Source organism: Panthera leo, chromosome B3 (assembly GCF_018350215.1).
Source record: "Panthera leo isolate Ple1 chromosome B3, P.leo_Ple1_pat1.1, whole genome shotgun sequence".
NCBI lineage: Eukaryota > Metazoa > Chordata > Mammalia > Carnivora > Felidae > Panthera > Panthera leo.
The window spans coordinates 92,129,325-92,201,413 of NC_056684.1; the positions used below are offsets into that span (position 1 = coordinate 92,129,325).

General features: G+C 34.8%; 1 non-coding gene across 1 annotated transcript; it reads right to left on the reverse strand.

Annotated features, from left to right (window-relative positions):
- Positions 1 to 46,805: 46,805 nt before the first annotated feature.
- Positions 46,806 to 46,911, reverse strand: LOC122223307. Its single transcript, XR_006204192.1, has one exon. It is a non-coding gene; the product is annotated as a U6 spliceosomal RNA (small nuclear RNA).
- Between the last annotated feature and the right edge of the window lie 25,178 nt (positions 46,912 to 72,089).

Genomic DNA, 72,089 nt, shown 5'->3' on the forward strand with positions numbered 1-72,089 from the left:
AAAACTTAAGAAATATGGTACTATTTCAAATAACAGTGTAATGACAAAAAAAAACCTGTTTGTGATTTATAGTCATAGAACCTGAATCTGGTCCTCTATTACATAGGCTACTTGTCCACTTTCAAAATTACTCTCTTGTATAAAAATTGAGCTCATAATAGTTTTTAAAGTTTTGTTGTGAATATTTTATAAGATCATATTTACAGCTGGAGATCTATAAACTTGCAAATTCTTTTCTAATGTTGGGTTTAATTAAACACAGCTTTTATCAGAAATCTGTTAGATGTTTGTTGACATTACATTAAAAGAATAATTATAATCAGTGTCTTTAGTCTGTTTAAAATATTAAGTAGAATCTAACAAAGAGATGAATAAAGGATGAGACTTTGATATTTCTTAATTTTTCTTGCAAATTACTGGTCATAACTTCAGAAAAAGGAAAATTTAATCAGGATTAGACATCCAAGGCTATGCAAGACCAAATAAAATAAGATAAAATTGTGTACAGTGCTGCATAGATTTGGATAGTTATCTTACTGGAGGAATGTAGGACCATGGGTTAGATTATCTTAATTATTAAGTATTTTATTTTCTAAATCAGTAAGAATTATTTTACCCAAGTCAGTTGTTAAAACTCCCTAATGAGGTATTCACCCAGCTTCTAATTAATGCAAATGGAAATACCTCAAATTGGAAATGGTTTTTGTTAGACCAATTGTTTCTGTGAGCCAGCCTGTGTTGCTAGCCATTCTGCCACAACAAAGTAGCCTACAGAAGGTAAACTTTAAAGTGAATTCATAGATTGTCTATATACTTATAAAGATTATAAAAATAAATGTTCCTTTTAAGTACAACCAAATTATGAAAGTACATCAAATTTTTCTGCTATTGCAATTATGTACCAATTGTCATAATTCAATTGCTTACTTTGAAAATTACTAAAAGCATATTTCCTTAACAGTTGTCTTTCCAATAAACCCAATTAATCAACTCAAACAATTACCTCACCTTTGTTTTTATTAAAAAATAAAAATGTATAGATATAATACTGTTTTTATTCGAACATTGGTCATTTCTAGGAGGTTTAAGTACTTTTCTTTCATCTTAATAAGATATAGAATTTTCAAAAGGATTTAAAGTTGTTTAATAAGCTTCATAAATCTCATGCTTTTTTCTTTTTGTTTTTCCCTGTTCTCTACTCAGCAAGTGGTTTTAAAACTTCAGAAATTTTTTTTCTAGATCTTACACCAGACTTGTAAGCAACCCAGGGCTTGTTTATGATCATTAACTCCTGTGCTCAATGCCTTTCACCATCTCATCTCATGTTGCCTTGAAAACTTGAAATCACCTATCATAATAAACTACACCAAAAAATAAACTGAAATCATGAAGGATTGCACACAGGAGTTCAGCAATGCCAATGTCCCACACTCTCTTTTTTGTTTGTTTTTGTCAGCCCATCAAACTGAAAATAGTCAAAACCTTGTTTATCATTTAGTCCCTGTCCTACAATATATTCTCTTCCTGACTTCCCTATTTCTACCAATGGCATCACCATCTTTCTAGTCATTAATGCTGGAAGAGCTGTGCATATAGTTTAACTCCCTCTCCTCAGCACATATCATTAACCACCATCTTTTGTGCAGTGAACCTCAGCAAGGCTACTTGAGTTTTATTTTATTACCTCCACAAACTTACTCAAGTCCCTCCTTACCTCTCAGTTTGTCTTTTACAAAAAAATCTAAAACACAAATGCAGCTTCTGCTGTCTGGCCCACCATCCATCTTTCCTGTCAGATAATATCCCCTGGGGTCACCCTAACTGTAAGTATAGTCACCCTGCCCACATGCTCTAACAGCTTCTCTTTATCCTCTAAAAAGTCCACATCATCAACACATGGTCCTAGTAAGAAGACAGGGTAGGGTTCTTGTGAATACCGCTATAATTCTAAGATCTAAGGGGGACCCAAGGTGAAAAAGGGTTATTTGACAGCTATCCAACAGGAATGCAAGGCAAACTAGGGAAAACACACTATCAACTTTTCTGTAGACATTTGTTTTTCTTGGACTTCCTATTATGAAAACTTCTTCCTATTTTATTTTAATTTTTAATTAAGTTTATTTTTTGAGAGAGACAGTGACAGGGTGAGTTGGGGAGGGGCAGAGAAAAAGAGAGAGAGAATCCCAAGTAGGCTGTGCGCTTTCAGCACTGAGCCCAAGGCGGGGATTTAACTGAGAAAACCGTGGTATCATGATCTGAGCCAAAACCGAGACTTGACACTTAATTGCCTGAGCTACCCATGAGCCCCAACTTCTTTCTATTTAGAGGCAATTTTTCACACTGTGAGTCTCTGGAGGAGATGGAACATCTTCTTACCATGATAGCCTAAAATGGCCTAGTGTCTTTTTTTTTTTAATTTTTTATTTATTTTTGAGAGAGAGAGAGAGAGACAGAGCATGAGTGGGGGAGAGGCAGAGAGACAGGGAGACACAGAATCCAAAGCAGGCTCCAGGATCTGAGCTGTCAGCACAGAGTTTGACGTGGGACTTGAACTAGTTTACCACAAGATCATGACCTGAGCTGAAGTCAGAAGCCCAACCAACTGAGCCATGCATGCACCCCCCAAAAATAGCCTATTTTCTTCTCTCTACATCCTGCAAGCCAAGTTGAAGGCAAATAACTCAAGTCAGCCAATTAGGCATAATCCTCTAGAAACAGGATTCATGAAAAAATTTCATAAGGAAGAATAGGAGTTTAAATCTGTGGCAGCAACAGCAATATTTAGTTGTGTAGAGTGACAAGATCTGTAAACTGTACATATGGTCACTACAGAGATGGCCTTTGTCCATGATGCTATTGTGGTCAGATTGGCTTTTGTCCAACTTCCACTAGTTCTTAAACATTTTCAAAATACAGTTCTCAAGGTATTTTAACAACTTAAGGAAGTAGGCAAAATTGCTTCCAATAAAGTATTTTCTGCATGAGTTAAGTAAGTCAGTATCTATGAATAGAACCAAGTACCATATCTAGAATGAAGGTTGAATTTCCTAAGAGAAAGGTGCAATTTGGTAAACTAACCTGTGTGTATCAGAAGGTATAAAATTCTATTGGTAGTCAAGGGATGGAATCTAGCTGAAGAAGGGAAATAGCTTATTAAATAATTGTCTCTAGTTACCTGAAAATTAATTTAGTAAAATGTTTTTGGAGTCTGTGAGGCCCTTGCCATAGCAAAGTATGAATGGTAGGAAGGGCATGTGAATTTCATGGACATGGAATGGAATGATTCCTTTCAACCATGAGTCATAATGGCTTTCTGTTACTATAAAAAAGAATTTATTCCTTTTCTAGCCACAGTAGGCAAAACCAAAGAAACCTCACTTCAGAAAGAAGTGAGACCACAAACACTGCAATGGAGAAATACATGAAAATTCAGAGAGTCCAATAGTAACCCAAATTCCCAAAGCCCACTGAATCCCCTGATCATACTTGCAATTTTCTCCTACATATGAGGCATAATAATACCAATACTTTTTTATTTGATAAACTTAAGTTTCCTCATGACCAATTGTAGTCTACAGACTTATATATCTAAAATCACAATTGTGCAAAATTGCAAAGTCAAACTTGGAAGAGAAGGACACATGACTGAACTGCAGGATGATAACTTCCATCAACAAAAATCTATGGGTTACATAGAGGAATGGGTTACAAAGGTGTATAGAACATAACTTAGAATGGGATGAACTTTTTAGGGGTGCATCAGCCAGTAATTCTGCATTGGTGGTCCTCATTTTATAGATGTAGGGATATTTAACATTGTTTTCTTGCTGCTTTATGGAAACCTGGACTTAGGAGTGTTGAATACTAAACATAGTTGATAGTATATGGCACAATATGAAACAAAAAACTCAAAGATTTCTGAAGCATTTTAATTTTATAAATATAAGTGTAAAAAAATGTATGTATAATCTGGTAGTCAAAAGGTAGACCTAATGGACATTTGTCATTTTAATTTTTGTCCTGCATCTGAACCTTTATATTATGAAGGAATCCTCCATTTTCTAAAATTTGGTGACAGGTAGGACCTAATTACTCATTGCAAATTTGAGGATGAGGACCATAACTTTATGGTTTACCCTATGATGTTATGCTGAATGCAAGAAAAAAAAATGGACAGGCTGATTAGACTCACGCCTGGGTTGAACAACAGCTAAACCCAGTGACAGTAGCAATGTCTACTCTACATGGAGGCCTGTGTGTGATTCCTAGGACAAGGAATAGTGGCAGCATTTTTTAATGTCCTAACTGCATCAGTTCCTTCCCTCTCACAAATAAGATTTTGTTTTTTATTCTTCACAAGATTTTGTTGGTCTTAATATGTGATAGTTCTAGAATCTTTCCAATAAATTGTTTTCTGTTTAAGTTAACCACAATCACTTCTATAACAGGTCACCAAAAACTGTGGGTAGTCCAAAGATCAAGTATAGATTTTGTATTTTCACTGTAGTCTGTTTCAAGTGTTGGAAGTTCCATTGAACTCATTCTTGGGAATGGAGCTTGGACACCATTTTCTAAGTGGAGAACAGTGATGGCAGATGTGTTGGAGTCAGGGTCATTCCAAGCATTTATCTCAAAAAAGGCAGAGGAGGCCAGAAGAAGTCCAATGTCCTCAATATGGGCTGTCATTAACAAGGAAGTAGTCTTAGATAGATTTTTCTTTTTCCTTTGTATTCACAGTTTGATTAGGTTCCTACACAGGGATAAAATAACCCTACCTTTGAGAGTTCCAAACAAGACAAGTCATATAGGTGACTTGCCTGTTCCAGAAGAATAATCAGAATTTGGAGGACAGCAAGGCATGTGTGATGTGGAAGTTAATTTCAGAGTGAGACTCAGAAATGGTGTTCATAAAACTTACTGGTCTTAGGAAGGAAGCTTTGTTATGCTAAACTGTGTTACTCCTTGGTTCTAGCAGAGATTACAAAAATAGAAAATATTTGGTATTCATTCTGAAAGGCTAAAATGAGGCCTGATATGGGATGGTCTGTAATCTGACATACATTCTTCTCTATTAGTAGTTTGGTTTTATACACATGTCCTACTCTCCAAACAAGACATTTTATGACTCCTTAAATATCTTGTGCACTTTCTAGATGCTGGCTTGTATTCATTTTTAAAATCTGTTCTTTGGGGAACCTGGATTGTGGGTGATAAGCTTAGGAATCCCCCAGTTTTGCACCAATGGGTTAACAAGGCATAAAGAAATACAAGGCCATGAAATGCTCATACCCGAGTTTGAGTAAACCAGATTGGCACCCCAAGAATAGGGGGTACAAAGGCACCCTGAGAATAGGGAGGCGCAAAGGTGCCAGGACTAGGAAGGTGCAAATGCACCCCCAAATAGAGAGGGAGTGCCGAGCCCCCAGAATAGACAGGCAGAGGCAAAGGCGTAAAATAGGAATGGATGCAAAGGTGCCCAATACATAGGTATATGAAATAAACAAGATTAGATATTCAGGGCAGAAGCTCCCCCAATTTAGTACTATCACAGAAAAGCTGCTTTCACAGGAGAATAGGGCCAGGTTAGATAAATTGGTGAGTTGACCTAAGGACAGCTGCACTGCAGTCAAAACAGCCCAGAGTGGAGCTGGTTAACAAAAGAAAAGTGCCTTGTCAACCCTGAGGTTATTCTCCCATCTGTCTCATCCCCTAGGCTCACTAAGATAAACAAAGATGCTGCCTCATGTCTGCTGTAAACAACCTTCCTCCCGACTTCCCGGTGCCCGGATTTTGTTTTGTATTAACCCAAAACCCTAACTCCAAATATCCTCAAGACCCTCTTCCCCTCACGTCCACAAGTTAATGTTCACAGATTCATTGCCCCTATGTGCACATCCACCACCATGTTTGTAAGCCTTCTGATCCTAATAAAAAAAATGAGTCAAGAACCCTTATTCGGGGCTCTTGTCTTTTCCTGGATGTTAGCCATCTCTCGCTTTCAATCCTGTGTCCACTCTTTTGCTAGACAAGAGAGATATTTAGACCCAGAGTCTAGGACACTGGGTGGCTCACTCGATTAAGTGTTTGAGTCTTGATTGCAGCTCAGGGCATGATCTCATGCTTTATGAGATCTGGCTGTGCATCAGGCTCCAATTTGACAGTGCAGAGCCTGCTTGGGATTTTCGTTCCTCTCTTTCTGCCTCTTCCCCCACTCTCACTCTCTCCATTGCTCCCCAAATAAACATTTTTAAAAAATGCTGTTCTTTGTTTAGAAAGTACTCTCTCTGAGTCTTTGTCTACTAAAATCCTATCTATTCATCAAAGTTAAGTTCAATGGTAAGTTTATTCCATGAAGTATTGCTGATCTGCCCAGCTGGAATTTCTTCCATTACTAATTCTCTCAGCACTTTGTACTAGGATGAATACTGTGGCCCTAAGTGGCTGGCTGGAGTCTACTGATGAGTAGCAAAAATCAATCAAGGCAAAGAAAATTTTGAGGTGTTGATTAACACGAGGAATTGCCTCATCCTGTTAGTAAACATTCAGAATGAGGAACCTCAGCATTGGGCCTGTTAGCTGGATCATTGCAAACACACCAGAGAAAGAAGGCTAAAACCAGGTGTTCAGAAAGCATACCATGAACAGCATTCTAAATTGCAAGCACAACTTATTTCTTTCTTAATTTTACTGGGAAATGAAAACTCTTGCCATTTTTCTCAGCCTGGTTCTCTAGTTGAATAGGACAGGGCTGCATACACATATTATTGCCTGCATCTGGGTAGAGCAGGATAAATAGATTGCAAATACAGCTCTCTTGTGCTATATTTATTATCACATAAATTATAAAAGCAAATAAAACTATATCTTTCCTTTTGAGTTTCCCACAAAGCACAATGCTATGTATGTAGGAGAAGCTCAGGACAACATTTTATAATAGATAAATGAACAATTATCACTATAAAATATGTAGATATAGTTATAAAGGTATAGAGGTATGTGTATCAATGTCTATTCCATTCCTCCATATTTCCTCTTTTTTTTAATTTTTTTTTAGGGGCACCTGGGTGGCTCAATTGGTTAAGTGTCCAACTTCGGCTCAGGTCATGATCTCGCAGTTGGTGGGTTTGAGCCCCACACCAGGCTTTGTGCTGACAGCTCAGAGCCTGGAGTCTGCTTCTCTCAAAAATGAATAAATGTTACAAAAATTTTTCTTAACGTTTATTCATTTTTTGCGAGCAAGAGAGACTTGCACAAGCAAGGGAGGGGCAAAGAGAGAAGGAGACACAATCATATCCAAAGCAGGCTCCAGGTTCTGAGCTGTCAGCACAGAGCCCAAAGTGGGGCTTGAACCCACCAACTGTGAGATCATGACTAGAGCCAAAGTTGGTGCTTAACCCACTGAGCCACCCAGGTGCCCTCCCTCCCTATTTCCTCTCATGAATGTAATACTGTAATCTACAGAAATTATTTATCATGCTCTACTTAGACTTCAGAATTAGAAAAATATCACTCCAATTCATCTTACCCATGTTATTTCTATCTTTTAGATATCAGTATTTTGATACACTTTGTGATTAAATTTTGGTAGTGGAGTTAAAATTTTCTGAAGTATATACTCTTCATCACATCAACCCTGAGATCAGTGGCATTTGAGTGGCTTCCAAGGTATTCCTGCAAATTACTAGGGACTGATAATTATCACACATTTCACACCTTGAGGTAATAAAATCCCAAGCAATACAATCAGATACTGTGGAATGTGTAGTTAACTTTTCATGAAAAAAAAATTTCTTAGTGTCTTAAATCAAAACTGCATCTTCATCTTCTTTATGCTTGTGTTTGGGAAAAATAAATAGGCCAATGAATTGCTGTATTCCCAAACTGCATGCTTTTGAAAGAGTATCACATAATCATCTAATCAATTTTGTTCTAGGCAATTATGTTGAAATGGTCATCATGAGACATAAAGAGCGATTGTTTTTTTAGTCAAGTCTACATCAGAGATAGAAAAAAATTCAGAAAAAATGAAACAACTATATTATGTATGAAAATTAAAGAAACATTAAAAAGTGAGAATTTTCATTTGACATTATGACTACAACCCAAATAAGAATTTAACTTTAACTTAATAGAAAATATTCTGAAATCCTGTTTTCAAAAGATGTTTAATAATACATCTCACTGACATAGACCAGAATTATTCCATTTCTATTTTGGAAGTTATATAAATAAATTTTTAGAGTTTTACCGCTGATTATATTTCAAGGAATGTATCTCAAAATACTGATGATTATAAAAATCATATCCAACCAAATACAATTTTCTAATTTACATACTCAATTGTCCTTGAGTATATTTAATTAAAGTTCAAAAGACTTAAAATGGCATTCCCTATGTGCTAAGTAGTGTGCTAGATAATTTAAAAGATCAGTGTTACTTCATTTAATCCTTTCAGTAAAACTATAAATGGAAAAAACAATTTCAAACCAGTTTATTAAATTGTCCAAAGTCAAACATCTTGTGACCTATTTTGAAATTACATACTCTAAGATCACACGATTACTAAAGATACTTTATTATATTTTACATGTGCATTACATATATATAACATATATTATTATACATTATATGTTATATATATGTAATGTAATATATATAATACACATATTATATATATTAGAGAAATTCATTTATCCAACATCAAGGGAATTTCCTATAAAATGATTTTCTAGAAATTTACACCCTTAAGCATGATGTTAGTTTTACAGCTTTTGAGAAAATGTTCAAGAAATACATTGATTGTAGGGGCACCCGGGTGGCTCAGCGGGTTAAGCATCCGACTTCGGCTCAGGTCATGATCTCTTGGTTTGTGGGTTTGAGCCCCGCATCAGGCTCTGTCAGAGCCTGGAGCCTGCTTTGGATTCTGTCACCCCCTCTCTCTGCCCTTCCCCTGTGCTCTCGCTCTCTCTCTGTCTCTCAAAAATAAAATAAACATTTAAAAAATTAAAAAAGAAATACATTGATTGCACTTTAACATCCCTATTAGACAGTGCATAATACAATATGTGTATATTTTTGGATGCTTCAAGTCACCAACATGACCATAATTTCTAGAGGAAGCAATCATATATTAAGTAATACTGAAGGTCTACTTATCCTCTAGTGGAACCTGGATTATGTTTTTGTTTTTGTTTTTATTTTACTTTAATTATAGGATGGTTCACTTAGTTCCTTTTTTTAAAAAATGTTTTTATTTATTTTTGAGATAAAGAGATACAGAGTGCAAACAAGGGAGGGGCAGAGAGAGAGGGAGACACAGAATCTGAAGCAGGCTCCAGGCTCTGAGCTGTCAGCACACAGCCCGACATGGGGCTTGAACCCACGAACCGTGATATCAAGACCTGAGCCAAAGTCAGATGCTTAACTGACTGAGCCACCCAGGCAACCTGTCACCTGGTTCCTTTTGATTTTGAGTGTGCCTAGTTTTGGGGTGCTTCAGTTTTGTACGTCCAACCAGTTCCTTGGAATTGCAGTATGTGGAAACAAGATTTCACCTAACATTTTAAAATTGCATCTGCAGTATAAATTAGCTAGCTCAGTGGGAGGGCCTAAACATCCCTTAAACAAACTTTATTTCAAGATAACTTCTTCAGTGCAAGACCATTTTCATAATCACTTTACCTACGCATTCAATTGTTCAGTCACAAATATTTCATGAGCAATTACTATGTGCCATGAACAGTCTTACGTGCTAGAGAGTCTGTAGGAAATAAAACAGGAAATGGTCTAGACTTTTAAAAGCTCACATTCTACTGGGAGAAACAGGCAAAGAAAAATGTACTTTCAATTTTATTAAAGTAAAACATTTAATATTTAACGATGATGAATACTATGGAGGCAAATTACATAAGAAAAAAGGAAAGAGATTTCTTGCCAGGTGGGGATGTTGGTGCAATTTTAGATGGAGTGTTCAGAAAAGGCCAGACTAAAGTGGGGGTTATCTGGAAAAAAACAAACAAAGAGCTGAATAAAGGGATACATGAAGAAGTATGTTTGTATGTTTGTCTCAGATCCATTGCTCAGCCTTCCCCTGATCTATTCAGGGATTCTGACCTAGGCCAGTGGTGTCTAGCTGGGTGTGGATAATGGGAGAACAAAAAAATGGGGGAGAAGAAAGAGAACAGGCTGTTTCCTGTCCCTGGAACCCATTTTGGGCAGTACATCCAGCACTGCCTTGCTTCTGTGGCCCTAATTCCTACTGGCTGGACTAACCATAGCTTAGGATTTTTCTGGTTGACTCCAGGATATAAGTTCTGATAACATTGCCTCCTTCCTGGGTCTCTTTTGCTCAAGGCTGGATGGTTCCTCCTGCAGCTAATCTATGTGTTCTTAGCATTTCCAACACTTGTTAAACCAATTCCATCTGTGAAATTTCCTACTTCAAAATATTTAAGTGCTTGTTTTCAATACTTTAAAAAGTTGATGAATTAATATTTGGACCCTGATAATAGAGAAGTTTCGAGAATAAGACTCATAGTCATCTATTTATTTTTGAGAGAGAGAGAGAGAGAGAGAGAGAGAGAGAGAGAGAGAGAATAGGGGATGAGCAGAGAGAGAGAGAGGGAGACATAGAATCCAAAGTAGTCTCCAGGCTCTGATCCATCAGCACAGAGCCCTAAGCAGGGCTTGAATTCACAAACCACGGGATCATGACCGGAGCCAAAGTTGGATGCCTAACTGACTGAGCCACCCAGGCACCCTCCAAAGACTTTTTAATGAAGGAGTGAGATGATCTCATTTACGTTTTAACATAACCTTTCCTGAAGGGGACAATAGCAGAAGTAGAGAGACAGATTCAAAAGGTAGTAAAATATTTTGGTGAAAACTAATTGTGACAGGAAAATAACTGGGGTGGTGGCAAGGAGTTATCAGATTATAAACAGATTTTGATGGTCAAGCCAACAAGATTTGAAGATGAATTGGATATGGTAAACAAAAAAAGGATATGTTGAGTTTCAAAAGTATATTTGACATTTCAGTGGAAATGCTGGGTATATGGGAATAAATTATATGAATAGGAATTGAAGTGAAAAATTCTGACCTATAGACACAATTAGGAAATCATGACATATAAATAGTATTATTAAATGTGATGATAGAAATAATATTTTATATTTTAGCCATGAGACTGAAGGACATCACCAATGATATTCCTTCCTTATTTGTAGTGTTTTAGGGTAGCTGAGTTTATCAATGAAGATTACATGTACTATAGATTAACAATATAGAAACAGTACAGTTTTCTTTTAAGTTGTAGAATCTTATATTTTAAATATTCTGAGGCACCTGGGTGGCTCAGTCAGTTAAGCGTCCAACTTCGGCTCAAGTCATGATCTTGCGGTTCATGAGTGCTGACAGCTCAGAGCCTGGAGCCTGCTTCAGATTCTGTGTCTCCCTCTATCTCTCTGCCCCTCCCCTGCTCACACTCTGTCTCTCTCTGTCTCAAAAATAAATAAACATTAAAAAAAATGTTTTAAATATGTTCTCGCTAAAGTATTCACAATGAGGAGTCATACATCTATTCCAAGTATTCCAGAGCTTGTGTTTTGTTTATATTATTTAAGTCTCTGTTACAAGCCCAGCTCATACTAAACTGGAACTTTGTAAGACACTTGTGGTATCTCACACAATCCTAGAGCAGTACCATTGGGGCTTTAATTTGTCAGGACTCATCTGTGTCTCCTGCCCCAGTCTCCATGTATATCTACTGGATTTTCCTTTTCCCTGAAGACCAACTTTCTCCACATGGCACAAAGTATATTTACCAACAACTCTGCATCTTTATACCTTATGGCTTGTATGATTCAGTGAAAAAAACAATTCTCAGAAAAACAAGAGGGAAAGTACCAAAAAAAAATGTATGTTCAGTACAGTTCTCAAAGCCAATTTAACAGTTTATTAAGAAAATATGTTTTCCATTCTTTTCATTCATTGCCTACATATATATTGAACATGAAGTGAATAGTATTTCTTCTTCAAAAATATGTAAGGATAAAAATGATAGCAGCACTAGAAACCGTTTTCATTTTATACAATTTTTAAAAATAATTTCTCACACTTTATTCCAGATCTCATAAATAGAGTTAAGACTGCTGTAACCATTTATCTGTAGTGCATTTCATCAGTACACAACAAAAGTTAACATTGGTGACATTCAAAAAGTGTAATATCCACTAGAAAAATACATGGGCAGAGATTATTTGGTTTAAATCAAATGCTCTATGCACATTTTAGGATTACTTCGATAACTATATTAAAAAAATGACCTTGAAACTATGAAGCATGCTGAACTTACCAGAGTACGATGTAATGATAAATTATTCAATACTGCATGTGAAGATAGATCTAAAAAACAGAAAAGAGATATATTTCTGTCATTTATTCAACAGGTATGTATTGAGCTGTCTTTTCTTTTCAAGGGATGGCAGCATTGTAGTTCTGGAGAAAGAAAAAAATAAACTGAAATGATATATTTGTGTAACTCCAAATATTACACAGAAAAGAAACAATTTGAGTTTATTAATTAGGAGTCCAACCACCCTATCCAACCAATATTTCCAGAATTACTTCCATCATTGCTACAACATAGTGTAACCCCCATCCTCTCTCCCAATGAACGATGCAGAAAACAGATATGTCTAGCCCTGACTCTACTCTTGCTACACTTGCTATTCTCCACACAAAATTCAGAGTCATCCTTATAAAATAGCAACGAGATAAAGCCACTTTCTCTGTCAACCCTTTGATGGCATTTTATTCTGAGGTTGTAGGAAAACAAAGTTCTTCCCTTGGTGTATGCCATCGGGTCCCTAGCTCACTTTCAGAATTATCCTTCATTTAAAAAAAAGAAAGAAAGAAAGGATTATCCTTCATTTTCACGACTCTTTCTATTTCTTTCTGTGATCCATCCCTGGGCCACTCTGCCATTCCTTGATTGTGTCAGGTAACGCCTACCTAAAGCATGTAGACTGGCATTTCTGTCTGGAATTTTCTTCATCCTATGTCTGCTCTCATCATTCCACACAGCATCCAGGGCTCTTTAGATGCCATCTCTTCACAGTGCTCATTCTAGACTGTCAACTCTCTATCCTACGAATTACATTAATTTTCTTTATAATATTTATCTCTGTCAATACTGTGTATATTTATTTGTTCAATATCATCTTCCCCAAATAATAGGTAATACCCTGCAGAGTACAGCTTTTGCCTGATTGCTCTATACCATGGTATACAAGCGATATGCAATAAATTCTTGTTTAATTTATTAACTTACTCATTTCACCCATACATATTATTATCCCAACTAACCACTTTCTAGTTCTGAAAGCTTATGGAAATAAGCAAACTCTCTTCAGCAAAATGGCTATCCTGATACTTATTTCATATGCAAAATGTTTATAATATTGTCTAGCACATTTAAATGCTTACTGAAGGTTCTTTATTATATTCTCATTTTGTTACATCATTATCCACATTTCAAAAATGTGTTATTGCACTCATGTAAGGGAAAACGTGTATATATCAAATACATATAGTATTTTCATTACCCTATCTGTATTAGAGTCCTGGCTATCAAGAGTTTTTTTGAGGAGGCAAAAGTCCTTACTACACAAAACTATTTATGAAATGACCACAATCAATTTCCCCCCCAAATAGTTGATTTATTAAGTTATAGTCCATATTCTCATCTAAATTGTATTACACTTTCATATTTTCCTAATATTTAATTTCAATTTTTATTTTTTACTTCAAGTTGATCTCTTCCAATAACCAACTGGAAGAACTATTCTCAAACTATACAATCTTTGATCTTTTGTTCATCTTCAAAGACCAGGGAAATAAATGCACGTGGATAATGTTTAAGATGAAATAAACTGTCAGTAATCTTTCTTTTCTTATTATCAATGGTAGAATAAACTTAAATAAATAGAATTTACTTTTTATGTACTTTGCTTTTGAGGAATAAAAGGTAGGAGACATGAGAGTATGCAATCAGTGTATGTCTAAAGATCAGTGCATATTCAATCAAATCTCTCACACTTATTCACACACAGTCCTCCGCAATAACATCTAGTGATGGCTCTCTGCACTGTGTTTGAAGTTCCTTTGCTATGTTATTGCAATATTCGATATGGATCCAATCACAAGAGAACTTTCTTTTGAAACTAAGAAAACAATGGGTTTTTTTGCAACAAAAATAATTAAGGGTTTGAACATTTTTCATATGGTTTTGCACTGACATGACAATAATGTTCAGAGAATTGATTGATTTTTCTAAGGACTAATTTTCCTACCAGTCAGCCGAATGTTAAAATGGAACCATATAATAGCACTAATGTACTGTGAAAAGACAGTAAAAACAGCATCAATATCATAAGTCTAATTAATCAAATTTTTGCTGCTATTGCCAATGAAATAATATCTTCAAATACTTAAAGTTTTCCAAGTTTGATCACAAACATAGCCCAAGACCTAATATCTACAGTTTGCAGGTTACTAGCCAGTTTTATCGGCGTTGGATACGGCTTTATTTCAGATGAATTTAATCAAGATGTGGACAAGAATCTTACAAAAGCTGACACCATCAAGGGAATGATTCATCCTATAGGGTGGGAGGAGATATTTATTATTCCCTGAAATACTTGTTGTATAACTTCTGAGAAGATTGAAAATGTCTTGTTATTCAATATGTCACTACCTATTTAAACAGAAACTAATACTACTAAATATAAAAACTATTACCTTTTGGTTATTTTACTACATACCAAGTAAACAGGAATATTTAGTTTTCTTTATAAAGTATGTATTATGTATTATTATTATTATTATTATTATTATTATTATTATTATTATTTACAGAGAGAGAGAGACAGCATGCACATAAGTGGAGGAGGGGCCGAGGTAGAGAGAGAATCTTAAGCAGGCTCCATGCTCAGCACAGAACCTGATGCGGGCTCAGTCTCACAACCATGAGGCCATGAACTGAGCCTAAATCAAGAGTAGGATGCCTAATGGGACGCCTGGGTGGCTCAGTCGGTTAATCGTCTGACTTCAGCTCGGGTCATGATCTCACAGTTCAGGAGTTTGACCCCATGTCGGGCTCTGTGCTGACAGCTTAGAGCCTGGAGCCTGCTTCGAATTCTGTGTCTCCTTCTCTCTCTGCTCCTCCCCTGCTCATGCTCTGTCTCTCTCTGTCTTTCAAAAATAAAAACATTAAAAAAAAATTAAGAGTAGAACACTTAACTGATTCAACCACTCAGATGCCCCTCTGAAATATCTTAATTATTGTAGCAACACTGTTGATTTTTATTTATATATGTATTTAAATATATTTTTAAGTTTATTTATTTTGAGATTGAAAGAGAGAGAGAGAGTGGGGAGGGACAGAGACAGAGGGAGAGAGAAAATCCCAAGCAGGCTCTGCACTGTCAGCCCAGAGCCAAGCATGAGGCTTGAACTCATGAATGGTAAGATCATGATCTGAGCTGAAATCAACAGGATGCTTAACTGACTGAGCCACTCAGGTACCCTTGGAAACAGTGTTTAATACCCACCTTTACAATTGTGGAAACTGAGGCTCATGGAGTTTATTTTGCTCATGTTGTAATAGGATTTGTGGTCACATAGATCTGGTTCCAAAGCTCATAATTTTTATGGCTTAAATAAACTATCTATTGAAATAGACTAGAAATTAAATGAATTTTCTTAATGAGAAATATTTTAAATGAAAAATAATTTTTTATGCATTGCAGTCTCTACTACAACTAGGGCATAATTTATATCATAAGGAGTTGAAATCTGGAAAACCAATATAACCAAACTAAGGAATATTTCTTCCTTGTAATTAAAAATTGGAAGCTTTTCATAAGAAGTTCAAGTAAAGTTGGACAGTATGACATGAACAGGTTGACTACTGTGAAGGTATTATAAATTCAAGTGGATTTGATGGAACCAGAACAGTTAAATTGAATATTCAACAGAAGCGTGTGCTAAACCATCATCCCTCTCATTATGGCAGGAGTCACTTCACAGACATTGAAGGGGGTAGCTTGATCTATTCAAGGTTCTGAAAGGAAAAAAACCTGCAACCACACATACTCTTCTGACAGGCTGAGGTTCCAGTACTGTCTCTTATCTGTTATGTGGTCTCTGCACAGTATTTATCTCTAAATTCTGTGTGCTACGTTTCTGTGAAATGCAGGGCTAATAGCATATACCTTTGAGACTAAGTTCAGGTAAAATAATGTCCTAAACTACACAGCTTATTGTAGTGTTAAAATAAGAATCATCTTGCTCATCCAGATCACTAAGACAAAACATCTGCAAATTAGTACGCCTGTAATGGAGATGCAGATTTAACAAACTATCATTTCATATTATCTTTAATTACTCCAATCTCCCTCAAAGTTGCACAAGCAAGAGAATTTAAATATTTTAATTAAATGATATCTCTTTCAAAAAAATCAATTATCTTCTTGAAAGAGCAATATCTGTACCAAAATTTCATAAAATTATATCAAAGGATGCTAAAAATCTGATACATATCCTGTATCTAATATTTTCCATATAAATAAGTTTTCAGGACAATATAAAAAGGAAACTCTTTATGTATAATAAAGATAATTTATCAAAACCAACCACACATTTTTCCAAGTAAAAAACAATTTCAAATGAAATCAGAAGCTATAGTGGGGTATCTGCTATCACCATTACTATTAAATATTTCTTAGAATGTCCACAAAATTCAGTAAGACCAGATCACAAAAATCTGGCAGAAAAAAAAAAATAAAAATGAGAACTAAAATTAACTCCTATTGTTAATTATTACATAAACTCAAAGATATTTTAGTAAAAAAAAAATTTTAATTATTAAAAGAACTGTTAAAGTGGAAAGTTGTAAGTTTTACCCATTTGAGAAAAATAAATGTAAAATAGGAATTGGAAAAAAAATATTGAATTCAAAATAATGATAAAAACAAAACTCTTATACATATACCTTAAGGTGTAATTTATTTGTAACTTATCCATATATAATTCTGGTAGTTTTGGCAAATGCATGTAAATCAACATGTATAATAGTTCTATCACCCTCCACTATTTCCCTCGTGTCCCTTCTAGCCAACAATTTCACCACCCTAACCCCCTAGAAATACTGATCTCAGTCCTGTCCCTGTGGTTTTGCCTTTCCATAATTCCATATAGATACATGCAACATGTAGCCTTTTGAGTCTGACTTATACTGAACATAATGCATTTGAGATTCATCAACATTACTGGATATATTAGTAGCTCATCTTTTTTATGGCTGAGTAGTATTCCTTTACACATATTTAACATAGTATATACATGCCCCAGTTAAGGGACCTGTAAAATGAGAGACAAATTTTCTAAAGAAATTAGTTATTATTATAATGAATAAAAAAAAACTATAGGTACTATGAACCATACAGTCCAATCTGGCATTTAATCTGAAATATGAAGAATAAGTATGAATTAGCTGAATACTAGAGTAAAAGAAAATTAAAAAGATGTAACGGTTTCCACCAACTTAGGCAGGCCAAATAGAATAAAATTTAATATCAAAAATAAAAATTACATCCAGAAATATACCCCCCAAAATTTATTCAATCTTTGACAAGGAAACAAAGGCTATACAACTGGAAAAAATACAATCTTTTCAGTAAATGCTGCTGGAACAACTGGACATCCACATGCAAAAATAAAAAATGAATCTAGACATAGATCTTATACTCTTTATAAAAAATAACTGAAAATGGACTATAGGCCTAAGTATCAAGTACAAAACAATAAAACTCCTAGAAGATAACACAGGAGAAAACATAGATGAACCTGAGTATGATGCAGACTTTCAGAAAGAACACCAAATGCATAATCCATGAATGAAATAATTGATAAGCTGTAGTTAAGATTTTTCTAAAAACTTCTGATCTAAGAAAGACCTTGTCAAAATAATAAGAAACCACAGATGAGAAGAAAATATTTGCAAAGCACGTCATAAAGGACTGTTACCCAAAATGTACAAAGAACTCTTAAACTCTGAGAAAATAAATAACCTGATTAAAAAATGGACCAAGGACCTGGAAACCTCACTATGGAAGATATACAATAACAAATAAATACTTAAAAGATGTTCTACATTATATTACACACACACACACACACACACACACACGCACACACACACACACACAGGAATATTACTCAGCCATAAAAAAATAAAATCTTGCTGTTTAGAATGACATGGATAGAGCTAGAGAGTATAACTCTAAGTGAAGTAAGTCAGAGAAAGACAAATACCATATGATTTCACTCATATATGGAATTTAAGACACAAAACAAATGAGCAAAGATAAAAGAGAGAGAGAGAGCGAGCAAGAGGAACCAAGAAACAGAATATTAACTATAGAGAATAAACTGATGGTTACCAGAGGGGAGGTGGGTGGGAGGATGAGTGAAATAGTTGATGGAGATTAAGGAGTACACTCATTGTGATGAGCACCAAGTGATATATGGAATTGTTGAATCATTATATTGTATACCTGAAACTAATATAATACTGTATGTTAACCATACTAGAAATAAAACAGAAAAAAAAAAGCTGTTCCACATCATCATATGTCATCAGGGAAATACAATAACAATTAAATTACAACAACTATTAAATACCAAAACACACCTATTAAAATGACTAAAATCCAGAACACTAACACCACCACATGCTGGTGAGGATGTGAGCTAACAGGAGTTCTCAATACATTGCTGGTAAGAATGAACAGTATAGCTACTTGGAAAGATATTTGGGCAGTTTCTTACAAAACTAAGTATATTCTTGCCATATGATCCAGCAAGCATGCTCCTACAAATTATTTGAAAACTATGTCCCTTCAACTCCTGTATATTTGGAACCAAACAGGATGCCATTCATTGAAAGGATAAACTGTGGCATAAGCAGACAATGGAATATTATTCAGCACTAGAAATAAATGAACTATCAAACCATGGAAAGACATGGAGAAATCTTAAGTGCACACTACTAAGTGAAAGAAAAGCCATTCTAAAAAGGCTAAATAGAATATAATTACAAATAATGACATTCTGGCAAAGATAAAATTATGGAGACTGTAAATAGCTCAGTGGTTGCCAATGGGAAGGGGGGGGGAGAGGGATTAAATAGGTGAAAGAGGATTTTTAGAGTACTGAAACTATTCTGTATGATACTGCAATGGTGGGTCCATGTCATTATACATTAATCAAAACCTATAGTATACAAAACACCAAGAGTAAATCATAATATAAACTATGGCTGTTGCATGTTAATGATGTGTTAATAAAGGTTCATCAATAAATATACCATACTGATGAGGGAGGCCAATAATGGAAGAGTCTCTGTGTGTGTAGGGGTGGAGAGGTAGAAGATACATGGGAACTCTGCTTTGTGCTTAATTTACTATGGAACTAAAACATTTTTAAAAATTTAATTTAATTTATATTAAAAATGTCTAACACAAGGTAATAAAATGAAAACAGACAAGAAAGTCCCTGAAAATCAATAAAAACTTTGAACTTAAAAATTATTCTATAGATGATCTTAATAAGAATGGTCATTAATGCAAGTTAGATATTTGTTTTGGAAGATCAAATAAAAGGGATAGGTTATGATGCAGAATAAAAATACAAAGAAATAAAATCATATATAAAAATAATTCTTGAAATAGAAGAAACATTTTTAAGGTAAGAACAGTACATTCTTGAGGTAGCAAAGACTCAGAAAATACATTTCTATCTGTGACAGGAAAGAATTTCTTAAGCAAGATAGCATATGCAGAGGTCATATGGAAAATATATGTTATTACAATCACATAAAGCACATTGATTTATGTGTGATAAAAGATCAGCATAAAAGATAAATGTGAAACTGAGAAAATATTTACAACATATAAAAATAAATTCTAGGGGTGCCTGGGTGGCTCAGTCGGTTAAGTGTCTGACTTCAGCTCAGGTCATGATCTCTCAGTTTGTGAGTTCGGGTCCTGCATCTGGCCCTGTGCTGACAGCTCAGAGCCTGGAGCCTGCTTCAAATTCTGTATCTCCCTCTCTCTCTCTGCCCCTCCCCAGCTCGCACTCTGTCTCTGTTTCTCTCAAAAATAAATAAATGTTAAAAAAATTAAATAAATAAATAAATTCTAACACATACAAAGATACAAAAAATTACAAAGGAATAAAAAATTGCCTATTATAAGGATGAACAAATTATATTAATAGGCAATTAATTTCACTATTACTCAGGAAAATGTAAATTAAGAATGAGATGCTTGGGGCGCCTGGGTGGCTCAGTCGGTTGGGCGTCCGACTTCGGCTCAGGTCACGATCTCGTGGTATGTGAGTTTGAGCCCCGCGTGGGGCTCTGTGCTGACTGCTCAGAGCCTGGATCCTGTTTCAGATTCTGTCTCCCTCTCTCTCTGACCCTCCCCCGTTCGTGCTCTGTCTCCCTCTGTCTCAAAAATAAATAAACGTTAAAAAAAAAATTAAAAAAAAAAAAAAAGAATGAGATGCTATCCACTTGTACCCATTAGATTGGAAATATGAAATGAGTTATTAGTATCTAATAGACGCAAGGTTTGAGTGAATGAGTATTAGGTTTGAGTAAATGAGTCATAGGTTTGAGTAAATGAGTCATAGGTTGCTGAGGGGAATATAAATAACTTTATTTATGGGGAAAATAAAGTGGTAAAAGCTACCAAAATTGTAAATGCATATAACCTTTAACCTAGCAACCATCTATTTTCTGTATTCTTTCCTGTAGATTTGTCTGACATCTGGAATTCCCCATTGCATTTATTTTTTCTGGGTCTGTTCTTTCAATTTTCCAGACATTAGTGGATCAAGTTGACTAAGGAAATGTATTCAGTATTGTATTGTATTTAGAACCCAGAGGATGTAGGTAGTTTGGATTTCATGAACTCTGCCGTACCATGCCCAGCTGGGTAGCTTTCTACAGCAGGCTTTAGTTGCCTAGATATAGGTAAAGAGAGGACATAGAGTTTACTTGAATATTTGTGTTTAGTTTGGTTTGATTTTCCCAAGCAGAATGACAGAGGGAGAATTAGGCAAATATTAAGAGGAATGACACAATTGTAATTACAAGACAAGTCATAGCGTGCTGACTAGACACGGAGGGCACTAAGGGGGGAAAAATACAATGCATGGACAGGAAGAGAATAATTGGTCTGTGGGCTAAAAGTCTTGAGGTCAAAGGATAGTACGGTGACAATTTTTGACCAAATAAAAAAATGTAAAAAGAAGAGATCATCATCATCAGAAGGAATTCTGTATTAATTATTCCATATTTACAAATTTTCTCTGATGAAAATGTCTGGGATTGTCAAGGAAAAGCTTTAACTTGTAATGTGCCATTGAGGGCCTTTATGTCTCACCAGAAAGGGGTTAGGAGCACAAAATCTTGCTTCTTTCCCATGTACAATATTACAGTGCAACTCATATGATCTGGAGGGAAAATGAAGAGAAAACAATCCTGGAGTGTGATGTGGGAGTGGATAGTTAAATTAGGGTAAGCAAGATGGTCATAAGAGGAGAGGAAGTCAAGGAACCGAAACACCAGATTATTGTAAGGATTTGCACAAAGATATCAAAGTCCCTTAGAATGAGTACAGAAACTAGAGTGGGCTAGAAGTTTGTAAAACAAAGGCCAAAATCATCAAGGAAAACAGGTGATTGTCTAAAAGGTCACAGGTATCAGCAATTAGTAGTAGATGTAAAGTCAAATTTTTTAAGCCCTAAATAAGTGTTGTGTTTTTTTTTATGAGATGGAAGAATCTATCATACATGTGATGTACCTTAGTATATCAGAGAAATGAGGTCATGAGGTTTTAGTCCTAGAAAAGAAAATGAATGAGTATTGAGATTCAAATGTAATTAGCACATAGTAGAATTAAATGGTGACCTGGTCAATGTTTGTTGAGTCTCTCAAGTGACTTTTACTCTGGCCAGGTTGTCTTCCTTAAAAAAAAATGCTGTCAAAAAGTTAGAAACCAAAGGGAATCTGAAGGTCTTTTTGTTCTCTTTAAAGAGGATACAATATTTTCTCAGAGGATTAGTTCAATCAAGATTTTAATTTTGGTATGACCAATGGAAAGTTTCCAGAAAAGTTTCTGCATAGTGTTACCTTGGGGTTGCAAGGCTCCTTTTAACAAATGGTTATGCTCTTTGTTCTAAATACCACAGTGGTAACAGACAAAATCTTCAGCTATCTAATAATGTTGTCTCATTGTACAATAATTAACCTTATTATGTTTAACAAACTAAATTTTAAAAGCAACTTTAGAGCCCAGGTAGTTTAGCTATCACACAATACAGATATTTTCTCTGAACCAGCAACAGTTTTTTCTTGTTCAACCACTATATTCTGGCACCTATCAACATGTATGGAGCATTGCAGGTACTGACTACATATTTATTGAATGAATAAATTTCTAGTCATGTTGCCTGCTTTACTCGACTTGGATGCACAAGTGGATACTCTATTCTCTACTACTTTGAAAGTGTATTTAGACATACTTATCTCACTTTAACCCCTGACACTTTCTCTAGGCACAATTCAGAGTACATGCAATTATCCTTGCAGAGAATCCTCAGGTAGGCAGATCTTTCTTTTCAACCTAGCCAGCTCACTCTCATTGATAGAGAAGAGTAGGCAATTATGCAAAAGATCTCATTCCTCCTTGAGCCAGACTACAGACTATCTCTACTACTCTTCTCCAACTTCAAAATATGGCGAATATTTTCTGTTTTAATATATAAAATTCCATGAACACTTAAATCACCTAGTGAATGATTACTATAATGTCAATTCCTTAACTTTTTATCTGGCATTCTTGAGACGTTAATATGCTGTATCCTTTCTTATTTCTTCTGTTTGACTTAAAATAGACAAATGTATATTCTATGAGAATTTATTTCAGACTTGTTTCCATTTGTGTTTTAGCATTTCATACTGAAAACTAAAGGTAGGATGTTCCCATATCCATAATCCCCTAAGGATCTTTTGTTCTCGACTATACTTTGATAAAGCAACACTATGCAATTCAATCGAATTTATCTTCTCAAAAAGTTTTTCCAAATGGCTATAATATTATTTTAACTTTTCTTCAATAGATTTTGTACTAAGTAAATCACCGAAAACTACACAGGTTTTTACTACCAGTTGACCTCCTCCTGAGAAAAAGAAAAGTACCAGGACTCCATTCTCCATTTTTATTGCAACAATAGGAGAAAGATTCATGTTTAAAATTCAAAGACTGTGATTAAATTAAAAATACATGTGTTTTTAAAAATTCCAGGGGTTGATGTATTGGTTTGATTTCTTTTGAAGCTTTTGTGTTTGTTTTTCACCATATCCTCCTTCTTGGGGAAAAGTCATTAAAAATTAATCTTCAAAAATGTTTTTCATCAAGGGTTTATTTCGTTTACTGAAATATCAAACTCCAACAAATATTAATAAATGGCTATACAAAATTGGAGCAAGAATTAAAGTTTTTTCCATATGTTTACAATTTTAATAACGTATTGGGGGAAAATAGCATGGGGAGTTAAGAGAGTTAGTATTCAGTGATTTAAATCCAAGATTACTGGCCATAAATGACAATAAATAAAGGAATGCATAATGAATTAAATGAATGAATGAATGAATGAATGAACATAAGACCTTTAATACTATTACCCTTCTTGGACAGTCATTTCTTTATATTCCTCAGAATAGCATGATTCTTCATTCAATGAAATACAATAGGAAGAAAATATGAATATCTATTTGTGTTAGAGTTTGTTTCATTATGTCTATGATATTTATGCCAATGAAAGCAAAATCTATGCTCCCTGTTGAATATCAATAACTCCTTTAACCTATCAATCTGAACATTGTTTTTCTACTTACTCCTAGGATGCTTCATAATCAAAGATGGGAGAAACATAACCCCAAATGCCAACAACCAGTATGGAAATGCAGGATGGCCCATTTTAAAAAGGCAAAAATAAAAACACAGCAAATGAAAAGTTTAATGTCCTGCTTTTATCTCCTCCATGACTAATACGGAGTTAACAGAATGCAGGAATAAAAGAACTCTCTTGGTGTCTTCATTAATTGAGCACTGACTAGCAGTTCTTTTCATAAGGGTTGTGAAAAATGTTCCCTCTGGTAACTTTAAATCCATTTTTATAATTAGCATTTAGTTGTATTCTTAAAATGAAGCCAGGTCCTTTTTGACTGCCAACACCAATTTTCAGCTCAGCAGCTAAAAAATAAGTCCTGTACATTAAAAACAGCAGGTTTGATGACAAGTTGTAATAATTTATGGAAATTCTGTCATCATTTTACCCATGGAAAATTAATGTAATTTCTTCTAAATCTGATATTTATTATGTATTTGAAATTCTATTTGTATTCACTTTTGACAAAAATATAGATTCTATGCTTATAGACTAAAGATTATTTAGTCTGAATCACTTTTCTAGTATGCTGAGCACTCACGTACAAATTTCCTTCAAAAATAATAGTATATATACATATATATATATATATACATACATATATACGTATATTATTATATACGTATATATGTGTGTGTGTGTATATATATATTAATTAAAATTCATGCTATGTTCCTTGAAGTTAGAGATCTTTTCAAAGGTTCAAATCCATTTATTTCATTTTATTTTATTGCCAGAATACTGTATTAATTGTGATTATCACAATAAGATAAAAAACTTAATTTAGGCATTCATCCTTTAGGTATTTAATCAAATTTTAAAAACTTGTTTAATTAAGAATACTTATCTTTAAGTTTTGAGATGTTTATCAAGTCACCCACATTAAAATTTTATAGTCAGGAGTGAAAAAAGAATTGTCAAATTTTTCAGATAAACTTTCCATTTTTTAGAGAATTCGAGATGCCTGACCAATCAAATCCTAAGTGTTCTGTTTTTGTACTCGTCCTTCTGTTCAGTGATAGTGCTATACAAAACTAACACGTAATGAAACTGCCCTCAGAGTTGAAAAATTTAGTTGAATAAATGACAAAATATACGTATTAAAGACTATATAAATTTGAGCCAAAATTTAGTTTTAAAAGTGTTATTACATGACTATAGAATTGTCACATTTCGTTGATTGTTGGGCAGAATCTTAGTCGGCCTGGGCTGCCATAACAAAATATCATAGACTGGGTGGCTTCCCCAACAGAAGACAAACTACTGACCAATTTTATTTCATTCTGAGTCCTTTTCTCTTGGCTTGTAGGCAGCTCCATAGTACTGTGTGCTCACATGATCTCTTTGTGCGAATGTGAAAAGCATACTCCCTCCTGGGTGTTCCTTCCTCTTCTTACGAGAGCAACAGTGCTGTAAGATTAGGCCCTCACCTTTATGACTTCATTTAACCCTTAATCATTTTTTTAAAGGCCCTCATTATAAATACAGTGAGATTGGGGGTTAAGACTTCAATGAATTTTGGAGAAACACAGTTCAAGTCCATAACAGTATCTAAATCTTGATTAATGGTAAATCTAAATAAGAGAAAGAAAAGAAACATCACTATTAAGGATTAAAAGTCACAAAAAAGGGTCATATAAGTTAATGAACAAACATATGCTTTCTGGAATCAGATAAAGAGCCAGATCTAAAGTAGAGGAGTAGTGATAATAGCAGAAAAAAAAGCTTACTAAAAAGACAAGATCACATATTAAAGAGCTCTAAAAATTCAAAACATATTTCAGAATCTCTGTCTCTCTCTCTCCCTCTTCCTCTCACACACACTATTTTTCTTAAGCTGTATTATGTTACTATTCATAAAAAGTTTAGGTTTTACATAATAATCTTTTGAGTATATTTATGTCCCATATTGAAATAAGTTACATTAAGTTTTTAGCTAAAGAATGTGATGAACTACAGATACAAATATGGTACTAAGTATTTAGTAGTTGTTAAATGTAGTTGAAAATGAGAGAAACATGTCATCTCATAATTTGCTGCTATATTACAACAGTTCACATACAATATAGTTGCACATAAGAACCTTAATTCTTACATAAAAGAGGATCTTGAGGAATGGGGCCATTTAGACACTATCAGATATTAAAATTAGCAACTAACTAATTTAACTGTATTTACCCTAGCTTCCTTTTAAGAACAAACAGCAAAGTTTTGGATATTCTTTCACTCCTAAAAGATTGAAAACACAACAAAGTTATAAAACATTGTATGTTAACTGGAATTAAGACATTTAGACAAGTATTGGAAACTTAACATTTCTTGATAATTTTTCAATGATACTCTTTTTTAAATAATCTATTAGTCTGCTGGGACTGTCATCAAAATATATATATATTATACATATATATATCAATCACAGACGGGGTGACTTAAACAAAAGAATTTTTTCCACCACAGTTCTGGAGATTGGGAAGTATAAATTCAAACACTGCTGTTTTTGGTGAGACCTTTCTCCCTGCCTTGAGGACAGCCACCTTCTCACTGTGTCCTCACACAGCCTTTCTAGGAGGAGGTGCAGGAGGTCTGGGTTTTGTTTCTTTTCTTATAAGGTCACCAGTTCTTTGGATTAGGGCCTTACCCTTATGAGCACATTTAACTTTAGTTACCTAAGGGTCCTATCTCAAACTATAGTCACATTGGGGGTTAGGGCTTCAACATACGAATTCTGGGGGCACAATTCAGTCCATTACAATCTACACTTAATTTCAAAGAGAAAGTACTTGATTTCTTCATACTTAGAATTACTCCCCAAAACAAGGCAGAGAAGCCAACATAGAAATACAGAACCTATCTCTAATGAAACTACAAAGTCCTGTAACTCCTACACAGAAAAATAAGGGAAAACTGCCAAATGTGATGATTAGTGAACCAGTAGGGTCCTATCAAGAGTGGACACATTCAGTGGCCTGTCTCAGACAAAGCCTGGAGAGTATGCAGCTACACCCTAAGTACAATACACGCAGATTGGTGAACAGGATGTCCTGGCTGGTGAACAACATGATGTCAGTCAATGCCTTAAAAAAAAAAAAAAAAAAAAAAAACAAGCAGAGAATTTTCAAAGACAACCAACTTATTCTTCCAAAAATAATAACTTCTTCCACAAAAGTATTTATGGGGAAATTCTAAAAAAAACCAAAAAACAACAACAAAACGCCTTTAAGAAGCTGACACATTTAATGCTATATAAATGGTTTCAAAGCATGGAGGAAGATAAACTTTCATTAATAATGCTAACATATACTGCCCAAGAAATAATCACAAGGAAAAACAGAAAAATATTTAAAAACTCTATAAATATTAGCCTGTAGTATCCAGTACAACCACATAATAAATGCAGATATTTCAGGATGGCTGTTTGAAATATTTTAACACATTTCACACATTTCACTATGTTCCTAAGCAAATAATATATTTTAATGTACATATTTAATAAAAATCTATTATAAAGTTATAATAGTTAAAAAATGATAGAGCAGCAAATGTCTATCAGAATGCAAAATTTCTATAAGAAATGCATTATACTTCCCCAATGGAGCTATTGCATTTAAATTATGGCACATTCATACAATGTAATACTGACTCACTAATACAATAAAAAAATTCATTCCTATTTGTATCAATGCAAGGCATATTATTGAGTGAAAAAGAAAGAACATAATAGTATATGTGTGCATATATATACATATATATATGCACACATATATATATTATAATCATTTATATAAAAATAAAGTTAAATGAGTACATATATACTTGTAATATATAAAATATTTGTGAAATACATAGAAAAGTCACAGTAATCATTGAAAAATAGGAATTGAGAAAAATATATTTTTCATGTTATATTCTTTCCTAACATTTTAGTTTTTATAGCCATTGCATGCACTACTTACTCAAAAATAAATCGATTGATTTTCTAAAAATATACAAGCATTCTTAAAGTGGCAAGAAATTAAAGGGTAAGGGAAGATGATTCATACCACTCAAAATGAGTGGTAAAAAGAAAAAATGAATAAAGGGACCAGGAAGCATGAATAAGTACATTGAGATTGCTCACTCTTTAAGACACATCCCAAACAGGACTGCTTGCAAGGACTGTCTGACTGGGTGCTGTAAATTGAAATAATTTACACTTTTCCTATAGCCCAAAGCACATTCTTTATTTGTCCTATACTTTATACCCTGTAGCATAGTAATTAATTTGCATACTTTAATCTCTCATACCTTAGTACCTTTCCCATGCTATTAACTTTTGTTAACCTTTCTTGAATAGATAATATCCATCCTTCAAAAAGTTTTGGCTCAGGCATTATTTCCTTTTGAAAGCCTGCTTAGTCTAAGTTTTTAGTTTTCCAAGAACTCCCTCTTGATTCTTCTATGAATCCTTTTATCCTACTACATGTTATACCCAAAATTACTTTTTATAGTTTTGTAATTTTTCCTTTCTAGGCCATAAAGTTAGTTTTGAGGAGTATGTTACATGTTTCAGTTCATTCAAACTTGAGTCTTGAGGCTAAAAAAAAGTACACATTACTTGTCCTATTAAGTAGGAAATCCTTGGACTCATCCTTGGAAGGAATACAGATGCTATTTCTTATCTAAGTCTAATCTATCACACTAGCTCACCTTTGAGAAAGATCATAGTATTTCTAATCTCAGTCTAATTTCTGAGCACATAAAAAGTTGCTTTGAACTAGTATAATTAGCCTCAAATTATATTAGAGAGCAGCCAGAAACAAAGTAATAAAAGGAAATAGCATTTCCTAAATTTTCTGATATAATTTCATAAAAGGATAAGACTAAACTATGTTGACTCAGTGCCTTAATTACGTTAATTCAAACAGTCTTATTTCTTAGTCTTACCTGTTTTAATATTAACATTAAGTTTATACTGAAGTTAACTCAAAAAACATCACATAATCCTCACTTTTTGATGTCACTCATTAAGTTCAATAAAGTCAGCTATTTAAAATTATTCCAAAATTCAATGTCAAAATTCAAATTTCAAAATTATTCTTGCTGCTCTTATCCATAATATTAAAAAGCCATTGTTGAGAACAATCATGCTGCTTACCCAAGAGAATGATAAAATGTGATTTGTTTCTGTTTTCCTGAAAAAAATTAAGCAGACTTTTTAAATAATAAATAAGTTAAATTCATTAAAAAATAAATCCTTTTGTGGGGCACCTGGTGGCTCAGGGAGTGAAGCATCCAACTCCAGCTCAGGTCATGATCTCGGGGTCTGTGAATTTGAGCCCCGCACTGGGCTCTGTGCTGGCAGCTCAGAAACTGGAGCCTACCTCAGATTCTTTGTCTCCCTCTCTCTCTGCCCCTTCCTCGCTTGCACTCTGGCTGTCATTCTCTCTCTCCAAAATAAACAGTAAAAAATGTTTTAATAATAAATAAATAAATCACAGCTTGTTACGTTATTTATTTTTGAAATAAAAAACCAGATTTAGGAACTATAATCAAAGAATCTTGCTATTATTTTGTAAAAAGAAAGGTACTGACTACAATTGAGGTAAGTCACTTCTAAAGGAAAGGTTTTTATTCTTCTTATTTATCAGTCAAGATACATTTAGTTTATTAATGCAAGTCCCAAAGGGTTTAATTTCTAGATGTGATCTCAGTAAGTGATGCAATGGAAAGTTTCTGAACAATGACTTAAGCATTTGCCTACCTTGCCTCAATTAAATCAAGAGTAAAAAGTTAAATGGCTTATGAAGATTCATCAATTCGGGACCAATCTTACCACTAAAAAATAAGCCACCAAATTTCAGTAGTGTCACTTTTTATTTAAATCTGTATCTTATATTAAGGATCTATTCTAGTTACAAAATAGTTTTTAATGTGCCAAACACCAATGGGAACTCACCATTTACTGGTGAGCCGACAGGGCAACACTCCAAAAGGGAACTTTCAATCTGTTCTCACAACATTTAACATGTGCAAGTAACTAATCTCAAGGCAAGAATGTTGTATGAATGTATGTTTCTAAAAGAGCAGCTGGTGTGCAGTCTTAAAATGCAGCTCAGAATCAAAGGAATAAGATTATAGTGAGCCCCAATGGGGCTGCTAGCTTCTGTTGATTACCAGCTGTCATGGGACCAAACTCCAGGATTGTATACTGCTTCCTGTCTTTAAAAAGATTCACTAGTTTGGGAGAACATATGTTTTTTGTTTTGTTTTATTTTTATTTGGTACAAAAAGCTTACTCTAACTGGTTCCTCCATTTACTAGTAATATTTTGAGTTCTCAGGAAAATAAAATTTTGAAATACAGTGAAAGGATTTTAAATTATGACTGCTTTTATGTACATTTTCCCAGGGTAGCTTATTTGGGTGACCTGTGTGCTATCCTCCCTGAAAATTAATTCAGACCTGCATAATATTTTAAATTTCTTATAATCTTAGCTAGCAGTCTAAAGCCATGCACTATGAAAATTGAAAATGAAGTGTGCCCTTTAAATAATTTATTTTTTCCAAGCTAGAACATCAATATATTTACTTTAATATTCAACTATTTAGAATATTATATTTTACATGGTTAGTGCAGAATGTGAATAATTTAAGCAAAGTGTTAAAACTACTGCACTCTAGTTTGTTATTTTATGTAGAGGTACATACACTCAGCCTTCTTGATGCTTCCAATAGCTTAATTCTTATTACCCTCACAGATTAGTACACACTAATATGTGAAACAAAATGTAAGCTAAGGTTCTGCACTATATTTTGCTAAATATGAAAAGTGCTCATCAATTATATCTTAGAATATATCATTTCAAAGTGAAATACCTCATACCTCACATGATCGTCTTCCTCCACAACTTTTTAATGCCTGGTTATTATCTACATATTAGAGTAGGAGAAACAACACTGTTGCCTCTTTTATAGAAAGAATTTAATTTTACATTTCTGAGACTGTTGTAATACAACTGTATGCCTAAGATCAGACAGAAAGACCTAATACCATAATATTTGATGAGAATCACTTATCACATTAGCCCCATAATAAGTCTAAAGGTTATTTCCTTCCCCTCCTCTTCTGGGTTGTCTTTCATTTGGTTAACATCCTATGCTCTACAAAAATGCTTTCTTACAGCTACTGAATGACTATCTTTCACAGTTATTAAATTCTACTGGGTTTGTCCTATAATACACAGGGAACAGGCCTCAAATTGGTATCCTTTTAGATTAATATTTTTGTTTTATATTTGCAGTTATTCACACACTTCTATAAAAGCTCCTACAAAGGTACCTGGGATTGCAAGTACTTGCTTTACCCAAGAAGCATGATAGCCTTTACCTCACATGGAGTTCTTCTAGTGCATAAAGAAAAACACACTAGAGATACAGACAGCCACAAGCAATAAGATGAGATTATAAAAAGTTAGGTCTTATTTTGTGTATATATAAAGATATGTATAATAATTTTATGGAGTGATTAATGTAATCGTTTGTGTTATTTCTTTTTAATTGTTATTTTTGAGAGAGAGACAGACAGACAGAGCATAAGTGGGGGCGGGCAGAGAGAGAGGGAGACACAGAAACTGAAACAGGCTCCAGGATCTGAGCTGTCAGCACAGAACCTGACACAGAACTGGAACCCACAAACCACGAGATCATTACCTGAGCTGGAGACAGATGCTTATATGACTGAGCCACCCAGGCGCCCCTCATTTTTTTTATTTCTATTGGAAACATTAGATCCACTTAAAACTTCTCATATTTGTTTATTAAAAAAATTAATGTCTAAAATCAGATTTTCATTGCTATTCATATTTCTAAAAACAGAAGTATGAAAATAAATCAAAATGCTTTAGGAGAATCTGTCTTTGATGCAATAGGCTTAAAAATCGTTCTTTTCGCGGTGCCTGGGTGGCTCAGTCGGTTAAGCGACCGACTTCAGCTCAGGTCACGATCTCACGGTCAGTGAGTTCGAGCCCCCCGTTGGGATCTGGGCTGATGGCTCAGAGCCTGGAGCCTGCTTCAGATTCTGTGTCTCCCTCTCTCTCTGCCCCTCCCCCGTTCATGCTCTGTCTCTGTCTCAAAAATAAACTTTAAAAAAATGGTAATTCTTTTCATAATAACAAAGATATGCCACAAATGAGAAGACTAGAAAATATATCATGATCCTTGATCTTACAACTCTTACTGGTAGGCTATAATATAATTCTTAGATAACAAGTTTACAACCATTACAAACTTCAGTAAACTACATAACACCAATAAACCAACTCTATGAATTTACTATACCTTTTCTTCTATCCCTTATGTAGCCTATCTCTAACACTAATAAAAAGCTTAAAAAATTATGTTCTAATTCTAAACTTAATATTATTATAATTTGAAGGAGATAACATACATGAACGTTAATTAATGTTATACATTTATAAGGCACTTTAGATTTTTCCTGAATACAGGACAGTCATTTTTATCCATTAATCTTGAAGCAGCTTTGATTTTTCCTCCATAAAACCAGTCATGTAAGAATGCCACTACATCTCACACTTATATAGACCATTATAATTAAACTATACCCAGCTCTGCAATTGCCATTTTGCAAATAAATTGCATCTACCAAACCAGAACAAGAAATTTTATATATACCAGAGAATAAAATGTTCTTCCCACATCACTATAGCCAGTTTAAATCTAGGGCCCTATAAAGGATTTTATTTAGACCTTATTTTAATGGATTATCTCTCAACTTTCCCTTGTCATGTACTCCAAACACCATTCATATTGATTATTAACCACATTTTAAAATAGGTCTCTAGGTCATGTTCAGAAGGGTAGGTAAATAATGTGCTTTTTTTTCTTTGTAGGTTAAATGGCACTAATTTAAAAAAAACTACTTTTTTAAAAATATTGTTTGCAATGAACTATTGCCTCAGTTCAAATCATATGTATTTTATTACATTTCTTTTCCAATAAGCCTGCCTAGTTGATTATGGTTATGAAGTCAGCCTAAAAGTCAAACATCCAAATACATATATAAATATATATAATACTTTAATAATTTCCAGTATACAGTGTAACAAATGGAGTCAACTGACTTTTTAGAGTTATAAATCAATAATCCTAGCAACACTTAGAAATCATCAAAGTAGATAACCTCTTTGCAACTAACTTTGTCATAGATGCCAAGTTTTGTATTGAATTTCCACGTTGGATATAATTATCAGTATTGTATGTAGTAATATCAGGAGTATTTAATAACGCCTTGTTCATGGTTAGTATTATACAAAGCACTGAAAATAAGGTCTAAAGTAATCAATTTCAAGTCCATACAGTTTAATATTTTAAACCTTTTTGCTAGTTAACTAAAAATTAAATCATAAACACTTGATCATGAAAAATCTATCTAAAGAGTTGGGTAGTTATAGTGGGAAAAAATTAGATGTTTATTTTTAATTATACCAAACAAGTACTTAGAAAAGTATATAACACAACAAAATATAGACACACATAATACAAATTAATAGAAAATACACTTACAACTCTGACTACTTAATTTATGCATAAATCTAGTCAGAAAGTATGCTTACACTTTCCAAAGATATGATAAACTGACAAGATCTTTAATATATCTTATAAATGTTAATTTTCCCTACAGGGGAACTAATGCTTCTGATTAGCTAAAGTAAACAGCAAGTGATAAGCAATTAAAAGTGGTTCTCACTGACAGCAGTTTTCTTTTTCAAACATAATAAAAACTTAAAACAAACATATTGCTCTATACACTCAGGAGAAACAATGAAATAGGATTCCAGAATTCAGGTTGTGCTTTAACTTTGCCATTAATTAGCCTTGTGTGATATAACTTAACTCTGATTCCTTGTTAGTTAAATGCATTATGATACCTACCTTAGGAATTTTAAAAGGTATTTTAGAATTTCCAAAAAGATGACTTTTGAAATAAAGTATGTGTACCCAACACCTATTAACATAAGGACTGTTTATCTTGGAAATTCAACATATACAATAAAACCTCTTTTTTTTTTCAGTATTACAATGATATGTCTTAGTAATTCTAGTGAAGAGAGGAAGAGACTATAGAGATGGAGTCTAGTGGAGAAAAGGAGTAATAAACCCGTTTACATTTCTCTTATGCTTATATTGCCCAAAGTTATTTTACAAAAGAAGACATTATACGTTAATTTTGCAAGCCTATTATCAAATTTCATGGTTATAACATCCTATAAGCAGCATAGGCATATTCACTATTATCCTCATCTCCTAAATCAAGAAACTAGATTTCATTTCTTGTGCAAATGTCACATACACAATAATGTCAACAAGTTAACCAGAATGGAAATTTCCTGACTCCCAACTTGTTCCTAATTGTTCTCAGCAATGACTAGCGCAGAGTTTCAATGAAAACCCTGCCACAGGGTAGTTCAATTTTTAACTTTTTGAGGAATATCCACATTGTTTTCCAGAGTAGCTACACCAGTTTACATACCCACCAACAGTGAAAGAGGGTTCCTCTTGCGCCACATCCACAATCTAGCAATTGTACTACTAGGTACTTATTCAAAGGATACAAAAATACTGATTTAAAGGGATACATGCACCCTAATGTTTTTAGCTGCATTATCAACAATAGCCAAATTATGGAAAGAGCCCAAATGCCCACTAACTGATGAATGGATAGAGAAGAATGGTATACATATACAACGTAATATCACTCAGCCATAAAAAAGAATGAAATCTTGCCATTTGCAACAATGTGGATGGAGCCAGAGAATATTATACTCGGCAAAATAAATCAGTAGAGAAAGAAAATGCCCTATGATTTCACTCATATGTGGAAGTTAAGAAAAAAAAGTGATGAACATAGGGGGTGAAAAATGAGCGGCAAACCAGGAAACAGACTCTCAACCTTAGAGAACAAGCTGAGGGTTGATGGAGGGTAGTGATGGGTATTAGGGACGGCATTTTTTGTGATGAGCACTGGGTGTTGTATGTAAGTGATGAATCCCTAAATTCTACACTTGAAACTAATATTACACTGTATGTTAGCTAAATAGAATTTAAATAAAAACTTGAAAAAAAAGAAAAAAACCTTGCCACAAACATTTACTGTAGCAGAACAATATCTTCATTGGAGGATCAAAGTGATGAGTTTCAATTCACCTTGCTTTAGAGACAGAGCCTGCTATCTTCAATTACCTTATCAACTTCCATTTTCTTCTTATAAGGCCTATCATCAACTTTCATAAATGGAAAGGACTGCTCCATCTAAATGTCTGTACAATCTATTGAACATGATACTAAGCTTCCACTTACTATCTGGGACTTTGTATGGCTTTTTAACTTTCTTATGTTTCTTATTTCACTAACTAAATTTCAAACATGGGAGGGTTCAATAATTGTAAGATCCATCTTTCTGCAGATCATCTGCTTTTCTTCTTTGCTGAATAGCTTTCATAGCATTTCCCATAAAGATTATTTCTGCACATGTCTGCCTCCTACAGACTGTGAGTTTCTGGAGGATTGGGATATCCATTTGAAAGTCACGACAACACCTACAGAGTCACAAGTGCTAGTTAACACTCAACAAATAACAAATGCTTGCTATATATTTTATAATGGAATTAGGCAAGCACTTTTTTTAAATTAAAAATTTTCAAAAGAGGGGCACCTGGGTGGCTCAGTCGGTTAAGCGGCCGACTTCGGCTCAGGTCATGATCTCGCGAGTTCCAGCCCTGTGTCAGTCTCTGTGCTGACAGCTCAGAGCCTGGAGCCTGTTTCAGAATCTGTGTCTCCCTCTCTCTGACCCTCCCCCATTCATGCTCTGCCTCTCTCTGTCTCAAAAATAAATAAATGTAAAAAATTAAAAAAAATAAATTTTCAAAAGAGAAACCAATTTTCATACTGATATTTTAGGATAAGATTGAAATTAGGGACATAGGTGAAGAGTATTCTTGTTTTCATTAATTTTAGGATATTTTGTTGAAATTTTGCTGGAGAAAGGATGAATCCATGAGCATAATTTATTCAGAAAAAAAAATAATAAAGCTAACTACCCAGATAAATAAAAACGTGGCACTGATGATGTTTGTAGATAACAGATACACTCAACAAAGAATTTGTTCAAAATGCGTTTTGGAGATGAAGGATTTTGTGGTTAGTCATGAACACTCTCTTAGATCATAGAGCAGAGTTTCTCCTATCAGAAAAGGAAGAAAAAAATCAAATTCAAGAAAAATGACTATGGGGTAGCATAGTACCACAGTAAATATTTGATGAAGTTAGGAAGGGAAAAAGGGGGTAGACTGGAAAGCAGGGGTTTGGGGCAGAAGGAAGCCTATCAAAAATTGTATTTGGTCAGACCTAATGAAAGAATTTGTTTTGGTTTCCTTGTCCCTCACCTTCATACACAGAAGATAGAGCAAGACCATTTTCTATGAGGAAAACAAAGCCCCCATTATCCAGATTTGGCAGTATGTCACTGTTAACTAGATTTTAAACATCATTTTAAATATGTTTTAATTAATACAAAATTTAATAAAAGGAAGAATAAGATATAACTATGAATATGTATCTCAAGGTTTCATCTTAAAAGCCATAAAATATTGGTGCACCTGGGTGGCTCAGTGGGTTAAGCATCCGACTTAGGCTCGGGTCAAGATCTCATGGTTTGTGGATTCAGGCCCTTCATCGGGCTCTGTCAATGCAGACCCTGCTTTGGATCCCCTGTCTCCCTCTGTCTCTCTGCCCCTCCCGCACTTGCTCTCTCTCTCTCTCTCTCTCTCTCTCTCTGTTTCTCTCTCTCTCTGTTTCTCTCTCTCTCTCTCTCAAAAATAAATATTAAAAAAAATCACAAAATATTTCCAAATCTACTAGCATTTTACTGTGGATCTTAAATTTCATTTTGTCTCTTTAGTAGCCTACCTTCCCAATTGTAGATATAAATGTTGACATATTTACATTCTCTATTATCTCTAGCAGTAATTCTCTAATAGATGTAACTCTATTTGGATTTTTCTAAGGCAGTCCAGAGAAGTGATTTTGTTTGTTTTGTTTTCTCATTTGAAAAACATCACAAGAGGTGCTATTTAATGTTTATTTTTAAAATACATATATTACGTTTATTATATAAGAATATTAAAAGGAAGAAATCTGTCAATTTGTGATAAAGTCCCTACATTAAAGATGAGACTAGACTCATATAAAATGTTCTTTTAGGGTGTGTTAAATTCAGTTTTTGACATTAGAATGAAAAAAACGAGGTGATTCATCAACATTATTTAAAAGTCTGAGGAAAAACGTTCTTACACGGGCATGCCAAGCTATATAAAAACTAAGATCACTGAAAACTTCTGCTTGATTTATATCAAGAAAGTTATATGACAGATAATAGTAGCAGCTTGTTTTTAATGAGCATTTACTTAAGTTACTTAAGGATCTTAAAACCCCTGCCTTAACATCTTTAAGAAATGTGATAATAGTTGGTTGTTGTCATTTTAAAATTTTGATCATATGCTCATATTTGGTCTTTTATGGCAGTGAAACTTTACCCTTATTCTTTGGCAAATTCACACTGATAAACCTCCATTTATTGCTTAGTAAAATTTCCCTTGGCCATTCCATACTATTTTATGGAATAACCTATACATTTTTATCTCTTCAGAATATGCATTTGAATTTTTTTTCAACACTGTTCTTACAATATCCATTTTCAACCCTATCTTAGATGAGGAGCTCTTAGTTTAGAAGAATAAAGTGTAAGAGACAGAAAAGAAGGGACAGAAACAACTAAATTGAACTTGAATTTAAAAAGCTGTCAAGGGGCGCCTGGGTGGCTCAGTCGGTTAAGCGTCCTACTTCAGCTCAGGTCATGATCTCACGGTCCTTGAGTTCGAGCCCCGCATCAGGCTCTGTGCTGACAGCTCAGAGCCTGGAGCCTGTTTCGGATTCTGTGTCTCCCTCTCTCTGACCCTCCCCCATTCATGCTCTGTCTCTCTCTGTCTCAAAAATAAATAAACGTTAAAAAAATTTTTTTTTAAAAATAAAAATAAATAAAAAGCTGTCAAACACAGGCCAGAAAGGAATGGAAGGAAATGTTCAATGTGATGAACAGAAAGAAAAATGCAACCGAGAATCCTTTATCCAGCCAAGTCTGTCATTTAGGATAGAAGGAGAGATAAAGGTCTTCCCAAACAAACAAAAACTGAGGGAATTCATCACCAATAAACCAGCCCTACAAGAGATCCTAAGGGGGATCCTGTGAGACAAAGTACCAGAGACATCACTACAAGTATGAAACCTACAGACATCACAATGACTCTAAACCCCTACCTTTCCATAATAATACTGAATGTAAATGGACTAAATGTTTCAACCAAAAGACAGAGGGTATGAGAATGGATAAAAAAACAAGACCCATCTATTTGCTGTCTACAAGACACTCATTTTAGACCTGAGGACACCTTCAGATTGAAAGTGAGGGGATAGAAAACTATTTATCATGCCACTGGAAGTCAAAAGAAAGCTGGAGTAGCCATACTTCTATCAGACAAACTAGACTTTAAATTAAAGGCTGTAACAAGAGATGAAGAAGGGCATTATATAATAATTACAGGGTCTATACATCAGGAAGAGCTAACAATTATAAATGTCTATGCGCTGAATACGGGAGCCCCCATATATAAAACAATTACTCACAAACATAAGCAACCTTATTGATAACAAAGTGGTAATTGCAGGGACTTTAATACCCCACTTACAACATTGGATAGATCATCTAGACACAGGATCGATAAAGAAACAAGGGCCCTGAATGATTCATTGGATCAGATGGACTTGACAGATATATTTAGAACTCTGCATCCCAAAGCAACAGAATATACTTTCTTCTCGAGTGCACATGAAACCTTCTCCAAGACAGACCACATACTGAGTCACAAAACAGCCCTTCATAAGTATACAAGAATTGAGATCATCCCATGCGTACTTTCAGACCACAATGTGATGAAGCTTGAAATCAACCACAGGAAAAAGTCTGGAAAACCTCCAAAAGCATGGCGGTTAAAGAAAACCCTACTAAAGAATGAATGGGACAACTAGGCAATTAGAGAAGAAATTAAGAAATATATGGGAACAAATTAAAATGAAAATACATTCCAAACGCTTTGGGATATGGTGAAGGCAGTCCTGAGAGGAAAATACATTGCAATCCAGGCCTATCTCAAGAAACAAGAAAAATCCCAAATACAGAATCTAACAGCACACCTAAAGGAACTAGAAGCACAACAGCAACGACACCCCAAAACCAGCAGAAGAAGAGAAATAATAAAGATCGGAGCAGAAATAAACAATATAGAATCTAAAAACAAAACAAAAAAAAACCAAAAAAGCAAAACACTAGAGCAGATCAATGAAACTAAGAGTTGGTGTTTTGAAAAAATAAACAAAATTGACACACCTCTAGCCAGGGTTCTCAAAAAGAAAGGAGAGATGACCCAAATAGATAAAATCATGAATGAAAATGGAATTATTACAACCAATCCCTCAGAAATACAATTATCAGGGAATACTTTGAAAAATTATATGCCAACAAACTGGACAACCTGGAAGAAATGGACAAATTCCTAAACACCCACACACTTCCAAAACTCATACAGGAAGAAATAGAAAACTTGAACAGACCCATAACCAGCAAAGAAATTGAATCAGTTATCAAAAATCCCCCAACAATTAAGAGTCCAGGACCAGATGGCTTCCCTGGGGAATTCTACCAGACATTTAAAGCAGAGATAATACCTATCCTTCTTAAGCTGTTCCAAAAAATAGAAAGGGAAGGAAAACTTCCAGACTCATTCTATCAAGCCAACATTACTTTGATTTCTAAACCAGACAGAACCCAGCAAAAAAAGATAACTACAGGCCAATATCCCTGATGAATACGGATGCAAAAATTCTCAATAAGATACTAGCAAATCGAATTCAACAGCATATAAAAAGAATTATTCACCATGATCAAGTAGGATTCATTCCTGGGATGCAGGGCTGGTTCAACATTTGCAAAACAATCAATGTGATACATCACATTATTAAAAGAAAAGAGAAGAACTATATGTTCCTGTAAATCGATGCAGAAAAAGCATTTGAAAAAATTCAGCATCCTTTCTTAATAAAAACCCTCAAGAAAGTCGGGATAGAAGGAACATACTTAAACATCATAAAAGCCATTTGTGAAAAGCCCACAGCTAAGATCATCCTCAATGGGAAAAACTGAGAGCTTTCCTCCTGAGATCAGGAACACGACAGGGATGTCCACTCTCACCGCTGTTGTTTAACATAGTGTTGGAAGTTCTAGCGTCAGCAATCAGACAACAAAAGGAAATCAAGGGCATCAAAATTGGCAAAGATGAAGTCAAGGTTTCACTTTTTGCAGATGACATGATATTATACATGGAAAACCCAATAGACTCCACCAAAAGTCTGCTAGAACTGATACATGAATTCAGCAAAGTTGCAGGATACAAAATCAATGTACAGAAATCAGTTGCATTCTTATACACTAATAATGAACCAACAGAAAAACAAATAAAGAAACTGATCCCATTCACAATTGCATGAAGAAGCATAAAATACCTAGGAATAAACCTACCCAAAGATGTAAAAGATCTGTATGCTGAAAACTATACAAAACTTATGAAGGAAATTGAAGAAGATATAAAGAAATGGAAAAACATTCCATGCTCATGGATTGGAAGAATAAATATTGTCAAAATGTCAATACTACCCAAAGCTATCTACACATTCAATGCAATCCCAATCAAAATTGCACCAGCGTTCTTCTCGAAGCTAGAACAAGCAATCCTAAAATTGTATGGAACCACAAAAGGCCCCGAATAGCCCAAATAATTTTGAAGAAGACCAAAGCAGGAGGTATCACAATCCCAGACTTTAGCCTCTACTACAAAGCTGTCATCATCAAGACAGCATGGTATTGGCACAAAAACAGACACATAGACCAATGGAATAGAATAGAAACCCCAGAACTACACCCACAGACGTATGGCCAACTAATCTTTGACAAAGCAGGAAAGGATATCCAATGGAAAAAAGACAGTCTCTTTAACAAATGGTGCTGGGAGAACTGGACAGCAACATGCAGAAGGTTGAAACTAGACCACTTTCTTACACCATTCACAAAAATTACCTCAAAATGGATAAAGGACCTGAATGTGAGACAGGAAACCATCAAAACCCTAGAGGAGAAAGCAGGAAAAAATCTCTCTGACCTCAGCCGCAGCAATTTCTTACTTGACACATCCCCAAAGGCAAGGGAATTAAAAGCAAAAATGAACTATTGGGACCTCATGAAGATAAAAAGCTTCTGCACAGCAAAGGAAACAATAAACAAAACTAAAAGGCAACCAATGGAATGGGAAAAGATATTTGCAAATGACATATCGGACAAAGGGCTAGTATCCAAAATCTATAAAGAGCTCACCAAACTCCACACCTGAAAAACAAATAATCCAGTGAAGACATGGGTAGAAAACAAGAATAGACACTTCTCTAAAGAAGACATCCGGATGGCCAGCAGGCACATGAAAAGATGCTCAACGTCGCTCCTCATCAGGGAAATACAAATCAAAACCACACTCAGATATCACCTCACGCCAGTCAGAGTGGCCAAAATGAACATATCAGGAGACTACAGAGGCTGGAGAGGATGTGGAGAAATAGGAACCCTCTTGCACTGTTGGTGGGAATGCAAACTGGTGCAGCCGCTCTGGAAAACAGTGTGGAGGTTCCTCAAAAAAGTAAAAATAGACCTACCCTATGACCCAGCAGTAGCACTACTAGGAATTTACCCAAGGGATACAGGAGTACTGATGCATAGGGGCACTTGTACCCCAATGTTTATAGCAGTACTCTCAACAATAGCTAAATTATGGAAAGAGCCTAAATGTCCATCAACTGACAAATGGATAAAGAAATTGTGGTTTATATACACAATGGAATACTACGTGGCAATGAGAAAGAATGAAATATGTCCTTTTGTAGCAACGTGGATGGAACTAGAGAGTGTTATGCTAAGTGAAATAAGTCATACAGAGAAGGACAGATTCCATATTTTTTCACTTGTATGTGGATCCTGAGAAATTTAACAGAAGACCATGGGGGAGGGGAAGGAAAAAAAAATGGTTAGAGACAGAAGGAGCCAAAACATAAGAGACTTCTAAAAACTGAGAACAAACTGAGGGTTTATGAGGGGTGGGAGGGAGGGGAGGGTGGGTTATGGGTATTGAGGAGGGCACCTGTTGGGATGAGCACTGGATTTTGTATGGAAACCAATTTTACAATACATTTCATATTAAAAAAAAAAAACCTGCCAAACGGACACTTCCCTTACTGAACATACCGCACAAATTACACAGATTAATGTTTTGATTGGTCGAGTTATTCACCGTGGAGTGAAAGTTCCAGTCCATGCACTCAAAGTTCTTGGAAGCCGACATGGCAAGAGTGACCAAGATGATCAGGGTGTTATTTTACTTATATCCATCTATAAAACAAATACTAAATTTGATTGTTTTATCTATATTTCTATATCACTTTTTTGAATAATGACTCATGATGCCACCACCATATCCTATTACAGAGCTTCTTCCTACGTGGTATGATCCTACATACCCATAGATCAAGATGCCTTGGAATACAAAAGTACAAGAGGTAGATGGGAGAATGGGTGAAATAGGTGACAGGGATTAAGAGCACACTTATCATGATGAGCACTGAATAATGTAGAGAATTCTTGAATCACTATATTGTACACAGAAACGCATATAACACTGTCTGTTATTTATACTGGAATTTAAAAATTATAGGAACAATGATTTCATATACACACATCCCCATATTATTTGGGTTGCAGCCTAGAGAATTTATCACAGAAAATCAGCTAATACAAAAGTACTGTATTTAGATAGATGATATAAAAAAGACCATTTACCTTATTAATATATAGGTTTAGAACACAGATGTCCTTGTAATAAAATTAAAGCAGCACAGCCTTCACCTACATGTCTTGGACATAGAGTTAGCCTCACAGCAGAGGCTATAAGTGTTTTACATGCTGTTTCTCTAGCTAATGGAGTGAAGACAGAACTACCTGGATATAATTTTTATATTTTCATTCAATATCTATTTTGTTTCCTTCACTTTACCTTTTTCAATTCATATTCTTTTTTTTTTCTCTTTATCTCCCCAACATCTTTCCTCAAAAAGTGGCTCACATATTCCAAGGCTTTGTACACCTCACTTTTTCTAGAAGTTATTAGGGATTATCATACTTAAGCAAGAAAAACTCAAGAGTAGGAGTTGGATAGACTCTTAGATAATATTTTAAGACATATGATATGAAGAGCAAAATAACAAAACCACTCAAAGAGATCTGGATAAACTGCTTAAGGAGGTGGTGAAATACAACATAAAGTTGAAAAATAATGGTTATCAACAAAAGTTAAACAGAGAGTAGTATACTGCTTTTCAGCATAGTGTGGTCTTGATTCAGCAGAAATAATGCTGAATATGAAATATTCAGCCCACAGGGCAAATAACAATGCTAAAAATAGCTAAAAATAACAATGGAATGCCCAGAAACAAAGTAAACCAAAGCCAAGAAATCCAAAGCTTGCAAAATCATCAAGAAGAGTATACAGTGTGCTTGTCCTGAAGTACACTGGATAAATCCATACTCATTGATAAAAAAATTGAAAGATAAAAGTATTGAAAAATTGCTCCCCAAAACACCTAACACAATTATCACTGTGAATACTTCGGCATAATTTCTTTTTAATTTTACTTTTTTAAAAGAAATTCCTGCTGCATTTATAACTTGAGTCTTCTATTAAAGTATAATTTTCTTTTATATGTGTTTCTTTTGTGACATTTAAATGGTTTTATTTTACTGCGTTGTTATATTGTTGAAAATATTAAATAAGCATTACCTTTAAGTATTAGTTTTATATGACTATATAGAAGTCATTACCATTTCATGATAATTACAAAAGTGTATTAAAGTCCCGAACATCACTAGGGGAGCTTGGGTGTCTCAGTCAGTCATGATCTTCAGCTCAGGTCATGATCTAATGATTCATGAGTTTGAGTACCACAGACTCTGCTATCAGCTAGAGCCTGCTTTGAATCCTCTGTACCCCTCTCTCTCCCTCACCCTCTACCACTCACTCTCTCAAAAATGAATAAACATTAAGAAAAAAAGAAATCCTGAACATCATCAGAATGTGAGTTTATTGATCAGTAGTAAATTCTAGGGTGTGTTAGAGCCCTTATTTCCTCAGTTGCTACAAATTTTACCTGCTGCCAGTTCATAGCTGAATCCCTCCCCTAGAATTGCCGGCAGCCCAAAGGAGCTGCTTCATCCTACCTCGAAAGCTTTCCTGATCTATGCATGGATACAAAGCCCCTGCTCTCCTGTTTCAATTCCCAACTGCCAGGACCACCCAGCTACAGCACTCCTCATGGCATTGCAGTATGTGTACCAGATCCTGCTTACTTTGAACCCTCTCTCACAGGTTGTTTTATTCCATTTGGGCTGTTATAACAAAATACCACAGACTGAGTGGCTTATATGAACAACAGGTTTAGTTCCCATAATTCTGAAGGCTGGGAAGTTTAAGATCAAGACACCGGCAGATTTGGTGTCAGATGAGGGTCCTCTTCCTTATGTAACTTCACATGGAGGAAGGGGTGAGGGAGCTCTATGGGCCTCTTTTATAAAGGTACCAATCCCAATCAAGAGGGCTACACCCTCATGAAATAATCACCTCCATAACTTCCATCTCCTAATACCATCACCTTTGAGGTTAGGATTTCAACAAATGAATTTGGCAGTTGTAAACATTCAATCTGTACTATAGTACAGGTTTTGATACTGAGAGGATCTCCCAATAAACTTTCTGTAAGCAAATCTCCGCAGTATATGCCTAGGGAACTGGGTTAAAGACAGTTCATTATAATTTTTGCAAGGACCAGTCTATAGGAAATACTATCTATATTGTTATTCAGTTGGAATCTGTAAATAATTCCAAATATATGCCCTATGATTCAATTAATGATTACCTATCTTATATGAAAATTTCCCTGGATTGAGATACGCATTTCTTATTATTTTGAATTTTTTAATGTCTATTTATCTTTGAGAGAGAGAGAGAGAGCACGAGTGAGCTGGTGGGGCAGGGGGCAGAGAGAGAGGGAGACACAGAATGCAAGGCAGGCTCCAGGCTCTGAGCTGTCAGCACAGAGCCACATGTGGGGCTTGAAACCACGCACTGTGAGATCATGACCTGAGCCGAATTTGGACGCTTAACTGACTGAGCCACCCTGGCGCCCCAGCATTTATTACTTTGAAACATTGGACAGTATATATTCCTTTTATGTGTATTCATGGTGGTACTCATAACATGAATTTTTTTTACCTATTTAACATATTTTTTTTGTTTGACAATATGACACACACTACTGTTTGCTATTTCATAATCATGACAAAAAGCACTATATATCTCTAACTTTTCATAATTGTTCATTTATATTTCAAATATTCAGAAGTGGGCGAAACATAAATCTTCTTTCAAAACAATTTTGTGGGAAAATATAAAGAAATTCCTTAAAGATTTTAAGATGCTGAAGATCTTATCTGTTCTTTCTCTTTGAGAAAATATGTCTAAAGAAATTAGCAGAACAAGCAGGATGTGCCCAGCAACATCAGTAACCTAATCAGATAATCATAACCTGATATGTCCTGGGGATGACACAGGAGATACAATATCACGTATCTTCATTATAATTTTGACACACGAGGTGAAATGAAAGAATTAAAAAGAAATCCAATTGTCTGAGAAGCGTACTTTTGTTCTGACCATGAAAATAATATAATCCACAGAGGAAATTTATACTGAATTAACATATTGAGTAAGTCAAATCTGTTACCTCACACCCTTAGGACAAAGGGTAGAAAATGGTCACCGGAAAAGTTTTAAAACACAGTATTTTGTATTTTCTGATGCTTCTGATTCTAAGAAGTAATGATTATGTACTGTATTTGATAGCAAATAGTCATAATTATCGTTGTGGTATAATTAGGTGTCCCTAGACTTTAAATTCCACTATCCCAATGATCAACAGATTTTTGTGTGATTTCTTGCTTAAAGTAGGTCAAAAAACGCCTGAGAGGCCACCCTTTAGGCCAATGTCTATAATAAATGTTTCTAACAGCGCTCTTAAATCTTGCCAGTCACCTAAAAAACAGTATTCTACTGCTCACAAGTAGGGCTGACCAAGTGAGTAAAAATAGCTCAAGCACTCCTTAGCAGTCAAAATGTACCACTCAAAATCCACGTCTTACAGAATCCATGCCACGAACTAGGCTGTTGACAAAGCTCAGCCCAGTGTATCAGACCTCAAATGTAACCTAATTCACTATTCCAAATCAATAGCATTGGAAAATAAAACAAAAACAAAAACAAAACAGAGTTTTCTTTATTGTTATTCAATGGATACACTTAAATAAAAAAACACCCCTTAGGAGTTGATCATAAAATCAGTTTCCATCTGAATGCATTTTTCTCATGGCATAATGGTTTTCAAAATCTTTAGTGATGTAGAAAATATTTTTTAAATATGAAGTACTTTACAAATTTACATGTCATCCTTGCACAGGGGCCATGCTAATCCTCTTGGTATCATTCTTAATTCGTGTACGTGCTGCCAAAGAGAACACATTATTTCTCTTTTTAATATACATCTTGCTTTTTCTATATACCATTATGGAAGTATTCAAAAACGCTTGTAGAAAATTTTGATGTATACTTTAATGTTCTTAAGTAATTTTTATTTTGATCATGTTAGCAGATAGAAAAAGTTGACCACCAAATGAGTTAACCTTTACATATCAGACTAGAAATTGATTCTCAAAGTAAAGTCTTTATGGTAACTTGGTTTGATAGTTTTTTAAATTTCTTTCATCTTTTTTAAGCTTATTTATTTTAAAAGAGAGAGAGAGAGAGAGAGAGAGAGAGACAGCATGAGCAGGGAAGGAGCAGACAAAAAGGAAGAGAGAGAGAGAAGGGGGGGTGGGGGGATGGAGAGAGAATCTCAAGCAGGCTCCACCCTGTCAGCACAGAAACCAGTGCAGGGATTGAACTCATGTACCATGAGATGATGACCTGAGCCAAAATCAGGAGTCAGATGTTTAACCAACTGAGCCACCAGGTGCCCCAGTTTGATATATATTTTTAAAAACCAAAGACTGCTATATAGAAGTATAGGACATATACATTTGATATACAGTAAGCTAAGGTATGCTGGCAAAAATAGATTAATATAATTAAGTAATAACTAATATAGATATTAGTTATTAGATAATTTGAGCAGATAACTCAAGCTACTTTATGAGTAGGTTAAGAAGAATAGTTTTTTGGTTTTCAAAAATATGTATATATTGTACAGGACGTCTACTTAACGGAGAAAATATAAAAATATTCAAGTTATATTGCTAAATGTATCACTATTAAGCACCTTGAAATTAAGATGTTTCCCAAGGTAAGCAAAAGGTAAGGAATTAAAAGAGTTATTATTCAAATTGATAATGGTGCTAAATTTTTAGAAGAACATAAAAACTAATGCTTCAATGTCCTAATAAATAAAATATATATTTGATGTATTTTGCTCTATAAATATTTCCTAATGGATACAGAGATACCAAGGCATTACTTTGCAGAAATCTTGAATAATTCCTAAAATTAGACTTCCAACTCATTTTTGAGCTGGCAAATGACAGGTAAGTTTGGTTTAAAAAAAAAAAAGTATAGGGGTTGAGGGAAGCTGACACTAAAAAAGAAGGCTTACTTGTACTATTTGGAGCATTTGTCCTATTTTGAATACTATTAAGTATGAGTAAACAATTCTTGTTTCTAAATACTATACATCTGGTTCCACAAGCTAGAAAATAACTCAGTATCATACCTGGCACAACATACTTGTTTTCCATGTCCATGTAACTCAATCCAAACCTCTTAATTGTACCAGTTAATCCCGCTCCTAAGTCAGTTCACTTCTCCAATTCTACCACCACAAATCTAATTCAAGTGACCTAAGTCAAGTTTCATCTGGACCACTGAATGACTTAATAAATGACTCCCACAAATCTACTTTTTCCTCTTCATCACTATCAATAATGAAAAACTATTTAAAAAGTCAACATCTTTAGACCAAAAACTACTATTCTTTACATCTACTATAAGATCTACATTCTACATCATGCTTGTGTTTGTCACAGTATCATCACACATGCCATTTTGGTGTGGGATTTTGTCTGTTGTTTCACTATTCATTTCCAGGAGCCTGAGAGAGTATCAAACATATGCCAAAACTCAGTAAATGTTTTCTGAAAAAATAAACATTAGGTGAACTTGGAGCAGAAATCAATGAAATTGAACACAGAAAATCAATAGACAAACAACAAAACTAAAAGAGTGTTCTCGGAAAAGATCAGTAAAATCTATAAGCCTCTAATCAGGGTAACTTAGGGAAAACAAAAAACAACAACAACAACAACAACAAAAAAAAACAGGCACAAATTAATAATACCAGTAATGAAAGTAGAGACATTACTACAGATCTCATAGCCATTAAGAGGATAATAAAGAAATACTGTGAAAGACTCTAATACCCATAATTTAATAACTTAGATGGAATGGACCAATTCCTGAAAGACACAATTAGCCAAAGCCCACAAAAGAAGAAACAGACAATTTGAATAGGCCTGAACAAATCTCTTTTACAAGTTCTTTCTAATCTATTAAACAAATTGAATAAACAGTAGCAGGCCCAGATGAGTTTACTGGTGAATTCTACCAAACGTTAAAGGAAGAAATTATATCAATTCTGTACAATTTATTCCAGAACATAAAAGTAAAGGATTATTTCCTAACTCATTTTATGAGGCCAGAATTACTGTAACAACAAAACCAGACAAAGGTATTATAAGAAAACTACAGACTAGTAGCTCTCGTGAACATACATACACATTTCTCAACAAAATATTAGCAAATGTAATCCAACATGTATAAAGAATTATACACCATCACCAAATGGGATTTAAATGAAACTAGACATAGATCTGACACTCTTCATAAAAACTCAAAATAGATCACATACCTAAATGTGATCTGTACATGTGAAACTATAAAACTGTTGGAAGATAACATAGGAGAAAAACTAGATGACTTTAGGTATTGTATTCTTTTTTATATACAGCCACAAAGAAAAGACATAATTGATACACTGAACTTCATTAAAATTAAAGACTCTTCTGTAAAAGACAATAGAAAATGAAAAGTCACAGATTGGAATAAAACATTTGAAAAAGACATGTGATAAAGCACTGCTATCCAAAATATACAATGAACTATTAAAAATCATCCATGAGAAAATAAACAACCCAATCATGTTCACCACATCATTATTCACAATAGCCAAGATATAAACAATCTAAGTGCATGCTTATGGATGCATGGATAAAGAAATCATAATTATACACACACATATACATGCACTGAGACATTATTTAGCCTTAAAAATGAAAATGATCAGGCGTCTGGGTGGCTCAGTTGGTTAAGTGCCCAACTCATGATTTTTGCTCAGGTCATGATCTCATGGTTGAGGAGTTTGAGCTGCACATTGGGCTCTGTGCTGACATCACGGAGCCTGCTTGGGATTCTCTCTCCCCTTCTCTTTCTGCCCCTTCCCAACTCGTCCATGCACACACAAACACTCTCTCAAAATAAATAAACTTATGAAAATGATCTTGCAATTCACAATAACATGGATATGTTAATTAGCTTGACTACACTACTCATTTCACTGTGTATATCAAAACATATTATACATCTTACATAGTTTTTTTTTAAAAAAGGACAATTACACAATTAAAACATTAGCTTAAAACCTTTGTAGACACCTCATCAAAGAAGACATATAGACATCAAATAAGTGCATAAAAAGATGCTCTATGTCATGTCATCTGGATAATGCAAATTAAAACAAAGATACCACCACATACCTATTAATGACAAAAATCCAGAACACCAACACCAAATGCTGGTGAGTATGTGGAGCAACAGGAATTCTCTCACATTGCCATTGGGAATGAAAAAATGGTAAAAACACTTTGGAAGACAATTTGGCTGTTTCTTGTAAACTTACCCTTATCCTAGAATCCAACGGTTGTGTTTCTTGGTATTTACCAAAAGGGTTGGCAACTTATGTCCCCACAAAAAACTTCACATGGATGTTTACAGCAGTCTTATTCATAAATGCCAAAGTGTGGAACCAACCAAAATGCCCTAAAGTAGTTGTATCAATAAATAAATAAACTGTGGTAATCTGGACAATGGAATATCATTCAACCCTAAAAACTGAGCTATCAATCCATTGAAAGACATGGAGAAAGCTTAAACACCTATTATTCATCAAAAGAAGTCAACCAGAAAATGCTACCTACTGTATGATTCCAACTATATGACATTCCAGAAAAGGCAAAAAATATGTAGACAGTAAAAAAGATCAGTAATTGCCAGAGATTAAGATGGAGGAAGGATCAATTAGTCGAGCAGAAGATTTTTAAAGCAATGAAAATACTCTGTATGATACTATAATGGTGGATACTTGTACATTTCATGGGTTTGGACAAATATAACAACACCAAGAGAAACCCCTAATATGAATTATAGACCGTAATAATGATGTGTAAATCCATCAGTTATAACAAATGTATCACTCAGATGGGGAATGTTGATAATGAGGGGAGACTATGCATGAGTGGGAGGCAGGGGGCTTATGAGAAATCTCTGTAACTTCCACTCAATTTTGCTTCGAACCTAAATCTGTTCTAAAAAATAGTCTATTAAAAATGAACTTTAATATCCTTTATTATTCTAATATTAGATAACTATTGGAGGAATGCAATTGTTCTTTACTTTCTAGATTGAAGAAAACATGCCCAATGCTGCATTGCTAGCAGCACCACACAGCAGTTTAACAAGTGACAGGCAGAGGGAAGAGGACACAAGGAGAAGTGGGGGAGAGAGGGACAACAGGTTCAGAAATAGAAAACAGAGAAATTAAATTAAAGCAATTTAGAAACCTAAATAAAGGCCTGACCAATTCAGAAATGGGGAGAAATTTAAGGATAATGCCTAAGAAAAGAAACACTATTGTTCAACTTCAATTGGAAAACTTCTGGTAATGAGTAACTTGCAACTTGCTACAACACAAGATAGAATTTTTTATTTTTTTAATGGAACTCATTCTTACAATTAGCTTACCTATAACCTTCACTCACCAGGCTTAATTTCACACTTTGAAGCTAAATAAAAATCAATCTAATTCTACTCCTACATAGTAGTAGCTTCTTCCAATGATAACTATTATACCCCTGCTATGTCTTGTCTTTCTATTTGTTTACAATTCCTTCTAATGTTTCCAGTAGGATATAGTTTCTACTAATGTCTCCTTCCTATTTTGTATTTCCACTCTTCCAGTTTGCCAATTAGCCCAATTCCCATAATTTAGTGATTTCCTTTCTTCATAAAAAATATTTTAAAATAAACCTTGGTTACCTTAGTTTACATGGTAGCTTTGCCATACAACTAAATTGTATTGACTTTATGTATCTATTAGATATTGAGAAAATTAACCAAAATTTGGAAATAAGGTAGGAGGAAGGTATGACTCTCAGAGTCATGATAGGACAATGTTTAACAAGCTGAACTGAGAATTATTCAATCCTAGGAGACAATTCACCTTGTGCTTGGCTTAGCTATTTGTTGTATAATTGGAGCCCAGAACCTGTGAAATTACATGTGAATTTCAATTTTTGTCAGAGAAGAATGATAAGGCCAAGGTTTGTAGTATGATTGATTTGTAAACATTAACCAGATCTATATTTATCAATCTTACCTCAATATTTTAATGTCTATTACTCACTTTTTCACATTCTTCTTTGAACCAGATTTACCAATTCACTATTTTCTCATTTATAAAATAAATACAGCTTCAGCATATGCTAACTTGATAAGTACATAAGAGTCCTTTTCCAATTCTTTGAAAATTATATTTTGAAATCTATGGTAGTTCCTTTAGAATGCCTTAGGGAATTTGATTGTAGGGGCCAATAAACTGTGTTGCCTGAAAAGTGCATTTTACCGACTATTTAAGCCCACAAGTGCTTTTTTTGTTGTTTTGTTTTTTTGGGTTTTTTTTTTTTTTTTGGTCCCTGAAGGCAACAGAAACAATAGAACTTGATCTTCACTGATTCTTTCCTCTCTTGTCAATCTCTCTCTGTTGCTTCTGGTTCTTAGCTAAATTTGGTATTGGTTTAGAATTATGTATGATACATAAGTTATTCCCCATTGGTGGCAGCAGTGATTGTGAATTATGTTTTATTTAATGATCATTGTATGGCTTATACAAACCTATTTTCTGTCAGTCAAAAAACAATAATAAAACAAATGTTTGCTAGATTTGTTTTCTTTTTTGTGTTTTTAGCTTGTTTTATTTTTTTAAATTTTTTAATGTTTATTTATTTGTAAGAGAGAGAGAGAGAGAGAGAGAGTGAACGAGGAAGGAGCAGAGAGAGAGGGGGACACAGAATCTGAAGCAGGCTCCAGGCTCTAAGCTCTCAGCACAGAGCCTGACATGGGGCTCGAACCCACAAACCTCAGATCATGACCTGAGCTGAAGTGGGATGTTCAACGGACTGAGCCACCCAGGTTCTGCTAGCTTATTTTCTATATGACCTCATTAAAGAAAATATTTCTGGACTCAGGAAGATAGCCCTTTGAACCCTAAATTATGAGTTTTCCCTGCTTCTTTTGTCTTGACCCACTGATGAGATTTAAGAATTAGAAAATCATTTACTGGGGCATCTGGGTGGTTCAGTCGCTTAAGCATCTGACTGGCTCAGGTCATGATCTCACAGTTTGTGAGTTCGAGCCCCACATCAGCTCTCTGCTGTCAGCACACAGCCTGTGTCAGGTCCTCTGTCCCCCTCTCTCTGCCCCTCCCCGACTCATGCTTTCTGTCTCTCAAAAATAATTAAATATTAAAAGAAAAGCATTTACCATTTGAGTGTGAAGTATTTTTCTATCTTCGAAGGATAGAAACAAATACGATTATAAAATCTCTTAAACAGGTCTATTTTGATTGGTTTGGAAAGATTAGCACGTGCTTATAAATTCAAAATAAATATAATATCCATCCCAATTGTCAAGAATAAATTTTTAATTTAACTTCTAATAATGTAAATGTGCTAGCCTTTTAAAAATCATTCTAACAGAAACTGCTACTCTAGCAACCTTTTTATATAAAAAGGCAAATCCATTCAATCAAGATGAATCCTTAGACCAACCAGATGGTTTGAAATTTTGATTTGGAAACAAGCCAACTTAATAGGTTTTCTCTGATTTTATCAGTTTGAAATATAATACAAGTATTCAATGGTTTTTGTTTGTTTTTTAATAGGAGAAATAGCTATTTCAAAATTTCTAAACTTCTTACACTGGTTACGATCAAATGAGCTAATTTAATTATTACACCATGTCAAAGATTGAAAAAAATGCATGAAACCAGATTTCTGAAAATACTTGTAATAATTATGCTTAGCAGGATGTTAACTTCAGAATTCAATGTCCTTAATTTTAAAGCCTTGCATAATACTGAGTTCATTAGTAAGTAATCTTTGCATATCTAATATTGCCTAAGATAGACTACTGAAACACAGTTTTAGAAAATAGAAAGGGGTGTTTCTTAGCTTTATATGTTTATTAATGCTTATACCTGGTCGAAATGTGATGTGGGTAGATAAAGGTGATCATTAGGTAGGAACATAAGCTTTACTACTTTGCTAAAATGCTTGTTGCATAACAGAGAATTTTCAAATACACTGTTCGATGTTTCAACTCCCAATGTCCTCTATGAAATAATAGGTAATTAGGTTCAGTGATAGTTAACATGGGTGATTGAATATATACTGGAAATAATGGCAAAGAAACACAACTGTGTACACAAAGTAATGGGGTATCTTTTTGTTTTTCAAGGAAAAAGAGTAGTTTTGTTCTAATGAAAAGCAGCTTTGATAAAAATTACTTTCATTCTGTCTCCTTACTTTTCATAATATTGTTATTCACATAAGTACAATAAAACTTAAGCCTCCTCTATACTAAGATATAATTGGTCAAACTGATTTTATAATAGTCAAGAGCACACCTGGAGTGTCATGTTTTGTAACAAGCTAATAACAAGTCTACCATTAATTGAAAGGGACTGTACTTTACACATGGAACCAACACCTCAAAATCTCTTCAAGAAAACAGGATTGTCATTGAGTTTCCAGGGCCCCAGCTTCTCAGGTGGTAAACAAGGTGACTCCCTTGCTAGGAACTATAAAAAATCTGAGGCTCTCCAGATATTGCTGGAGAAATCTGGTGAAGAGAATTTCTTTCACTTGGATTTTTAAGCCTCGGGACAGAATAAATTGTAGAGGCTTTTAAGTGATTTCTAAATGAAATTTCTTGAAAGAACTTAATTATCTGGCTTCCATAGTTACTTTGACACTATATAGTTAAAGAAGCTTATATAGTCAATTAGCAACTCTTGGTAAATCTGTGCTAATAAGCAATATTACACAAAAAAAGAACAACCTTTTTGTCATCAAGACTGCTTAGAAATTTATTACCAAAATGATAGTACTGTTAATAAAAGTTATTCAAACATCTAAGGCAAGGATAAGCTAACTTTTTCTTAGAGTATTTTAGGTTTTGCAGACCATACAGTCTATATCACAACTGCTCAACTCAGCCACAAACAGGGAATCAATTGATGTGGCTGTGTTCCATTAAAACTTTATGAAAACAAGAAACTGGGCAGCAGGCATAATTTGTTGGCCTTCGATCAAGGGAAATACACTCGTGTTTCTCTTTGTTCTTTTCTATAAAGCAAAGGCATAGGTTCTGTGAATTTACGTGTTAATTTGCACCTTTCTGTTCAGCATCAAGGATAATGTCCAAAGGTTATGGTTATATTGCCTTGTAAGATATTAACCATTTGTGTATCTAACCTAGCGAGCTCCATCTTTTAACGCTTTTTGGGGGAAGACTATATCATCCTTATTTCATTAATTTTCATTTGGGCCAGATTTACTGTTTTGCTAGGTCCTTCAAATATTTTCGACATTTTGCTCTGTATCTCTGAAAGAATGGTTTAAATTTTTGAAAACGATACATGGACAATATGAACTATGTTGGTGCTTTTTGAATCCTAGTTCTGCCTTCTTAGATATTGTAGATTCTAAGTATCAAGTTTCTCTCAGATTTTGGTCATCCTTAGTGGTAGGATCTGAGGATTTCCAAAGAGTGTGGCCTCTCATCTCTGGAGAAAATTAAAATGTGATTATCTAAATGTGTCCAGACCAAAACGTTTGAGACAAAGAGTCAGGGACCAATTATATTGTTTCACAGTACCTTTATCCCCTATTAAATATAATGCTAAACATGTATATTTTTCTTGCATTTAGTCTTCTACCTAAGGGATTTTTTTCAACTATGTGAATAACTCTAAATCCTAAATTTCCATTATTTTATAGGCCACTTGAGGCAGTAAACAGAGATCAAGCCTGTTCTTAGAGAAGAATCTATGTAGGCCTAGTAGAGAATGGTTACAAAGAGAGAAACTTCTTTAATTACTTTCCCTCATGATAGAGAATTTGAGCCTTTGAACTATCCAATACCATTTCTCTTAAATTATTAAGGACACCGAGGCAAGATGCACTCACAGTTAAATTACTACATTTAACTCTGAGCACAGGATTTCTGAGTGACAGGCATGTCAAGTTCTTTATGGTTCAGAAACCTATAGACCATAAATATAAAGCTTCATGAACTGATAACCATAATTAGAGATTTAGTCCAGTCATAATTCTAGAATCTAGAGCACTGACTGGGATCCCTTCCTTTTTACAAGAAGTTTTGGTGCTCTGCCCTCTCCCTAGCAGTAAGTATAATGGCTTCCATCTGGCCACTATTCTGCAACAATGGAACTAATACAGTTTTTGCTTTAAAGGTTGTTTCCCAATGGATTGTACTCTACAGTGGGAGTAATTGTTACACTTGCCAGTCAGAAATTGAAAAACTTAGCTACGTAGGGAGGACAGTGTTTTCTCCAGGGTTTCAATACTATCACTCTTTTGCTTTTTACTCCCTTTGCTGCGTTTTCTACCATGAACTCTAGCTTGGGGCAGGGTAGTAAGATTTACAGTCCTGTTAAACTAAGAAATGTCAGATTCTCGGCCACCCAGTGTCATTAGCCACAGGCAAAAAGAGCTTTTCTTCAATAGGTTGTATTTATTTCTTCCATTTTCAGAGAAGCTGTTTAGAAGAAGCTAGTCTCCTTTTTGGAGTAACTTACTGAAAGCCACACACATACACACACACACACACACACACACACACACACACACAACAATTGACACATTCCACAATATTGGCATTTCTCTACAGGATTTCCAAAAGCCTTAGTAGCAGAGAACTAAAAATCTGAGAACCAAGTGAATTTGCATGAACATGGCAATTTAATTTTTCCACTTTATAACAGGTGTCACTAATTTCTCAAGTAAGGTTTGGGAGAAGCCTCATTCTGTATTCTTTAGCAAATAACCCACAGTTTAAATGTGTTCTAATTGTAATATTCCATTTCCAGGGACCAATTTCAGAATTAAAACTCTTTTAGTTCCAATTAACTCAAAGTGGCATAAGCAAAAGTGTTTCATTACCTTAAAATTGCAAATAATGTAAGATTGTTGCTAGAGTTCTGCCTCTCTCTCAGTCTAGAAATTCTCTTTTGTTGGTGATATTCTAAGTTTCCCTCATGATACAAAATGGCCACCAGAAAACACAAACCCATATTCCTCTAGTTCAGCACTGGCAGAGAAAGGGGCTTTCCTGTTTGCAAATAGTTCCAAAAGTATCCCAGTCTTCTGCTTGTTGTCTGGCTGATTCAATCAGCTTGCCCACAAGATGGAATTCTCTGACTGGAAATGTCTAGCCCAGGCATTACCAACACCATGAACCAAGAGTAGAGTAGGAATGGTTCCATGTAAAAAAAGTAATGGTTCTTTTACAAGAAAGGGAAAAAATATATATGTAGTATAAACACTTATAACCTGTTGAAGCATGTTGAAAATTTTAATAAATTTGATTTCTATTGAAATTTTTTGTAGGCCTATAGTGACTTTAGTAAACATCAGTTTCTTTTATAAATGTTTATAAACCATCTACTGAATAATCTCAGAGCTTTATTAGGTTTGCCATTAATAGCTTGTAGAAAATTCTTTTCTTTCTGAAGTTATATATTTCTTCCTCCATAGTTTTTAACAATGACTTATATGCAAGCGTATCTTGAAGTTCTCAATAAATGAAAAAAGAATTGAACTTGAAACCGCTATGTGGTCTCTTCTTGTATCCAGTGTGTCATTCTTTCTTGGTTTTTTCTTAAACACATTTAGACTAGAGATTAAGTTCCTGTTTAATTGTGTTTTTCCACTTATTATTTTAATATTAGATCTTCAAGCAATAGAGTTCTCTGTCTTCTTTCTCTTCACATAGTTAAAACACACACATCCTTCTTAAAAAATCATTTTCACAGGCTTTTGGCACAGTCTATCATTTAGTATTCCTGACACTATAAATGTCACTTGTACATCTATATTCTATCTAGGCCATTTGTTCCAAGAGTGATGCAATCTCGTAAAATCTGTGCTCCTTTAAAATCCTCACAGGTTTGATTTACTTAGTTGATCTCTTACATTTCACTTCTTTATTTGGTAATTTGTAATAAAACTGAAGTATTTCCAAGTTTTAGAAATCCTCATTCTCAAAAACAAAATTCCATTTTGAGTGTAGTTCCTTAGTCCTAAATTACGGAGCTTATGTCTGCCTATTTCTAACAGGCTCTCCTTTAAGTATTATAAACTTAAAGATTACATGATTCCATTTTCTCATGGTGCTTGTTTGCTCTCAGCATTACTCCAGTAAGGTAGTATAATCCAACATAAATACCACAGCTTTAATAGTTTCTATTCTTCTTACTAGAATGGTTGATAACTTAAGTATTGACTTACTTGATGCCTTCATGTTCTTCTCCATAAAGTGATTGTAATATTATATGCATCTTGGAGGTGTTGTGATGATTAAATATAATAACCTGAATAGAGTACTTAGTATGATACATGGTAGTGCTTAATAGGTGGTTGTCTTATTATTGTTACTGTTATAGTTTGTTAGATCTTTTTCTTAAAGTTATCCACGATGGAGGCATTAAACAGTTAAGAGACATTTTTTTCCAATATTACCTATTCTTGAGTTTAATTTCACCCAGTAGAGATCTTCCATTCACAGAGCACTACCAGCTCACACTACTTTTGTCTTCCTTCTAAATTCCTTGCATCTGTTCTTATCTGAAGACGGTTTTGTTTTTTAGAGGATAAAACATGCCACTCTTTTTTGAAAGACAGGAGTCCCTTCTATCGCCTCCCTATTTGAAAAACAATATAGCCAATACAAGAATTCTACAACAATGTTTTTTGCTGTTGTTGTTTCCTTTTCTTTGTTTTTCCATTCACCAATTTCTCAATTCTGGTTTACATCTTTTTTTCTCATTTTTTTTTCTTGTTTTCACCCATCAAGTCATTCTTCCAAAAGTAAAGGAACATTTCATCCTCCGTAACATTTTGGAATCAGAAAGACGTTCTGGGAACATTGAAAATTTTCTATCAGTGTCAGGGATTGGTGCCTGTCATTTTGAGTTATTTCTCTAGTTTGGATCACCACAATTGTCCCCTATTATCTCCATTTATCTTGACTTCTTATTCTTCACCCTCCCAGAAGTGTTATTTTTAAAGGACCAGTAGGATTATGAAACTTAAAGTTTTTAAAATTACACCTTTCCTATTCCTACAGATCAAAGGTCAAAGTCAGTGCCCTGAGAAAGAAAGCCCTCATAATTATACTTTATGGTCAAATAACAAATGCATGCATACCTACCATACTGAAATGATTACTAACCTATTTAAGTACCCAGTAGACTTGGTTAATGAATGTTTGTTTGTAGGCTTGACAATAGAGTGGGTCATATCCAACTCTTCTGATTATAGCTGAATGTACTAGAAATAACGTGTGTGCCGTGGCATGAAAAGATGGCCTGACCCAATCAGATTTGTCTGACAATATAAGATTTTTACATTGAGGAGTAATACAGTAATCCATGGAGAACTCCACTAGAAAGTCACTTTGGGTCAAACTGGGAAGGCATCAGCTATATGTGTACAGAGAAAATAACAGCATAGGAAGTCCATCATAAGAAAGAAACAAAAAGAGGTTCAGGCTCAGAAGTTTAGTCACTGAGGACACCCAGACAGAGGCAGACAGAGAAATATGGACAGGCTGCCTTGATTCATGACACTTCCTGGATGCTATTTCACTAAGACTTTTGTGCCTTTTTTAAAATAAGTTTTCCCTTATTTCTTGAGCTAGTTTTAGTAGGTTTTTGGTCTCTTCCACCGAAAAAGTCTTGACATGAACAGGCTATTCTTAGTCACCTTGTATTTTTTCCCCTCTGGCAAATTTTTCTCCCCTTGTAAAACTCCTACTTTTATGTCAAAATTTAGCTCAAACATTGCCAACTCTATGAATTTATTTTCTACCTTCTTGGGCCAAATTGAATTTCTGTCCCCAGCATGACTGAAGAGTACTATGTATTTTCTTATACTATATATGCTGTATCACATTTTAATTGCTTAGCACTAAACTCACCTGGCCATGCTTCAATTTCTACATCTGTAAAAAGTAAATACTAATAGTATTTCTTGTCAGAGATTTTTAGTTGCAATTAACTTATTTGGCACATGTAAAACACTTATAAATTAGCCATCATAGTAGTACTGACTTTCCTATCTAGACAATATTAATTCTGTTAGTGCTAGTCTCTGATATAATTTTCTCGATCAGTAAGTTAAAACTATTAAATATTTTAAATTGTATCTGTTTCTGTGTAATTGTACAGGTGAATAGATAGGTATAAAATGATCAATTCCTATGGCCAAGTATAAAGTTATAACTAAAATTGATTTGGGTGGAAAATAAGGACTTTTTGTAAGACTTGTCGCCACTAAATTTTTATCCTAAAATGACTAGGAAGAACTGTGTTGGTTAAAACCTACTTAATCCATCATATAGCTTGGTTTCCATAAAGCAGAGCCAAGGACAATGGAGGGTTGGACATCTATCTTTTAATATGTAAATACAGAAGCACTTAGAGATATTTAATGTGGAATGGTACTTCAGTCATTTCTTTGAAAATTCCATTTTTATAAAGTACTGAGCCAGTTTGTCATAAGCCCAAGTGTAACAATGCCCAGAATGACATTGTATAATAAATAGAAAAAAAAAAGTGCTATTCCTTGACAACTGAGTGCATTCCCACTGTGCTTTAGCCTTTTGCTTGTATTATTAGTGAACTCTGCTACTTCTTTTGTTACAAATTCAGAAATAAACATGTAACACTTCAATAGAAACAAAAATTAAAAGAAATAGATTAAACTGATTAACCTGCTTCTCTGACCTTGATCAGCTGGGTTAGTTGTATTCTATTGAAATGTCCTTGGAATAGCAAAATGAACACTGTTTCCCAAATCTTGTGTAGCTTGTAGAAACTGGCAAGAAACTATTTTATTTAAAGTTCAAACAACATTAATGTCAAAGAATTGTAGATATCAAAGCCAGAGAAATTATGCATCTTATATGTCATAAACCTGTAGCTGTTCTGTGCATTAATTGCCATGTTCGTTAGGAATAGTTTGACTCTTAGTAGAGGAGGCTAGGAACTGATTAAAAGAAACATCACTCTGAAAGTGGTTTTAAAATTAGGGCTTTTACTTAAATATTCCTCAGAAAATAAATAGAAGTCTGCCAGTAGGCATAAAAAGAAAAAAAAAAAAAAAAAAAAAAAAAAAACAGCCCAGAAAAAATAGACCTCCGTTAAGAATCAGAATAGTTTTTGGAAACCTATGCCAGATAAAGTAATATTTATTCTTCAGCAAAAACTGATTTCTTTAAAACTTCACAGTGACAATTTTGCTGTTTAAATTCAAAGGCCATAATAAGGGAATACCAGGTGAGCGGCTTCAGCAAAAGAAATTTGCCTACTCAGTTTGGAGGCCAGAAGTCCAAAAACAGTGTCAGCAGGGTTTGCTCTTTCTGAAGGCTGTGACAGTGGGGACTCCTCTAGGCCTCTCCCCTTGGCTTGTAGACAGCCATCTTTTCCTTATCTATTTGTATCCTCTTACCTCCGTGCATGTCTATTTGTGCGCCCAAATTCCCCCTTATAAGCAGACCAGGCATATTGAATAAAGGGGTTTACCTTAGTCCAGTATGTCTTATTTTAACTGTATCTGCAATGACCCTGTGTTGAAACAATGTCCTGCCCTGAGCTGCAGGGGTGGGATGGAGTTGGGGATCGGGGGGCTGAGGTACAACTTCAATACCTGAATTCTGCTGGGACACATTTCAAACCATAACGCCTTTTGCTACCAACAGTCATTCCTTTGCCAATAGCCTTTCTCTCAGTGTGGTTACATGTGCCCTTCACCTATGAGCAATTCAAAACACATTCTTTAAATTTCCATCTTCAGTAACACAAATTGCTCAGAGTAAAGGTGACAAAACTTGCCTCCCAGTTGACCGTCACTCAGTAACATACCTCTAATGACAAGGAGCTTGCCTTCACATTTTTGGTACCATCTTGCTCCGTGTTTTTCTAATGCGTGTTGCAAAAAGAAACCCCAAAACTGCTATTAACTGCCCCTTAAATATTCTCTTTAAATGTAGGCTCACTAACAAAAGCCACGTAAATCCCCATTTTCCTTCCCACCCAATACCAAACTCAACCTCTACATCTTTCAGATTCACTTTCCAGCCTTTACCCACATCTACATCCTAGTTTATCTCTTTCCAAGTACTTTTAAATCCTGTCCTTTCAGGGAACACCAAGTGCCAACCTGCCCACTTCTTCTTTGGCAGTTCCTTTTTGTTCCAGCTCTATTTTCGTTTGGAAATTTTTCATGAGGTCAGTTTTCTTCTTAATTCAATAGTCTTGAAGGTGCTCTTAAAGTTTTAAACATTTAAAAGAAGTTTAAATTGTATAGGTAGAGACACAAAGTTAATGTCTTATATGACTTCTAGTGGTAATTCAAGTAGCTACTCTTTAGAAGCACATAAAAATATGTATGTGCATGTGTATATATACATATATATGTAACTTAAAACAACATACATTTGATTATCTTTCAAGGAATGAACATGGACTCTTATTTTCTTCTATGACAGACAGTTCATGGGTATGATACTTAGCTACTTAACTCCTAATCATTGATCTTTAATCAGAACTTTTTCCTGGTTATTTTTCAACTGAATGGACCAAACACAAAGGACAGTAATACTCAGCTGGCCTTTCAACTCTAATCCAAGGTCTACACCATTATTTGAGTTATCCTTTATAAAGTTCTAGTCTACAAAACCTACATTCATTCTCTCAACAAATATTTATAGATTACTCTATGCCAGGCATTATTCTAAGTGCATAAAATAGAGCAGTGCAATAAACCCCTGTGTTCATGATATTTAGGATTCTATGGGAGAGACAATACATGTAATAAGTTAATTATATATCAGGAAGTGATAATTGCTGTGGAGAATAAGAGATGAAGTGTTAGAAACCATTTTAACAATTACCAAAAGTCAAAAAACAAAGATTGAGAAATTCAACTACAAGAAAAATGAGAAATCCCAAATGAGAATAAAACACCATAAATGTCAAAACACAAATAACAAACTAGGTCAAAAGTATTTGCAGTATATACAAATACATGATATCACTTATACAAAGTGAAATTTGGGGGGCCTGAGTGGTCCAGCCGGTTAAGTGTTCAACTCTTTAATTTGCCTCAGGTTTGTGAGACTGAGGCCCACATCTGGCTCTGCACTGACAGTGCAGAGCCTGCTTGGAGTTCTCTCTTTCCTCTCTCTCTGCCCCTCCTCCACTCACTCACACATGCGAGCTCTGTCTCTCTCAAAATAAACTTAACAAACAAACAAAAACACAAAGTTTTGGGGGATAAGCTTAGGAATCCTCTGGGCTTACACCAATGAGTTAACAAGGCATAAAGAAATACAGAGCCATAAAATGCTCACGCCTGAGTTTGGGTAAACCAGAATGGAACCCCAAGAATAGGAGGGTGCAAAGGCACCCCAAGAATAGGGAGGCACAAAGGTTCCTGGAATAGGGAGGTGCAAATGCACCCCAAAATACAGAGGGGATGCAGAGCCCCCAGAATAGAGAGGGAGATGTAAAGCCCTAAAATAGGAATGGGTCCAAAGGTGTCCAATACATAGGTATATGAAATAAACAAGACTACATATTCAGATTGGAAGCACCCCAAATTTAGTACCTTAGCAGAAAAGCTGCTTTCACAGGAGGATAGGGCCAGGTTAGGTAGATTGGTGAATTCGCCTATGGACCCTTGCGCTGCAGGCAAAGCAGCCCAGAGAAGAGCTGGTTAACAAAAGAAAAGGTGCCTTGTTAACCCTGAGGTTATTCCTATTCCCTGTCTCATCCCCTAGACTAGCTACGTCAAACAGACACGGCGCCTCCTGTCTGCCATTAACAACCATCTGCCCATCTGCCTTGCACCAGGATTTTGTTTTATATTGACTCTAACCCCAAACACTGTATATCTTCAAAACCTCCCTTTCCCTCACGTCCCCAAGTTAATGTTCCCAGTTTCTTTGTCTCTCTGTACACGCCCATCACGTTTGTAAGCCTTCTGATCTGAATAAATACGGGGCAAAGACCCTTATTCAGGGCTCTTGTCTTTTCCCGGACATTAGCCATCTCTTGCTTTTCATCCTGCACCCTGCTCTCTTGCTAGACAACAGAGAACTTTAGACTTAGAGTCTACGACACAAAGTGAAATTCAAATCAAAATACAAAGTGCCTTAAATAAAACTAACAGGTTGAAAAATTCTATTAAAAATTGAATTTCCAGGGTACCTGGGTGGCTCAGTCATTAAGCATCTGACTTTGACTCAGGTCATGATCTCACAGTCCATGAGCTTTAGCCCCACTTTGGGTAAATCGCAAGTTCTGGGTGAGCCTAGCTTGTCTGTCTCTCTCTCTCTCTCTCTCTCTCTCTCTCTCTCTCTCCCTCCCTCCCTCCCTCCCTGCTCCTTGCTCACTCTTGCCCTCTCTATCTCTTTCTCAAAAAAAAAAAAAAAAAAAAAAAAAAAGAATTTCCAAAAGTTGAAAAGGTCTATAACAAACGTAGTTGTCAGGGCTGTGTGGAAAGTTTGACCTCATGGACGTATAAAGTGGTACATGGAAATATAAAGTGGTACATGCCTCGTTATTCTATCTGGCAATTAAATTACACAAATTTATTCCACAGCTATATCTCTTACATAAGGTGACATATATCCACATTATTCCTTGCAAAACTGTTTATCTTAGATAGGATACTTTTTTTTAAATTATGTATAAGGAACATATTAATAACATACATGGTTGTGTCTCTGAGAAGGTAAAAGATGAATTGCGGGTAAATGGTGAAAAATAATCTAAATCTACACTACCATTAAAATCAAAATGATTTCAATAATAGCAATAATGGTAGTAATAAAAGTAAAAATAAATCACTTAAAAGTGTAGAGGATTAGACCTAGCTGGATATGGACAAGGTGGGAGGGAGAATTTTCTGTTTACTTCACAATGCATTTTTATTTTTGAACATGCAAATGTAAGAACTATTCAAAAATTCTAAGGAAAAAAGCATTTATTATTTAATCTGAGGACCTTTCACAAAATAACATACAGAGAAAATATTCCCTTATCAAAAAGTAATGTCCTTCCTAAACCAATCACTTACTTTTAAAATGTATTTCTCGGGGCACCTGGGTGGCTCAGTCAGTTAAGCGTCCGACTTCAACTCAGGTCACGATCTCCTGGTCCGTGAGTTCGAGCCCCGCGTCGGGCTCTGGGCTGATGGCTTGGAGCCTGGAGCCTGCTTCGGATTCTGTGTCTCCCTCTCTCTCTGCCCCTCCCCCATTCATGCTCTGTCTCTCTCTCTGTCTCAAAAATAAATAAACGTTAAAAAATAAATAAATAAAATAAAATGTATTTCTCAAAACCCTGAAGTAAATCCTAAAGAAATACAGAATTCTCCTAAGTATACATATGCCATCAGGGTATGGGAATATTTGAGAAGTATACAAAATGTATTTAGTAATTATCACCTTGATTTTCATGTGTTAACTTCAATACTCAGTCTGTTGATTTTATTCCACAAGATAGTAGTATCATGAAAATACTGATTAGTCCCTGTCATAAAGTGTGACTGAAATTTGCTTTGGTGCATAGGATTTCCATATTTTTCTTTATTTTTCCCTTTACTTTCTACACATGATTAAACTGCTCCCAACTCCAGTTCCACTACTGAAGGTTGTCCTTAACCTTTTCCCTTAAGTACAAATGGACATATTGGGAAACACCAACATAATAAATAGCTGATATCTCTTGCTCAGCTTTATTTGGGAATAAATGGATGTATCCCTAAAAATAGCCTTTTTCCAAAATTGTTAGGCAAATATCAAGAAGTACAAGATGGCATTAGGATGAATACCTGAATATAATAAAAGCAAAAGTCAGGTTATAAACTCTCCTTAAGTTGTCTAAATTATATTTGCTGTTTGATACAAAAAGTATAACATTGTCTGATGTGGACTTTAATATGTATGTGTACATGAGGTGTCTGGGTGGCTCAGTTTAGCGTCTGACTCTTGATTTTGGCTCAGATCACGATCTCACAGTTCATGGGTTCGAGCCCCACACCACCATGGAGCCTGTTTGGGATGGGATTCTCTCTCTCTCTCTCTCTGTCCCTCTCCCACTCTCTCTCAAAATAAATAAACGTGTATATATATATATATATATATATATATATATATATATATATATTTATACATATATATATGTATATATGTGTGTGTATATATATATATATATTATATATATATATATATATATATATATAATGTGTGGGTGGGTGTGTGCGTACATAAAGTATGTATGTAGAAGAAATTTTTAAGACCATTATATTCCAACCAAGAGAGGATAAAAGGGACTTAAAATAAGGTTTCTTCACTCAATCAATTGAAAAATAGACACTAATAGATCTTTGTGGAGGTAGAATAGTTATGTTCTTTGATGGCAGTGGTAGTTACAGGAATCTGTATGTATGATGAAATGGCATAGAATTTTATGACATTGAATCCATGTAATTTCCTAGTTTCCTATTGATATTGTCCTATAGTTACATAATATATGTTTCCATTGGGGAAACTAGATGAGTGTATTACACCTTTCAACTTTGTTACTTCCTCTAAATCTGTTAATTAATTGAAAATAAAAATAACTTATAATACATATTTCCTGAAGGGGCTGACCATGTTTTCATTCTTCTAATACACACAAAATTTGTGCAATGTTTGATAGATCATTCTTCAAAATTTTTAGTGTGCTGTGCACAAATAGAAATCTGCCTGTTTTTTTACACATGTAGAATTGAAACAGGCAGCTTAAATGGTAAATGTAAGTCAATACATGAGTAATGTTAAAAATTTGGCTTTCAATCTTCATCAATACTTACTTAGCTAGTATCATTTTTTAATTTAAAATATTAATACATGTTATTTTTGTTAACACTTTTTTTAAGAGAATGTTATATTATACTGAATTTTCTCAGCTTAAAAAAAAGACTCCCAAGAGAACTTCTATATTAAGCTAAATACATAGAAAATATACATTAGCTTGTGTTAGAAACTTAGAAGCCTCTTGCCCTCAGAGATGTCTATGTCAACAATTTCATTTCCAACTTTCCACTTATATTTTATTTTTAAATAATTTTTCTAATCCTGTGAAACCATTTAGACCAAATAGGTTTTTAAAAATCCTACTGAGAAGAAATTTGTTTTAGTAAAAAATTCATTTTATTGCCCCATGTCTCTATGTGTCAGTTTATTAAATTGCAAAATTAGTTGATAAAGAGCACCACAGTTAAGATATCCTCTAAAATTGTTACCTGATTGTCTCCTACTGAATTAGATTTTCTCTTCTTCTACTTAGTCATTAGACCTTGGTATATTTTGTTTTAATAATGTAGTACTGCTCTGCATTTACTTAAGTTTTAATGCTTAATATGAAGATGTATTAATTATAGACTTATAAATATAGCAATAAATTTAATATACTTCATATTTTATTAACTTGCTTCTTGTTGATGTTAGGCTACCAAATTGAAATAGCTTAATATTTTAGCATTTCAATACATGAAATATACAAATACACTTATCCACAGGGGTGAAAAAATTAGAAGGGTCTTGTGAAATACTTATACAGTAATTTCTGATCACATAGATACAATCTTATGTCATCTTTATTGTAAATATCTAGTAAGTCAATAACAATGTCAATGATGTTTTATACACATCAATTGTGAAAATGAATTTTTAATTACTTTTATCACACAAAATTTTTATTTAGTTTTAGATCTTAAGGCTAAACATGAGACAAACAGAGCTGTGTAAGTCTCCCTGTGATATATCCATATGCAGTAAGAGGCAAGCCTCTGGCAAAAGGAAGTTGCTTATTAAGCTAAAAATAAATTTCCTCAGTCTCATACTTTTGTGTGTGCTGGTAGTAACACAGGGCAGAATTAACACACATACATGCACACACAAATTAAATCTTCCAATTAGATATCAGATATCAACTTTAAGATAATGCTAAGATTTCTCCCATCAACTATCATTTAGCTATCTGGAATCAATCTTCTATAACAGTATGATCAGAGTGATCCCTTGAAAAATAATGTTATCATCCAAGAATGTATCTCTATAGAGAGAAGGATTTACTATAGTGCTAGGATTGAGATTTCCTGAGATAATATCAGTTAACAGATATAGATACAACAAAAAATGATAAACACTAAAGAAAATTAAGTTAAGTAGACATTTAACAGAGGTGTATGCTTAACAAAATAAATAGAAGTGCTAAAATATAATTTTAATATTATTGAGGACCTACAAAGAAATGGTCTGTAATTTGTCAGGAAACTCATATCACACTCACTCCAATAATAGTAATTAGCAAGGTTGATAAACCCCTATTTCTAGTAGAAAGTTGTAGGTCTTAAAAACAAGGATACTGAACATTTTTTTTGTTACTTTTAGGAAAATAGGATTTGGGACAATCAGAAATTCAGGATCTTTGCATTTAGACCTATTTCCCAACACACCTCATCAGGAGAAGGTCACCTGTCTTAAAAGATAATCCCATAATGTCCATGATGTGACAGAAAAGGAAATCATTAGATTTAGGGAATTTAAGTTTTATAGCTGAAGTTTCAATAACACTACCAGAGTTGAATAGGTCCCAAGTGTCATATTAAAGAGTCAGTATAAATGACTAATTCTGTGTGGTGAAAACGCTGATGGGTTTCTTATACCAAGCTATCTAAAGAGAGGGGGGATGGTCAACTCTGGAGAATTGCTTCATTGTACTCATTGGGGAAGTGGAGCACCTGAAGGTGTGACCATGCAGAAACATTTTGCAAGGAATAACACTGTGAGAGAAACTCAGCACTATTAACCATTAATATCAGTGTCAATGGGCAGATTCCATGAATGAAGCAAGGTTTGCAATTAGGTCCTTAGGGTACAACGGGTAATATAAATAATGTCAGATGTGGTACATTAAATTTAAAAGTACTGTCGTTTCCATTTTAATCCCTACAGTGACTCAAGTCTGCTTATTACAGCCTCCTACCATCCCCTTGAAAATAAGAAACAGGGAAACCTCGTGATGGGCTAAGGAAAAGAAACACAGATTTTTTACTCTTGCTGACTGTAGATCATCCCTGGTTGACTCATGCTATTTCTATTTTTATAAATAGTCATGATCAAACAGATATAGCAACTTCTCATTTAAAAATAAAACTACCGCCACCAACAATATATGAACAAAATTTGGGGGGGGGGGGGAGGGATCGCTTTTCATAATTTTCATTAGAGAAGGATATTGAGTCCCAGTGCACATAAGAGAACAAACCTATAGGTGTATTTTGATGGAAGACAAATGTTTGATACTTGTTCTGGGGCAGGTAAAAAAGGGTTTACAAAGTCCTGTTTCCTGATCCTCCAGTTTGCTTCCTTTGTAGAAAGCCTTAGTGGCAGGCAAAGAACTGTTTGATTAACCGTTGAGTTAAGCCTGAGGGAGCACACTCAGGAGTCCTTCTCTGGCTAGCTCTTCTAACCTGTCTTTCTCCTATTATACCTGCACATATTGGCTAATGTCCATTAATCACATAAATTGGGAACAATGGATTTTGGATAATTTTCCCCCTTTCTCACAAAGGGAATAAATCATTCCAGACAACATGCACAAGCAAATTCAGCTGAATCGTAACCCAGGGTGGACTTACTGCTGTCAAGGGGGAAGTTTGGGTTCATGGTTCTTCTGAGCTGCCCAGCTCAGTGGTTTTTCTGTTCACATTGTCAGCTTTTTTCTTGCAGACTGTGGTGTAATAGGGACTTCAGCTACAGAAGGGATATGGGGAACTAGTTCTGTTGGGAAAAAACGTTCAACCTCCCTAACTTTCATCATTAACTTTCCACATAATCCTTCCCTTATGATAGAATTTCTAGTTTTCCATTTGTACAACTGAAATGAAAAGAGGAAGTATCATATTAGCAATCAGTTGCAACATTCAAAGAAAAGCATATGACCCATTTGTTTTAAACCTACTGGCTGGTTTTAGAGAGACAAAGTCTAATGGTCAACTACCACGGAGGGGCCATCAGGGTCTTGCAGTTCAGCCATTCACCAACGACAATAAGGAGTATTTGGGGTCAAATAAACATGGATATAAAGCCAGGGGCAGATTACCCTAGACCTCCAGGAAGCATAATCCTGCAGTCACTTAATAGCAGTATAGGAAGAACTTGGTCTAATCAGATTTCTCCATAACAACTTTAAGTGTACAAAACTTAGAGCTTCAACAAGCATCCTCAATAGGGTATTCTCTGTACCTACTGGCATTTCAGAAACTACTTGAAAACCAACTCTTTAAATGTAAGAACTAAACTACTTCTAGAATTGTTGTCCCCAAATTTTTTAAATAGATGTTTTCACCAAAAGAGTATTTTAGTTGTTTTCATGTCAAATAGATATTTAGATGAAACAATTGAAGCAATACTTCAAAATGCTATACTATTTTTCCATAATTCAACCTAGAATTGAAGTACAATATTAATACAACTAAAAATAATTTTTTATATGGCAGCAATTATTGTCCCTAGCAGGTAATACAGTAGTATCTTGAAATAGGGAAAGAGCAGGTGCCTGCATCAAAGTCTACTTCTGAAGGTATTTTCCTGCTATAAAATTGAAGGGTAGTTTATAGTCACAATATTAAGAACAAAAAAAACACTAACACAAAGAATATACACTTTCCTCTACTCTTGCTATTAATGCTAGTGATGTATATGGTCTTTAAAGCCTCTGACAATAAGAATAAATCCAAAGAACATCATAATTAACCACATTTTTCTATTAAAAATTAGATAAGTGTATCTTTTACTTAAAATATTACTCTTGGAAGGAGATCCAACATGGTGGAGAAGTAGGGGGACCTGAAGTTCCCTTGTCCCTCAAACACAACAGTGTTGAGGCCAAAGGACTTTGAATTCCAAGAGTCCAGGCTGCAGAGTGACAGAGACGTCTCCAGGGACCCAAAGGGACAACATGGAGGACCATAAGTGCATGATTGCAAACTGGGAAAGATCAGACATGCACAGAGGTGAGGGATCCCCTTCTGCAGAGAGACAAAGGAAAGAAAAAGAGGGGCTGGGTAAGCATAGGACTGTATCTGGACAAGAGAAAAACCATGGACCTGAACAGACAAAGATCCAAACTCTAACTGTGGGACTTTCTCTGAACTGGAGCCAGCTACCTTGTTCGCACACCTGGGATGGAGGGGAGCCAGCCTCAGGCTCAGTAATGAGTTCAGAGGCACAGTCTGCAGTGGGAGAAAGCAATCCCCTCCCTGGAGTGCTGTGGGAACAAGGTACATAATCACTCAAAGGACAAAAGACTGCCTGTGCCCACCAGCCAGAGGCCGTATGTCTGCGTCACAGAGTGGCTCTTCCCTGGAACACAGGGCACATGGAGCAGGACCCTTCAAGACATTGTACTTTAAATTACAGCCCAGCACCAGGCAGATGCGGGAGTCAGTGGAACAGGACAAACGTCCTCATTCACACCCACAGCACTGTGAGGATGGCTGTACAGAGTGGTCTGGGACACCTAGTCCATGGAGGAGAGTCTGGAATGCCACCATTTTTCACCCCATCACCAACAAGGTGGGTCCTCAGGGATCCCACAGTGGGCCCACAGTGGAGGCGGGACCTGCCTACACCAAACCAGGCCCCTCCACACCTGTTAACAGCATATCCACAGGAGTGGGATGATGCTGACAAACCAGACAGCCCCTCCTCCAGACCAGCACTGACACCAGTTCCAATTCACCCACCGGTTTTGCAGTTCCTGATTTAATTCTTGGACAATTTTTATTATATATATATTTTTTTTCTTCTTTTTCTCCTTCTTAGTTCTTACTTCCTCTAGTCTGGTTGTTGGTTTCTTTAAGCAGACATATTTCATCTATTCTCTTCATACCTG